We start from the raw sequence: 61,948 nt of genomic DNA, 5'->3' as shown, positions 1-61,948 counted from the left end.
GACTGGAGGTGTCAGGCTGATGCTTATGGCGTGCCATTTTCAGAAGGGCGGCTCTGGAGATGGTGATGGGGGAGGTTATTGGGTGGGAGGGCATGATTTTCCACCTGAGCGATTTAGCTTGGGCCTCCCCAGAGAGACATGGAGGCATGTAGGGCCCCAGGGCTTCAGGAAGATGCAGGATCTGGTTGGTGTTCATTCAGCACCCACTTCTCAGGCCTTCAGGGTGCTCTGCTCTGTGCCTGGCTGAGGGGTCCCCAGTGTAGTGGAGACAGACCGAGGTGGGGCTGTGGGGCTGAGCCTGACTAGTAGTGGGATGAGTGCCAAAAGAATCCAGGAAGGCTTCCTGGAAGGGGGGTGGGTGGGGGGGTGGAGTCCTCTCCAAAGGCAAAAGCAGAAAGCAAGACTTGGCAGGGTCAGAGGAGACACACAACGCCTATAAGGAAGGAACTGGGGAGAGAGAGGGCATGGCCAGACAGAACTGCTTCTCCAGTCAGGAGCCAGAATTTGTGCTTTGAACTGAGGGCACTGGGGAGCCATGGAGCGCTTAGGTTGGGGAGGGGGCACCATCAGATGGCCACAGTGTCGGGGGTCAATCAGGAGGCCAGGGCAGAACCCAAACAGCTGTAGGGACAGTGAGTAGGAAAGGGCTCTCCTGGGGGAAGGAGGTCCGGAGAGTCAGAGCCCTTAGTGGGGTTCCCCACGGAGCTGAGTCAGAGTCCCGGGGCGGGGATGGGGGGCAGCATAGCCAGGGATGGGCAAAGGAAGGGGGAGAATTCTTGACTGGGTCCAGGCAGATGCCAACCAGCACCTGAAGTGCCCCTAGCCACTGCCCCTGGCACATGCCAGGCAGCAAGACGTGACATGACACTCGCTCTGCACCAGGATGGCCAAGCCCCACAGTGACCCATCGCTCAACAATGGTGTCTCCGCACACTTCCCATTGTACAGATTTAACACTGAGACCCCCACCCCCCAGCCCGCTCGAGGGGATGGGGCAGGGCCCTGGGGGAAATGTCTGAGGCTCTGCCTGCTCCATCTAAGGGGGTGGTCTTGAGGCCCTGGCTGCCCAGCATGTCAGGATTCAGCCCCTACCCTTGACTTTGTCCTAGTGTCTGGAAGCAAAGACAACTGGGTCCTTGCAGGGCCCAGCTACAGAGGGAAGCTCAGTGACTTGCCACCGAACCCAGAGCTTAAGTGGGAGGAGAATGCTGCCCCCCACCCCCCCATGCACATCGGTCCCCAGGGGTGGAGGTGCATGGTCCCCCTGGGAGAAGGCCGCTTTTCTCCTAGGACTCCAGGCTGACATCAGCGGTGGAGGCAGGCAGGGCTTGGTGATCTGGTCTGACAGGAACGTGGCTATAGGGTAGACTACAAGGACTGGCTCTGGGAGCAGAGACAGGGCCAAGGGTCCAACACAGGGTCCCACTCTGTCCTTTTACCTGCTCTGGGGGTTGTCCCTCCACCAGGCCTCCGTCATTCTTGCTGTGAAGATGAAGAACCTCAGGGAAAAAAGGCCAAGGGGCTGCATTTTCTGGAGTGACACTTGGGAAGGACGGGCCTGGGTGGGGCTAAGAGGGTCCAGGGTCATGGTGACTCAGCTGCAAGAGGAAGGACCAGGAATTCTGATGGGGGAAACAGGTGAAGACAGACTGGCAGTTTTGTTAAGGACTCGCCCCTTGACTGTGGGCGCAGGCAAGGGTGTCTGGCTGGAGGGGCTTGAGGAGGACACCCTGAGAGGGAGGGGAAGATGAGGCCCATGGGTTGGGAGGCACAAAAGAGCCTGGTGAGGACTTCCTGGTCTCCCACCCAACGTTGGGAGAGGCTGCTCCTTCCCTGCAGAACCGTCTCAGCACAGTCGTCTCCCCAGGGACAGGACCCGGGAGGATCCTGTCCCCTAGGAGTCCTGGGCCCGGCTGCAGACCTACCTTCTGCATCGGAACCTCATCGGTGAGCGGAGGCCAGTGTGCCCACGGGTTGGGAGGGCGCAGGAGGGAACTGAGACTGCCATTGCTTCTTGGGCGACCCCTCCCCGTCCTTCGGCACTGCAGGGCGCGCACCGTGAGGAGAGGGCCTCGGGAAGGGGTCCCCCGCCCTCGCCCCGGACCTGGGCGAGCCCTTCCCACGTCTTTCCCCCTCCCTGCAAGAGCTGCCGGCTCCCTTAGGGAAGTGTAGAAGAGCTTCGGTCGTTCAACAAGGCGGGGCACGCATCAGCTCATCCATTCGGTCGCGCAATACCACTGGGCCGCTCCTGAGCCTAACGTTTCCACCGTTAAGTCACACGGGACAAGGCCCACGTTCACGCACGTCGTGGGGGCGCCGCGCAGCACCGCGGGGACTCAGCAGCACCCGATGCCACCCCAAGCCCGCGCGCCCATTTTCCTTCGTAAAGAGGCACATCTGCGTGGTGCGCGAGAGGCTTTCAGCCAGAGCTACAACCCGCCGACCGCACAGCCTCCAGCACCGGCAGGCCCAGCCCCTCTCCTCGCCCAGCGGTGGACGCCCCCGCCCCTCGGCGACCTGGAAGGCGCACAGGCTGTAGCGTCCCGGCTTTTATTGCGAACTCGGGCAGCGCGTGGTAGAGAATACACAGGACGTGGGGCGGAGCCTAGGCCGAGGGAAGGGGCGGGGCTCGAGGGGAGTCGGAGAGCTGCCAGGCCAAAGAGGCGGGGCTCAAGGGGAAGACCTTGGCCAGAGGCGTGGGTGGGTAGCGAGCCTGACCCAAAATCTAGGGCTCTAGAGGGCTCCGTCCAATCCACCGGGAGCCAGACTCCCGGAGGAGAGCAGACAGGCGGGCAGTCTAAGACACAGAGGCGCAGCCAGAGGGGCGGATCCTAAGGCAGGGATGGGTATGGCGGGCGGGGCTGAGGGTCTGGCTCAGTGGAAGGTCTCCACCTCTACCACCGTCCAATCACCCTGCGGGGAAGCCACGTCGTCCGGGGAGAAGCTGGTGACCGAGGTGATGCTGGCGCGGGACTCGTCCAGGGGAGACAACAGTTCAGCCCAGCGGCCCAGTTCGGCGTCGCTGAGCGCAGTCCGGGCTCCCCCCGCGACGCCACCAGCCCCCGCGACCCCTGGGCCACCGCCACCGCCGCCCGCGGCACCCTCGGCCGCAGCTAGCAGCAGCGTCCGGCTCAGCAGGTGCTGCACGACACTCGCCTGCAGCGCCCCCAGCGGCAGCTCGCCCAGGCGCGCCTGCTTCGCGCCGCGCGAGGTCGCCCCCGCGCCTGCTGCAGCCACCGCCTTCCCCCCAGTCGCGCCGGGCCCAGGCCCCGAATCCAGCGCGCCTGGGGCGGGGGTCGCCGACTCGGGCCCCTCAGCCTCGTAGATGGTGCACAGGCCGTCAGCGGAGCCCGACCCGGCAGAAGGAGGCCAAGGCAGAGGCGGTCCTGAGGAGAGAGAGGCCAGACTGGGCTCACGGGGCGGGCAGCTGGGCTCTCGCCGCGAGGCCCCGTCGCTTCCCTCGGTTCCGCCCCAGACCCAACTGCCCTGCCCTTGAGCTGGGAAGCCCCGCCTCCCACCCCGCCCTCCTACCATCCCCGGGCTTCGCCCCTCCCACAGCTCGGCGCGGTCAGAGGGCTGCTTACCAGGGGTGCTGCTGCGGACAGCCAGCGGCGGAGCGGGACCTCGGCTCCAGGAGGCCGGGTGGCAGGCGGCGAGCTCCGCGTCGGCGGGAGGGGAGGCCGCGGGGCCGCCCTCCGGCCCGCTGTCGTAGCCGCGCAGCTCTTCCGGCGTGCTGGTGGCACTGCTGCTGTGGCCCGCCAGATCCGGGCCGCTCAGCGTACTGGACGGGCTGCGGGAGGGCGGTGGCGGCGGAGCCGGGGCCAGCGCCAGGGTCAGCCGTGGGCCCGGGATCGGGGCATCGGGACCTGGGGTCGGGGGGCGGCGTGGGGCCTGCAGAGGAGGTGAGTCCAGGGGAGAGGGAGGGACCTGCAGAGGGGGCAAGGCCAGGGAAGGTGGAGCCTGGGGAGGGGGCGTGGCCAGGGGCGGGGGAGGAGCCTGCAAAGGGAGAGTAGAGGCCTGTAGAGCGGGCAAGGCCAGGGAAGGTGGAGCCTGGGGAGGGGGCGTGGCCAGGGGCGAGGGAGGAGCCTGCAAAGGGAGACTAGAGGCCTGCAGAGGAGGCAAGACCAGGGAAGGTGAAGCCTGAGAAGGTGTGGCCAGGGGAGAGGGAGTGGCCCGCGGAGGAGGTGAGGCAGGGGGAGAGGGAGGAACCTGAAGAGGAGGCAAGGCCAGGGAAGGTGGAGCCTGGGGAGGGGGCGTAGCCAAGGGAGTGGGTGAATTTTGCAGAGAGGGTGAAGCTGGAGGGGAGAGAGGGGCCTGCAGAGGTGGTGGGGCCTGAACTGGGAGCAAGGGCTGAGGGGGAGTGGCCTGCAGAGGGGGTGTAGCCAGAGAGACTGGAGTCTGTGGAGGAGGTGTGGTTAGGGGAGAGAGTGCCTGCAGAGGTGGTGAGGCCAGGAAGACAGGGGCCTGTGTAAGGAACCGGGTCGGAGAGGGTGTGGCCTGTGGAGGGGGCGGGGCCAGATGAGGTGGGGTCTGTGGAGGGGGCGGGGCCAGGAGAGAGGGCGGAGCCTGCATTGATGGTGAAGCCAAAGGAAATGGAGAGCATAGAGGAGAATCCTGCAAAGAGAGACTGGTCGGAGGGCAGGGAGAGGTTTGCGGAGAGTATGTGGCCAGAGAAGTGTCCTGCGTGGGAGGTGTGGTCACTGTATAGGGCGGAGCCTGAAGAGGGGTAGGAGATAGGGAAGGACTGGTCCGTGGAGGGGGAGTAGTCAAAGCAGAAAAGCCCTGCAGAGGGGGTGTGGGTTGGGGAGAGGGTGGATTCAGCAGAGAAGTTGCTGGAGTAAAAGAGGCTGGTAGAAGGGACGTGGCTGGTGGTAGAGGGGCCGTGGCTGGTGATCCAGGAGCCGACAAAGGAGGTGTGGCCAAAGGAGAAGGGAGAGTCGGAAGAGAGGGCAAAGGTGGAGAAGCTTGGGTTGGGGGCATACTCTGCAGAGGTGGTGACACTGATGGAGAGAATGAAGCCTGAGAGGTGGCTGTAGGAGAGCTGGATGCCTCCAGAAAGGAGGTACCCACGTGTGTGGGTGGGGCTTGCAAAGGGGGTGTGGCCGGCGGAGAGGGAAGGGTTTGCAGAGCAAGTGGAGCAGAGGGAGAAGGAGGGGCTAGTGAAGGGGGAGTGGCCAACGGACAGGGGAGCGGGTGGGGAGGAGGCGTGGCCGGTGGAGATGGCGGGAGCGTGTCCCCCAGGGGTGTGCCTGTGATTTGCGGAGGCGGTGCCTGTTGTGCCTTCAAACCCGGTGGAGAGGCTGTGGCTATTGGAGGATTTAAGCCCGGCGCTGGGGTAGCGCCCTTCCTTGGAGGTGTGGACTGGCGGGGGCGCAGAGCCTGCAGCCCTTTCGACTTGGGCTGCGAGGGATGCCCGGGAGCCCGGGGTGTTCCACCCGGCGAGGCCGCGGAGCGGGCGGGAGAGGACAGAGGGGTGGCGTTGGAGCCTAAGGGGCGCGAGGCTGGCCTCTGGAGGCCTCCGCCGGCGCTGGGTCGCCTCCTGGCGGCGGGGCTCGGCTCCGCGGCAGCATGCTGCGGGGTACTGCTCACGGATTTCCTGGGGGCCTCGGCCGGAGGCCGCGGCCGGGCACTCGGAGCTGCCCGAGGGAGACTCACTTCAGCTCCTGCAGCCCGGGACCGACGGGAGGTGGCTGGGGAAGGGGCGCCTGGGGAGGGCCCGGAAGAGTCTGGGGACGAAGTAGAAGGCCAAAGGGTCACCGATACTTCCAGGCTGGTCCCCTTCACTGCCCAGGAACCCCGCTCCCCACCCAAGCCCCCAGGCCACGTACCTCTCCGTGCCCCGGCGCTCAGTGGGCTCCTTCTGGGTGTTTCTGGGGCCTTTCCTCTGACCACGGGTTCCTCAGCTGGGGGCCGAAGCCCCTTCTGGGCAAGAGAGCCTAGCCTAGGGACAGGAGTGGCCGCGCTCAAGACCGAACTCTGCTTTCTCCCAAGTCTGCATTTTCACACCAGTGCCCTCTCTGAGGAGACGCATCTTGCGCCCAGTGACCTGCAAATGCTCCCATTCCCCCAATGCATGTGTAAAATTAAGTTTCCCGATAGTGACACTAGCCCTTGCCAAAAGGACTGGGAAGGCATTTTACCTGGTGGTCCCGCTGACACGTCCCGGGCTAGAGACAGAGCCTGGGCCTGCGGTCTTGGCAGGCGCCCGCTCTCCTCTCCCAACAGCGGGGGGCCTGGAGGCTGGGGGAAGAAGGCCAAGTCAAGGCGATGCCCCCCCCCCCCAAGGAAGGGGAGGCTGAAGTCTCAGAAGGAAAGTGGGGAGGTGGGGCAAAAAGCCAGGGTCTGAATGGCGGAAAGAGGGTGGGGTACCTGGACTCCGGGGGACTGTCCCAGCGCTCCGAGTTGGTCCCACTCGGGGCGCAGCCTCCGGGAGAGCGGCTGCCCGGGTACCCCCAGCTCGCTCAGCCAGGGGCCCTCGCCCTGCAACTCCCGCTGCTCCCAGAACTCGGAGCGCCGCGCTGGTTACGGGGGGAGGGGGTCGAGGAGACCCTGGGGGTCTGGGGGTGGGAAGGCCCGGAGGGCGAGAAGACGGAGTCCTTGTGGCGGTCCCCGCCCTGCTCTTGTCCCTCTTGTCCATCCCGCACCTAATGAGGAGACAGACAGATCAGCATCCCAGCTCCTTGCCTGCTACGCTGCCCGCAGGGACCCGGGTCCCGGCACCTCGCTGATTCTTCCCCACCCATTAGGCGCCCGCACCTCGGCTTCGATCCACTTCCCTCCCACACACACCCACTCACCCACTCACCATCCCAGCTGCTCACGGTTGTCCCCTAATCCCACCCCCACCGCCTTCCTCCAAAGCTGAGAGGCCCTGCCCCAGCCCACCCGCCTCTGCCCCCTTTCAGGACCCGAGACTCACGCCCCTACCCCTCGCCCCTTCAGAGACCCGGACCACGAGCCTTGGGGACAGGGGGTCTGCCACAGGCTCCAGTTGAGAGGGACGGGAGCGCACGCCCTGGTCCCCTCCCCAGCCCCCAGCCCCCTCCCCGAGGATGCGGGCACCTGCCAGGAGGAGGAGCGGCCCCGGCGGCCCGCGAAGGGGCTCGGGGAGACAAAGAGCCGCGTCCGGAGCCCGTCCCCCTCCCCCAGCCGGGCCCGGGTCCGCGCCGCCCGCTCCACCTGCTCGCGCGGCGCTCACCTCGGGCTCTGGCCGCCCGCCTCACCACGCTGGGTCGCCTGGGGTGGGGCCGGGAGGGAGCGCCGGGGCTGCTGCGAGCGGCCCGCAGGCGAGGGGAGGGGGCTGCGGGCGGTGGCGCGGGGAGCCGGGCCCGCCCCTCGGCCGCCGAAGGGGAGACGGGGGCGCGCGCGCTCGATCCAGACTCGGGAGGCGGCGGGCGGGAGCGCGCCGGCGGCGGTGGGGAGAGGCGCGGTGGAAGGAGGGGCGGCTTCTCCGCGGCTGCGCCCGAGGGCCCCAGACCCCCAGCCGCTGGGGCTTCGGGAGGGAGTCCCTTGGGGTCCCGACAGGGCTTAGTCCCTTCCTCCAAACAGACACACCTGCCCCGGCCCCTTACCCCAACCACCTGGCGACCAAGGCCCGCCTGGACGCGGATAGGCTGGGCCCTGGCAACCAGGGGGCGGGACCATCGTGCCTCGTGCACAGTCAGCCAATCCCGCGGCTCAGTGTCCCTGGTCCCAGTCCTCGCCTTCTCCACCGCGGAGGCCCGGCCCCTCAGGGTCCCCGCGGGCCTCCGCCCCTCTCATACCCATAGCTTTTCCCAGACCCCAGGAAACCCCTACTTCGGTTGGGGAGGCGGGCAACGGAGAGAATGCAGCCGTGGGAATTTAGGGGTAGGATTGGGGAGAACACAAGAAGGAAGGATGGGGAGGGGGGAGAGCGAGCTGTGAGGCTCCCGAGCCCTTTGTGGGGCAGGGCACTCCACTCTCCACCCCCTCCTGTGTCAGGTCAGCAAAAGCATCCAGGCAGAGCCGAGCTTGGGGGGCGGGGTACAAGTTGGGGGGGGGTGTCAAAACTGGTGCATGAAGGAGCAGAGCAGATCCTGTCCGAGGCTGCCCAGCACAGCCGGCTGGAGTGGGAGCGAGTCTTTACCAACCGGCGCAAGGGTCTCAGTGGAGGACCTCCATAGGGGACTGGGGCCCGGAGAAGGTAGAAGTGTGAGGACAGAGAGGGCCGTCTTCAGCTGCCCCGCACTGGCCAACCGATGCCAGGCGCCCTCCTCCATCTCTGCTGATTGCTAGGACACCTACCCCCCTACACACACACACACACACACACACACACACACACACACCCCTACCCCCCTACACACACACACACACACACACACACAATGCTTCTACCTCCGATGCCTCCACTCTCCAGACTGAGCCACCCCCTCCCCATCCCAAAGAACCAGCACCTTCTGCCCCAACCCTTTCCCCATCACATGCCTGCATGCCCACACACGAGCAGTTCACTACTGTCTGAAACTGGGGGGCTTCCGTGCACAGGACAGGGAGGGGTGGCATTTGGCACCTGGCTGAACCTGTCCTGGAGGGATGGGGAAGACAGACTCCACTAGGATGTGGCCAGAAGCAGGGGGCTGGGGTTTCCCTCCTCAGGAGTTGTGCCCACAATTGAGGTTTAGGGAATGGAAGAGAGAGAGGGCAAGGTCAAAACTCTTTGGAATCCATCCTTTCAATGACCCCTCCCTCCAGCCCAGGAGAGGTGCCCCCTCACTATTCCTCAGGGCGCTGCCCTCCAGATTGGATCATTCTCTCCCTCACCTCCTCCCCAAGTCTTCTGAGTATCCCCTGTGTGAGTCCCTTCTGGTGTGACAGCAGCCTGGTTCCTCTGCTGCCCACCCGCCCATTCACCAGCAGTGCCCTTCTGAGCAAGTCACATCCACCGGGCCACTCCCAGATGCCTGCCCCTTACCTTTCATAGTGCAAGGTCCCTCCAAATCTCCTCTGAACCCACCCCGCATGTCATTGGGATCTGGGCTCTGCCCCCTTTCAAGAACATTCTTCAAATGTCCGATCAATGGGATGGATTACACAACCCAGAGTGTATCCCATAGAGGAATACTCCTCAGCAATAAAAAGCAACAAACTACTGGGGCTCTTGGGTGGCTCATTTGGTTAAGCCTCCAACTGTTGGTTTAAGCTCAGGTCATGATCTCACGGTTGGTGAGTTTGAGTCCCGGCTCTGGCTCTGTGCTTGGGATTCTCTCTCTCCCTCTCTCTCAAAATAAATGAATAAACTTTATGTCAAAAATTTAAAAATAAATAAAATCAACAAAGTACCAAGACACTCAAAACAGGGACAAATCTCAAAACTGTCCTGCTGAACAAAAGAAGCCATACACACACACACACACCCATGCGCTGCATGATTCCGTTTTATATAACATTCTGGAAACTGAAGCTAATCTGTAGTGTCAGAAAGCAAATCAGCGGTATCTGGGGCCGGTGGGAGAGAGGAAGACTTTGAACCACCCATTGCAGCCACTCTCCGCTTCCCAATCCTCAGAAATTGTGTGAGACAATAAATGCTAGTTGTTTTAAGCAGCTGGGGTTGGAGGTAATTTGTTCCACAGCAATAGATAACTGCCTGACATTCACAAAACCTTAAAAGCTGGGTGTTAAATAACAAGTGTTGGTGAGGATGGGAAGAAATCGGAGCCCTTGTGCACTGCTGGTGGGAATATAAGATGGTGCAGCCTCCGTGGAAAACAGCGCGGCGGTTCCTCAACAAAATTAAACAATTACCATATGATCCAGCAATCCCGCCCAAAAGCACTAGAAGCAGGAAGAGATATTGGCACGCCCGTGTTCAGACCCCCATTATCCACGATGCCAAGAGGTAGGAGATCCATCGACAGATGAATGGATAAACAAAACGTGGCGCATCCACACAATGGAATGGTTTTTGGCGTTAAAAAAGAAGGACATTCTGGCCCTGCTACAACATGGATGGACCTTGGCGACGACGTTGTGCTCGGTGACAGAAGCCAGTCACAAAAGGACAAATACGGTAGAATTCCACTTCCGTGGTCTCTCTCCAAGAGTCACATTCATGGAGACAGAAAGCAGACGCCGGGAGGCAGGGGGCTGGGGCAGGGGACAAGGAGCTGGGGGTTAATAGGGACAGAACCTCAGTGTTGCAAAATGCAAAGTGTTCTGGAGTTGGGCGGTGGTGACGGTCACAGAACAATGTCGGTGTACTCACTGCCGCTGAATTGCACACTTAACAATGGTGGCAACGGTTAAGTTCAATGTCACGGCATTTTGCCACAATGCTTTTCAAAGGCTGGATGTTATCAACATGGGAAAAACTCACGCGCCACCAACGAGGATGTAAAGCAGGCGGCCTTTCCGGAGAACAGCTGGAAAGCATAGTGCAGACGTGTGTCCGTGAGCTGGCTGTTCTACCTGAGGCATCTAAACCTGTGGCAGGTGCCTCGGAGCCCCCTCCGTATCATCCGAGCACCCGTGGGCCCCGTGTGCAGGGGAGTCAGAAGTGCCAGGGAGTCAACGCCCCCTCAGTCCCCCCTTCTCCAGAGCAGCCCACAGCCTGGCAGGACCTGAGGCGTCAACCCCTCACAACTCCGTGGCCCCTTGAGCCGGACAACTTGGAGGTGTGTCCGCCACCGTCTCCCAGCAGAACAGAGCCCCAGCTGCCTGTGCACCTGTTCCCTTTACCCTCATGGATGCCTGCTGGCCTCCTCCCTTCCCAGTTACCCCACTCCAGGGTGCCCTGGGATCCCCGTCCAGGTAGACTGTTTACAGCCAATTCCCTGTGTAGGGTCTGCAGCTATAGGAGCCTGAACTGAGACAACACCTCCCACCTCCCAGGTGTCCACCTACCCATCATTTACTGAGTGCCCCACCCACCCCGGCCCTGCATGCAGGCACCATCCCAAGGGTTGGGGACACAGCAGTCATGGGGTTTCCATCGCAGTGACCCTGGCGATTTGTACAGTGTGCAAAGCGATGCGCATCAGGATGCTCACCCCAGCATAAAGGTGTAGACAACCGCCCCGGGCATGGGTGCTCTCGGGGAGAAGCGGGCCTTCTGTCTGTCTGTCTCCCGGCTGCCTGTGGTGGAGCCCACACACTTCAGGGAGGCCAAGTCTCCAAGGGTCGCGCCCATTGCGGAGCTTCACCCAAGCTTAGGGGGTCTCAATCTTCAAGGTTTCGAACCTACGTCTCAGGTCTAGTGAACTCGTGAGCCTCTTTTGCCCGTGGGGGAGGGGTCTCATTCTCCCACTTGTCAAGGTCCCCTCTCCCTTGAGTTTTGCGGACAGAATGGGTCGGGCTTCACGAGATGCCTCCAGGCTGAACTGGGTGCTTTACTAGTTTCAGACTCAGCTTAGGCTTCCTTGGCCAGGGAGGGATGAGTGGAGGTGGGGAGGCAGCCATCCTTTTGAGAGGCTGGCCTCCCAGACTGGACTCCGGTCTCAGATCCCAGAGCCTTCTAGCCCTTGCGCCCTGCCCCCACCCCGAAGACCTGGGAGCAGCTTGCTCCTACCCATCCCCCAAGTCCAGAGAAGGCCTCAAGGCTGGGCAGGTGAGCACGCCCACTCTGCTCCTCTTCCCTTGCTGGGTGGTCACAGCAGGTGGGGGAAGCCCTCTCCCTGCCCCTTGACTTTGTTCTTCCCCTGGACTTGGTTGTGCCTCAAGGCCAGGTGGCTGCACCTTGTGGTGGGGGTGGGGGCAAGGAGGAGGAGGCCCTTCACCTGTTCCCCACAGGGTCACTACAGCTTGGATCCTGGAAGGGGCCCACAGGAGGGCTTTGGGAGCGCGGCACCTCCCGCCCCCCCTGGTTTCCCCGACTGCAGTCTGGCGCAAAGTTCTAAGACCTCCGCCCTCCGGCCCGCCCCCTCGTCCACCTCGAGGAGAGCTGGATTAGGATTAACCTCCTCCCGAAATCCCTTGGCGTCAGGAGTAGGGGGCGACCTGGGAGGACCCAAAGGGAGGCGGAGCCGAGCCGTCCCCTGGGCGGGCGGGGCGGCTCCCGGGCTCCTGTCCCGCCCGCCCGCCCTGACTCACCCAGGCTGGCCCGGGAACTCTGCGGGAGTCCCGGCCGCTCCGCTCCCAGGGACCCAGGAGTTGGGCCCAGCGTCCCAGCCAGAGCGGTGAGTAGGAGGCTCCCCGTCCCTGGGGACCGGGTGGCGGGGTGGGGGTCTGGCCCACGTGAGGGCCGCCCCAGGTGCCACGGGCACTGCCGCCCGAGCCCGAGGCCCGCCCGCCTGGGACGCAAGGAGCTGGGGAGGGGGTGGAGGCAGCGAGGGATTCGGCCGGCCGTGGCCAGCCCTAGGGCTCCCGTTAGGGAGCCCGCGGGCCTGGTGAGGACAGAATGAAGATCAGCAGGCTGGGGGAGCCCCCCAGGGGACCTGACCATGTTCCCTTTGTCGCCCCAGAACCCTGCCCCCCGGGGGGTCCTTACTCCCTGGGACTATTAGGCCTCAAGACTGCCCTGACTCCCAAGTCCTGGCTGGGCAGCTTGGAGAAGTCCTAGGTGGAGAGTCCCCAGGCCTGGGACCTGACCCAAGATCTGCTAGTAAGGGACCACCCCCACCCCGACCTTAGTTTCTCTCTTGTGTAAAAGTCAAAGGTTGGACCTGTGTGCCCTGAAGCCCGTGTCAGGGCTGACAGCTACCCCTGTGTCGTCCTTGCCTGGTAGCCTGGGCTGTGAGTGACGAGGGGGCTGGCCCTGGAGCACCCACCACTGCCCCCAGGAGGCCAGCTGGGAGCCTGGAGAGGGCCTGCGAGAGAAGGGGGTGAGGCATGGATGGTGGAGCTGAGGCTGGGGAGCGGGCATGACCGACTAGGACCCCAGGGCCTGCCCTGCAAAGTGGCCCTCTGCCCATCTTTTCTCTGCTAGAACACTCTCCTCTGGGCTCCTTTTGGTGAAGATGCTGCAGCCCAGTGAGAGGTTCTCACCCGAGATGAAACAGACAGGGCGCTACCGGGCCGACGAGACCTGGGGGTCAGGCCTCAAATACCACTTGTAGCTGTGAAAGCTTGAGCTGTTTTTGTCCCCTCCCCGTGAGGCTGGAAAATGAGGGTTGTGGTGCCCTCCCTCCCCCAGAGCTGGGATGAAAGGAGGCACGGAAAGTGCTTGCTGGCTGTCATGCATGTGGCCGTGCTGTTGTTTTCCTCTGGGCTCCCCATCCCTTGAGCCCTGGGCCCCGGGCCCTCCAGCTGGCCCAGCTCAGACAGAGGGGGGGCCAGCCTCGTGTGTGTGTGGAAGCTTAATGGCAGGTTCCGACCATCCAGTGAGTCATGGAGACAGATAATGATAACCCCAGTGTCTGCCTCTGATGGTGTTGTGTATATACCTTGTTCCCTGGGAGCCGCTGGGGACCCTCGGTGTCGCTGCCGTCTTGCCTTTGATTGTAGTCTTGACATGGTGGATGCTACAGCTTCCGCCACTGCAAGGTGGACCCAGGCAAGAAGGTGGTCCTTGCCTGTGTACGTGGCATTTCTGTCGCCGCCCCAGGAGTCCTGTGCTTAGGACCTAAACAGCTGCGTGGTGTCCCTTACAGGGACAGGTCCCCAGGGCAGGGAGAACAGTGGCTGGCGGGAATGGGTCCTGGGTCTCTGGCTCTGGGTACCCACCTGCATCCCTATGCACACTCCAGGATGCCCCCGGGTGTCCCTCAGAGTGGCTACACTGTACACGTGGCCCCTGTTCCTTATCAACATGTGGGCTGTTGATAAGATCCCCTGATGATGGCACTGATACGCTGGGGCATTTCTACTCGGCTTTTCTTTTAGGACAGGGCATCACACTGAGGGTGAGGAATGGGGCATTGTGGGAAGGAGCCTGTGCTGTCTGTGCACCCCCCTGCCTGTGCCCGGTTCTGGGTGAGTCAGGGCCTGAGTCAGGGGGGTCCGGCCCCTGCCACCCCTATGTGAGGGCCTCCGATTAGAAGGTGTGGTGGACTACCTCGCCCTCAGCCTGCTGGGCAGGGGCTATATCCCGTATCCCTGTCCGCCTCTACCTCCTCCCTACCCGGGAGTCAGCCCGAGGCCTCAGGGACCTGGGGACTGAAAAAGGAGGCAGGGAAGTGTATGAGTAATTAGCCGAGATGTGGGCCAGGTTCCCCCTGGCCGGTGGACGGGCTGGCAGGAGCCGGATGCCTCTTCTCCATGCCCAGCCTCCAGGACACCCACATGGGAACAACAGGCGGTGCGGGGGAGCATGGATGCTATAAGAGGCAGTCCAGCCTGGGAGCCCCCTCGAAAGGCAGTGGGGGCCCTGCGGCCTCCCTTTCCTTCCGTCCAGCCTCAGGGAGAGAGGGAAGGAGGCTCCCCAGCTGCTTGTCTGGGAGGGTGATGTCCCAGCTTGTGGCCCCCGCCCCCGCGTGACTCGCTCCTGGCTGTCCCGTATCTGAAATAATGATACCTTGGTCTAAAGTGAAACCCGGGGACAGACAGAGTGGGCTGGCCGCCCAGGAGCCTGGCAGCCCAGCCCCGGCCCAGACAGTAGGTGTCACTCTGGCATTCTCCCTGAGTTTTGCATTTCCTGATCCTCTGCCCTGCGGCCACCTCGGCAAGCCCCTAGCCTCCCAATCAGAGCCCAGATTTCTGTTTTCTGCCCCAGCTTCTGGGCACTAATCCCACTAGAAACCCAGGTGTCCTAGTCTTCCTTCCCCTTAACTGACCAGCCTTCAGCATTGCCACTCCCTGCCCCTCAGGCCCTGTAACCAGAGCCAGGCTCCAGCCGGCTTTTCCGGTTGGAGGTTGGAGGTGGTGCCCGGAGCGCCCCTGAAGGGGGTGGGGGACCCACACCCCGGAAGTCCTGAGCCTCAGACGCTCTCTGGCCCAGCGGCAGAGACAGAAGGGGCTAGCCGTCCCGACACCAGATGTCTGGAACCAGAGCAGTAGAGCGAGTGTTTTGGGCTCGTCATCAAGGGTGGGAGATGGCTGGGTTCTGGGAGGAGGCCACTCAGGCAAGCTGGGGGACAGTGGCCCTGTGGACTGCCCTTCCTGACCTCTGGAAGGGGAGGCAGCGTCACATGGGGGCAGGGATCCCGGGGAGCAGAAGTGGTGAGAACCGTAGTAGTTTGGCTTCAGGAAGGAGGTGAGGTCTGGGGGAGAGGGGGAGGGAGCCACACAGCTCGCGCGTTCTGCCAGACTTGGGCAAGGCAGAGCAGAAACTGGGAGCAGAGGCTGTGCCTGGCTCCTCTGGGGGCCCACCACCAGACGCCCCCTTTCTTGAGGGTCTCTGCAACCCTTGCTTTCTCCTCTCCCATAGGAAAGATGATTCCGGTGGCCGAATTCAAGCAGTTCACGGAGCAGCAGCCCGCGTTCAAGGTGCTCAAACCCTGGTGGGACGTGCTGGCGGAGTACCTCACCGTGGCTATGCTCATGATCGGGGTCTTTGGCTGCACCCTGCAGGTAACGCGCAAGGCAGGCGCGGGGCCTGGACGCAGCGCGGTCTGTAGGGACTGGGGTCCAGATGCGTGAGAGGGGCGGGGCCAACGGGGGCGGGGCCTGGACGAAAGTGTAGTTGGCGGAGCACGCAGGGGGCGGGGCCCGGGCGTAGCTCGGCCTGTGGGGGTGGGACTTACGGGGGCGGGGCCTGTGTGAGCGGGTAGGAGAGGCGGGGCACGTGGGGGTGGGGCCCGAGGATTCCGGAGGTCTACCTGCTCAGAACCCACAGTTCTGGAGACTTGGAAGTGTGAAGTCCAAGTGTCGACAGGTTGTGTCTTTCTACGGGCTGGGAGGGAGCATGTGCGTGTTCCGTGCCTTTCTCCTGGCGGCCCCAGGCATTCTCTCATCTTCCCCCGGTGTGCACGTGTCTATGTGCAAATGGCTCCTTTTTATGAGCACAGTCATACTGGGTTAGGGCCCACCTTAGTGACCTCACCTTAACTTGATCAGATCTGCTCTGCAAAGACTATCTATCCACAGGTATTAAGGATTAGGACTTCAGTATCTTTTTCCGGGGTGGGAGGGAGGAGGATCAGGTATTAAGGATTAGGACCTCAGTATCTTTTTCCGGGGTGGGAGGGAGAGAGAGGATGCAATTCAACCTAACTCCCTTTTTTTCAGACAAAGACTGATACTCAGAAGTTTAGGGACTCTTCCAAAATCACAGCCAGCTGGGGACAGTCAGGGACTGGGGTCTCCCGCCTTCAGCTTGCCTTTCTCCCCCCAACCATGCGGGCCGTCCCAGCAACTTGGCCCTCTTTCCCCCTCATTCCCAGGTGACACAGGACAAGATCATCTGTCTGCCCAGTCACGAACTCCGGGAGAACTTATCAGAGGCCCCGTGCCAGCAACTGCTGCCCCGGGGCGTCTCTGAGCAGATGGGGGGCCTCCGGGAGGTAAGCGGCCTCAAGAACAATCTGGACCTGCAGCAGTACAGCTTCATTAACCAGCTCTGCTACGAGACAGCCCTCCACTGGTACGCCAAGTACTTCCCCTACCTGGTTGTCATTCACACGCTCATCTTCATGGTCTGCACCAGCTTCTGGTTCAAGTTCCCCGGCACCAGCTCCAAGATCGAGCACTTCATCTCCATTCTGGGCAAATGTTTCGACTCGCCGTGGACCACACGGGCCCTGTCCGAGGTCTCTGGGGAGAACCAGAAGGGCCCCGCCGCTGGACGGGCGACGGCGACCGTGGAGGCCTCGGCAGGGCCCGGAAAGGCCGATGAGGGTGAGAAGGAGAAGGTGCTGGTGGAGCCTGAGAAGGTGGTGACTGAGCCACCGGCCGTCACCCTGCTGGACAAGAAGGAGGGTGAGCAGGCCAAAGCCCTGTTTGAGAAGGTCAAGAAGTTCCGCGTGCATGTGGAAGAGGGGGACATCTTGTACACCATGTACATCCGGCAAACGGTGCTCAAAGTCTGCAAGTTCTTTGCCATCCTGGTCTACAACCTGGTCTACGTGGAGAAGATCAGCTTCCTGGTGGCCTGCAGGGTCGAGACCTCAGAGGTCACGGGCTACGCCAGCTTCTGCTGCAACCACACCAAGGCCCACCTCTTCTCCAAGCTGGCCTTCTGCTACATCTCCTTCGTGTGCGTCTACGGGATCACCTGTCTCTATACGCTCTACTGGCTCTTCCATCGGCCCCTCAAGGAGTACTCCTTCCGTTCCGTGCGGGAGGAGACGGGCATGGGTGACATCCCCGATGTCAAGAATGACTTTGCTTTCATGCTGCACCTCATCGACCAGTATGACTCCCTCTACTCCAAGCGCTTCGCCGTCTTCCTCTCCGAGGTCAGCGAGAGCCGCCTGAAGCAGCTCAACCTGAACCACGAGTGGACGTCCGAGAAGCTGCGGCAGAAGCTGCAGCGCAACGCCCGGGGCCGGCTCGAGCTGGCCCTCTGCATGCTCCCGGGGCTGCCCGACACCGTCTTCGAGCTCAGCGAGGTGGAGGCGCTGCGGCTGGAGGCCATCTGCGACATCACGTTCCCCCCGGGCCTGTCGCAGCTGGTGCACCTGCAAGAGCTCAGCCTCCTCCACTCGCCCGCCAGGCTGCCCTTCTCCTTGCAGGTCTTCCTGCGGGACCGCCTGAAGGTCATCAGGGTCAAGTGTGAGGAGCTCCGCGAGGTGCCCCTGTGGGTGTTTGGGCTGCGTGGCCTGGAGGAGCTGCACCTCGAGGGGCTCTTTGTCCCCGAGCTGGCTCGGGCGGCGACCCTTGAGAGCCTCCGGGAGCTGAAGCAGCTCAAGGTGCTGTCTCTGCGGAGCAACGCCGGCAAGGTGCCAGCCAGTGTGACGGACGTGGCCGGGCACCTGCAGCGGCTCAGCCTGCACAATGACGGGGCCCGCCTGCTGGCCCTGAACAGCCTCAAGAAGCTGGCGGCGCTGCGGGAGCTGGAGCTGGTGGCCTGCGGGCTGGAGCGCATCCCGCATGCCGTCTTCAGCCTGGGGGCGCTGCAGGAATTGGACCTCAAGGACAACCACCTGCGGTCCATTGAGGAGATCCTCAGCTTCCAGCACTGTCGCAAGCTGGTCACGCTCAAGCTGTGGCACAACCAGATCGCCTACGTCCCTGAGCACGTGCGGAAGCTCCGGGGCCTCGAGCAGCTCTACCTCAGCCACAACAAGCTGGAGACCCTGCCCACGCAGCTCGGCCTGTGCTCCGGCCTCCGCCTGCTGGACGTCTCCCACAACGGGCTGCGCTCCCTGCCGCCCGAGCTGGGCCTCCTCCAGAGCCTGCAGCATCTGGCTCTGTCCTTCAATGCCCTGGAGACCCTGCCCGAGGAGCTCTTCTTCTGCCGCAAGCTGCGGACGTTGCTCCTGGGCTACAACCACCTGAGCCAGCTCTCGCCCCAGGTGGGCACCCTCAGAGCCCTCAGCCGCCTGGAGCTCAAGGGCAACCGCTTGGAGGCGCTGCCGGAAGAACTTGGCAACTGCGTGGGGCTCAAGAGAGCAGGGCTCGTGGTGGAGGACACGCTCTACGAGGGCCTGCCGGCAGAGGTGCGGGAAAAAATGGAGGAGGAGTGAAGCGAAAGGTGGGGCAGGTGGAGGTGGAGGCCTTCTGGATGCTTCCACTCCCGAATCTCAACTATGGTCTTCAAGCCGGGTGGCCAAGAGGGCCCAGGCCAAGGAGACGAGGAGCAGACACATTAGCCTTGTGGGGTCCAGATGAGATCCTGGAACTGGTTTGTCTGAGAAGAGACAGGAAGCTGTGGATTTGGGGTGGAGCGTCATAGAGGGATTAACTCAGTCATAGGATTCGCAGACCAAACCCACCACACCTGTGTCTTTGGCTGGCTGGCCTGGCCTCCTCCTCCTGGACATTCTAGCTCAATTAGTGCCATATATGGGGGCGGGGCACATCCCAATGGGATTTCAACCCTTTCTCCCCCACCCCAAACAGCTTACATCTGGGGTTCTCTCCCAAGGAGGGAACACAGACATAAGGGACCAGCGACCGCCGCCCCCAACTTTGATGCCAATCCCTTATTTATAAGTTGTTTGCTCTGGACACGTGAACTCAGTAAAATGGTTCTCATATTTGGCTATGCATCAAAATCAACATCCCCAAAACAAAGCATCCCAGGCCCCGCCCCTGAAAGACTGACTCAGGTCTCGCTGGAGGCCAGGAACTTGTCCGTAAATAAGCATCCCAGGTAATTCTGATGCAGGTGGTCCTAGGCATGTATGTTGGGAAATGCTGACCTCCAGAATCTGGGTGTCCAGAGCAGGGATTCTGAACCCTTTTGAAGTCCTAGAACTTTTATAACATCTTATAAAAGTCAGGCACCTCCTTGCCCAGGAAAATGGACACACACGTGCGAAATTCCAAAGCTACTTCAGGCAGTCAACAGATTCCCCCACATTTTCCAGAGGGCCATTCACGGACGTCCGAAGGATGGCAGACTCCAGGGTTAACATCACTTGCTGTGGAGTTTATGTGCTTCTGAGCACAGGCAGGGACTTTTGTCTTTCCAGTGTTCTCGGTGTGACGGAGCATCTATCAGTGGGTGGTTAATAAATAATGTGATGAGAACTAAAATTTTGATCTCTGGTATCCACTCCACTTGTCTAAGCCTTCCATTTCGTTCAGACGAATGACAGGCAAGCAAGTGACACTAACGTGCCTGAACGAAGGATGTGAGTTTCTATTCCAGAAGCAGAGACAGATCGATCTCAACCTAGCAGGAGAAATTAGGTGGCATCTTCTGCTTCGCTTGTTTTTCTGGAGAACTCCTTTTCCTCTCCATTCCTTGTTATTCTCTCCACATTATTCTCTGTAAAAACAGTCTTTTATCTGTTTCACCCTTAAGTTGCCACCACAGGAGTCCCCACAAGCCTTCAATGCCCACCACTGTTCCTGTGCTGGCCCAGGAGTGGGTGGGGCATATGGCACGGCCTGCCTGACCCTGACTTCCTGGGACTGGATGCCTAGAGAGGTCTGCTAAATGCGAGCCTCTTTCTGGCAAGCGAGAGCAGAGACAAGCTGCTTTCTGAAAACCAGAATTACAGATGGGGACATTTCCCCGGCACCCAACAGACCAGTTTAAGCTACGAGGATGACAGGCTGAGGGGCATTAACACCAAAGCCCATCTTCTGCACTGTCCAGAAGCTGGGTTCACATTCCGGGGCGGGAAGATGAGGAAACGTCTTAAAACGTCCCAGGCAGGTCTGACCTAGAACTCCCTGGCCATGACCTTGGCCCCGTCGTCAAGATCAGGGGTCACGCCGCTAGATTCCTAAGGCAGCTACAGTGACCTGAGCCCTACCCAGTCCCTCCCGACAGTCCTTAGCCAACCTCCAGTTTGCTGAAATAGAAAGGGCTCCCCACGGGTGCCTAATTATGGTGAGGAGGCAGCAATTAGGCATAACACTGATCCTAATGAAGCACTGTCCCAGACGAGAAAGGCAGTTCTGAGGGAGCGTGGGTGCCACAGAAAACAGGCCGGGCGAGGAACAGCGAAAACCAGGTTGAGGATACATAGCAATAGCTACCCCCAGCAACAGCGGCCGAGGAAAAAGCCATGGTTGCGCATGCGCAGCAAAGGCATAGCGCGGGATTGCGTCTACCCCTCTGCACGCAGGCGCGCTGCTTTCCCCGCCTGCCGCTCTCAGCAGAACCGTGAATGGATTTCAACACGGTGTCTGGAGAGAGCGAGCGGGAGCGCGCGCTCCGAATCCGCGCATGCGCACCACGACCAGAGGGTTTGCACGTTGCCCGACGCGAGCTCTAGGTGGCATCATCCCGCTGGTCGGGAAGAAGCACGCATGCGCAGAGGTTAGCACGAGGAATGGGCGAGTGCGCACCGCGGACATGCGCCGTTCAGGGAGAGACGGCGGCTCGGCGGGGTCATCCAGGCGCAAGCGCAGTGCGGTGTTTGTCTGCCGGACTGACGGGCGGCCGGGCGGTGCGCGGCGGCGGCGGCGGCGGGGAAGATGGCGGCGTCCTCCCTGGAGCAGAAGCTGTCCCGCCTGGAAGCAAAGCTGAAGCAGGAGAACCGCGAGGCCCGGCGGAGGATCGACCTCAACCTGGATATCAGCCCCCAGCGGCCCAGGCCCAGTAAGCACAGCGGCGTGGGGGAGGGGGCGGGCGGGCGGGCGGGGCGCGCGCCGCGGGAAGCCCCGCCCCCGCCGTCAGGCCCCGCCCTCGCTTCCGGGGCGCTCTTGCTCCTCCTTCTCTCCACCCTACACCCCCTGCTGTCTGCTCGCGGGGAGAGGGTCACGGTGACCCAGGGGGGCGTGGGGCCGGCGGGCTCCCGAGAGGCCCTCCCCCAACCTAGGGGATTCCCCCTTACGGGGCCTATGAGCCTAGTTACCGGGCCCTAGAGCAATGCCTCCCCACCTGATGACCCGCCCCCTCACCGTGATCCTCGGAGCCTGTGTCCCGTCCCCTACTCCAGGAGCCGTGCTCCCCTTAATACAAGCGACTGTGACCACATCCAGATCCCCCGCAAACACGTACACGTCCCTTCCGACCAGATGATTTCACTCCTGCCATCTCAGTGACTGGCAGGAGGCCCCCGGGTCCTTGTCATATGGTTCAATGGATGGTCCACTCACATTCATACACGCGCACCTGGCCCGGCTGACATCTGAGGTTATTTGACCACATATAACCCCCGAGTCCTCTGACCTCCTTTTCTGTGACTGTGTCTGGTGATCCCTTTTTTCTAGGCTGGGACCTTGTCATCGGGCCTCGCAGACCCCCTCCTGCACACACCCTACTCACATACACGAGGCCTTCTTATAATACTTCGTCTTGGTGACTGTCTGGCTTCTCCAAAAATCCACACACCCAGCCTCCAGCCTGCCAACTTTGTCACCTGGCCTCAAGTGACTTCCCTGCACGTCCACGTTCACCTGGCCTAGGGGTACCTGAGGCCAGCGTGGGGACATCCAAGCCCATGTGCACCTCGCCTCTGTTCCCACTGTCCCTGGGACTGCCTGCCTGGTGTCTTACCGTTTGGAGTCAAGAGCTGCCCCTGCCCCCAGCACTCACACCTGATCAGGGGTTGCCATGGCCACTGTCCAGTCCCTTTGTTTTGTCCCACAGAACCCCCTCCCCAAATCTCTCAGCAGGAGGGCCTGAGGTCTTCACCCGCCCCACAGACTGACGAATAGCACCCCGCCACACACTTTCTGTCTCTCTCGTGAGCTAGCAACGGGCCCTCCTTCGTGTTTCTCCTGATGTGATCTGAGTAGCTTCTGTAGCTCTCCACGGGGTCGTCCTGATAGGAGGGGGGCCACGCTCCCACATCGGGGTATTACAGTCACTCCCTGCTCCTCCAGCCTCACCGCCCCCCACCCTCCCCGTGTGCAGTCCACTCCTCATCGCTCCCTCTTCTGACCTGGGGTAGCGTGGGCTCCTCCCTGGGGCAGAAAGCCCACCCAAGCCCGGAGGGTCCCCACTGGGCTCTGCGATTCTGCCTCCCGCAGCCGCGGCGTGGATGAGACAGGGCTGGGCCTGGGGCCTGCGGTGCCTTACGGGGTGGCTGTCCCAGGTGCAGAGTGAGGAGCGGTGGGGCCCGCGGTGGGCAGGCCCCCGAGGAGCCCCCTCCAGGCATCTGTGTCTGTGTCCGCTCCATCCCATCCTCCTGGTCCTCCCATCTCTGTGGTTTCTACCCGTCTCTGCAGCGGTGCCTCGCGCCTCCCAACTCTTCCTCGTTATGATTTGATTTCTTTTCTTTTGGACAAATCAGTTGTTTCTGTTGTGATTTATCGTGGTGTTGTTTTTTTTCTTCCTTTTCCCCATCCAGTTATTGTGATCACTCTAAGCCCTGCTCCTGCCCCGTCCCAACGAGCAGGTACCAGCCTTTTTATCATTGCCGCTTGGACATCTGCACCATTGACCTAACCGCTGCCCCGGCCGCAGAACGCCCTCCCCCATCGCCCCATGCTGTGTGCGGTGTGTGTGTGTGGTGTGTGCGCGCCTGCGCCTGTCACTCTTACTCTCTGTCCTTCCACCCGATCCACGATTAGTGATGTTTGGCCCACTTGGCCGCTTCTTCTGTGTTCTCTCACCTTCCACTTCTCCCTTCCTGGTGGGCTCAGTTTGGACTCCCCTGAAGAGGAAATGGGCTCCTTCACCGACCGGGAGCCTGCCACCGTGAGCGGTCACACATGTGTGTACGTGCATCAGGGGGAGAGAGCGATGGGGGCCAGGCTGTCACGCCGCGTGCGTTGATTCGTTCTGACAGCGCAGCGAACGGGTATTGCCCGCTGTGTGCCGGGTCTGCTCCAGGTGCCAGGGACCCGGGCTTCTTCCTTGTGCCGCTGACGCTCGCTGCCAATGAGCGTCCCCCTGGTCTGGGAGAGGCGGGGACAGCGGTGACGCCTCAGAGGAAAGACAGAGTAGAGCCAGGTTAGGGTTCTGCAGCACATGGGCCCATCGGGGAAGCCTCTGGAGAAGATGGGGTTTGAGCGCAGTCTCACGGGAGGTGGGGAACTGTGAGTGAAGGTGGAGAGAAGACAGCGGCCGGGGCCGCCAGTGGGTCTGGGAGCAGGTGTGTGTGTGTGTGTGTGTGTGTGCGTGCGCGCGTGCGTGCGTGTGTCAGAGAGAGAGAGATATACCAGCACACACCACATCTGGGTGGGGTCTAGTCCTGTTGGCGCTAGTGTAGGGAGAGCTAGATTGGGAGCTTTGTGTGTGTGTGTATGTGCGCGCGCACGTGTGTGTGAGACAGCATGGGGCTGGCACAGTTGGGGGCTCTTGGCATATGGTCTCTGTGTGGTGGGTGTTGGGTCATGCCGTGTGTGTGTGTGTGTGTGCGCGCGCGCGCGCACTTGTGTTGGGCTGGCGGCCTAGTACATCAGTGGCTCCTGTTGGCCATGTGCCTTCATGCTCTCTCTCCTTCTCTCTTTCTCTCTCTTTCAGCCTCTTGCTCTCACTGTGCTCTCCTGACCTGCCGCGTGGCCTGTCACCACCTCTGTGATCTCTGTTTTCAGGGCCTTTGTGTACCTCCCCCCTCCCCCCACCTTAGCCACCCCCACTGGCCCCACTCAAACCCCCACCATGCTTCAGTTTGAAGGGCCATAGCAACTGTCTGCGCACCCCCCCCCCCAGAAGTGCCCAGAAGGTAGGGGTGTGGTCCTCACCCCAGAGACCTGACGGTGCAGGGCAGCAAAGGCGCCCGGATACCCTCCAGGGGGTGAGAGCCTGGCAGTGTCCCCAGAGAGTCCAGATCTAGGGAGAGTGTGGGGGCCCTCAGTGTCCCTCAGGTGGTTGGGCCTGTGGGGGAGGGATTAGGACCCTGCCTCTAGCTGGAACAGCAGGGAGGGGCCCAAGGGGTGAGGCCCCCAGGCCAGTGCAGGGCGCCAGGCCTGGCCATCTCCCTGGTCCCCAGGGCTTTTCCTTTGCTCTTACCAGCCCTTAGCAAGTCTTGCATCCCATCTTCGATTGCAGGCTGGGGTCACTTGCCTGCCCCCTTGCTCTAGATGTGGTCAGGGTCCCCAGGCTGGCAAGGCAGGGAAAGGGCCCAGATGCCAGCAATTCGAGCATATTTGTCTCTGTCCATTGGGCACTGGGCCCACATCACAGGTGCTCGCAGAACTGGAGGAGGAAGGGGTGGGGTGGGCATGGCAGGAGATGTAGGTGGGGGGGCGGGGAGTGGCAGGCCCCAGGCCTCCTGGCCGCTCTCCTTGGAACGTTCCCTCTGGCCCCCCTTAGACAGCTCCTGGAGCCAGTGCCCTACCCAGCTAGGGGCCCCGTGCGGAGCACCTCCAGGGCCTCTGGGGGTAAGAGGGTTCAGTGGAGGGTCATGTGTCTTCTCCGGGGGCCACAGCGGTCTCTGCTCCCCAGCCCTGTTGCCAGCCCAGCCAGGGAGGATCGTAGCCACGCAGGGAACCTGCTGTCCTGTCCTGGGCCCCTGTCTGGCCTGTCTCTGCGGTGCCTCCTCTGGGCAGCTGGGCTTCAAGTCTTGGCTCCCATTTGTCTGTCTGTCTCTTGCCCTCCCAGCCCCCGAATGCCGCCTGCCCGTCCCGGGGTGCCCGCTGCCTGCCCGCTGCCTGCCCGCCTGCCTGTAGCATGCCCAAGCTGCCCGCATGCAGGCTGCCGAGAAGAACCGAACCCCACTGCCTGGCCCTCCCCCCGCCCCCCACCCCATCCCGACAGCCCTTGGAGGGGCCGTGCCACCTGGATGCCCTCACCCTAAGGACACAGGCCCAGCCTGGGGTCCTGCCCCCACCCATTGGCCCCAGCTCTGCAGGCCGAGCTGGGAGGCTCAGAAATGAGCCTGCTGGCTAGAGGGTGGCCCTCCCTGACCCTGGAACAGAACGTGGGGCAAGGCAGCTGGAAGCTTGCGTCCCTCGCTCGTTGTCTCCCTGGGGTGGTCCTCCCGATTCGTACTGGGCAGCCACGTTCAGTGCTGCCAGCGCGGCCAGAGCCAGGCCGATCCTGAGGCGGGGGGGGGGGGGGGGGGGGGGGGGGGGGGGGGGAATTCCTTCCTCATGTGGTCCAGAGCGTGGCCCTGGAGGCCCTGGGCCTGCTCCTGGGCAGAGGTGGGGAGGAGAGGGACACATCAGGAAGGCTGCCTGGCTGAAGGGTGCCATCAGCCTCTGGGCCTTGATCCTGTGTCAGCACAGACTTGGGGACAGTCCCTCAGCCTCTGGGGACCACTCCTCCCTGCCAGCCCACTCCATCTTCTTCCAGGTCAGGGGGGCAGGAGAAGGCACCCTGACAGTGGGGGGGGGGGGAGACCCTAGCTCCTCCAGCCCATGTCCGTGCTGGCCTACTGGATGCCAGGGAGGGGAAGACCAGAGTACCCCTGAGACCCCACGGTGCCAGCTAACCCCCTCACCCCTGGCTCTCACCCCCCTCCTCAGCCCTGCAGCTCCCGCTGGCCAATGATGGGGGCAGCCGCTCACCGTCCTCTGAGAGCTCCCCACAGCACCCCACGCCCCCTGCCCGGCCCCGCCACATGCTGGGGCTTCCGTCAACCTTGTTCACACCCCGCAGCATGGAGAGGTGAGCTGTGGACATGGGGCCAGCCGGCCGGTGTGGGAAGGCCATCGTGCCTGCCCCAGGGAGGAGGGGGGTGAGGTCTGTGGGAACCCCTATTTGATGGCGACCAGGGTGGCCTCAGTTTGGTTGGGACCATCCTCCACCGGGACCTCCTCCTCGTCCCCTCAGCATCGAGATTGACCAGAAGCTGCAGGAGATCATGAAGCAGACGGGCTACCTGACCATCGGGGGCCAGGTACCACCTCGCTCTGACCCCTGGGGGGGCGGGCAGGACGAGGTGGGGCTGGATCTCTGGGGGGGGGGGGTGGAGGCAGAGCCCCAGCCGACCCTCCAGCTCTGGCCGTCCTCGCCAGCGCTACCAGGCGGAAATCCACGACCTGGAGAACCTGGGTGAGATGGGCAGCGGCACTTGCGGCCAGGTGTGGAAGATGCGCTTCAGGAAGACAGGCCATGTCATCGCCGTCAAGGTGAGCCCCGCCCCCGCCCCAGGTGGGCGCCCCGCCCTGAGCCCTGGCACTAACCTCCCCCGCTCCCCAACCCCTCCTGCAGCAAATGCGGCGCTCCGGGAACAAGGAGGAGAACAAGCGGATCCTCATGGACCTGGATGTGGTGCTCAAGAGTCACGACTGCCCCTACATCGTGCAGTGCTTCGGGACCTTCATCACCAACGTGAGTCCGCCCCTGTGGGGGCCTCTGGCACTCCCCCGCCTCCCTGCGGGCTCCCCAGGTGTCCTTCTTGTGGATCTCTGGGTGTCCCCCCCCCCCCGCCCCGGCGCCCGCATGGGGTGGGCGGGTGGGTGCGGCCACCCCCCAAGCCAGCCTGTGCCGCCCCCGCAGACGGATGTCTTCATCGCCATGGAGCTCATGGGCACGTGCGCGGAGAAGCTCAAGAAGCGGGTGCAGGGCCCTATTCCTGAGCGGATCCTGGGCAAGATGACAGTGGCGGTGAGCAGCCCAGCAGGGGTGCGGGCGGGTGGGCGGCCCCCAGGGGCGGGCCCCCATGCTCCCGTCACGGGTGCCCTTCGCTGTCCTCACCGCAGATCGTGAAGGCGCTGTACTACCTGAAGGAGAAGCACGGCGTGATCCACCGTGACGTCAAGCCCTCCAACATCCTGCTGGACGAGCGGGGCCAGATCAAGCTCTGTGACTTCGGCATCAGTGGCCGTCTGGTCGATTCCAAGGCCAAGACGCGCAGCGCCGGCTGTGCCGCCTACATGGCCGTGAGTGGGAGCTGCGCGGCGGGGGCGGGGGGGACGCCTGGCCCGGCCCTGGAGGAACATCCTTCCCTTCTCCCGCCGGCAGCCCGAGCGCATAGACCCCCCGGACCCCACCAAGCCAGACTACGACATCCGGGCCGACGTGTGGAGCCTGGGCATCTCCTTGGTGAGCCGCAGGGCGCCTGCTCGTGGGCCGGGCCAGCCTTCTCTGGGGTACAGATGCGGGTGGCGAGCGAGGGTGGGGGCCCGGCCTGGCCCTCCCAGCCGGCCTGTCTCTCCCCCAGGTGGAGCTGGCCACGGGACAGTTTCCTTACAAGAACTGCAAGACAGACTTCGAGGTCCTCACCAAAGTCCTGCAGGAAGAGCCCCCGCTCTTGCCCAGTCACATGGGTTTCTCAGGGGACTTTCAGTCCTTCGTCAAAGACTGGTGAGGGCCCCCCGTCCTGGTGCTGTGCCCTGGGAGGCAGGGCAGGGGCAGCCAGGGTGGCTTGGGGCTGGCGTGGAATGGAGGACCCTCCCCCAACAGGGGTGGGGGCTGCTGTGGGCGAGAAGCCGGCATTCAGGGCAGGGATGTGGGCAGGAGCTGGGACCCAAGGCCGAGTTGGCCCTGTGGTCGATCGGCAGGATGGCCCTTGGGCTTGGCCGCGGGAGGTTGTGAACAAGCAGGTGTGCCCCAGGGCCGAGGGATCCGTGCGTCCCGTGGCGCTGAGCAGAATGATGCCTGCGTGGTGTCCACATTTGGTCGTCGTGCGGGAGAGCCCCAGCTCCCCTCTCCCGTGGGCAGCGCACAACCCAGTTGGGGCGTCCATCGGAGGTGGGGTTCCCAAATGCAGGCCCTGGGTCCTCTGGCCTCTCTGCAGTCCGCACAGGGCTGTGAGCACTCAGCAGCCTTCCCTTCAGGCTCGAAGACCCCTGTTTGGGAGGGAGGACAGCTGGGTCCTCTTCCTAGGCTCTGATTCTGTGTCCTCCCTCTCCTGGTAGCCTTACTAAGGATCACAGGAAGAGACCAAAGTATAATAAGCTACTTGTGAGTATTTGGGACCCCTTCCCCCCCGCCCCCCAATTGGACGTCCAGGGGCCTGATCCTTGCGCAGGGCCTCCTTGCTGGTCCTAAGCCCCACCCCTCGGGCCCGCAGGAACACAGTTTCATCAAGCGCTACGAGATGCTGGAGGTAGACGTGGCATCCTGGTTCAAGGATGTCATGGCGAAGACGGAGTCGCCGAGGACTAGCGGAGTCCTGAGCCAGCACCACCTGCCCTTCTTCAGGTAGCCCCGTGCTGGCGGCCAGCCCCACCGGGGCCAGGGGCGTGGCCACAGGCCCCCTCTTCCCCGCCTGGTCCCCCAGCTGCCCGCCAGGGGAGACCTGGGATCTGGACGGCTGCTGAGGGCTGAGGACAGAAAGTAGGGGGCGCCGAGCCACCCCCGACTCCCTGCCCGCCATCCGTGGACAGATGGGCTCGCCAGGCCCCAGCCCTTCCCGTCCCGGGGTCAGCCGGCCATGCGCGTCCCCCTGACAGACACTGTGAACGGAAGACGGCAGGCCGCGAGCAGACTCGCTATTTATTCAGTCGTAACCTCTGGGCTGGGGCGGCCCCCAGGGCCCGGGAGAGAGCTGCCCGTCCCGCCCCTTCCCTTCCCCCTCACCAACCGCTGTGTGCTGTCCCCTCCGCCTCCCCTCTGCAAACATGCTCCCCATGTCCATCCCCTCTTTCTCATCCCCCGTCTACCTCTCTGGCCTTCCCCACCTCCCTCCCTGCCTCTGCCTCTCTCCTGGCCCAGATTGGGCTCTGCCACCCCCTGGGGTGGGGGTGGGGGACCCCTGGGTCCACGTGGGTCTCCAGCAACGGCGAGTCGATCGGCTGGTGTCCTCGCCCCAGGAAGGCAGGCTGGGCGTTAACGACTACAGCTGGACCTGGGCTGGTCTCTCTCTCTCTCTCTCTCTCTCTCTTTCTTTCTCTCTCTGTCTCTCTTTGATCTCAGGGGGTCCTTTTTGGAGTTTATTGTATTTTATTGTACTTGGTGGGTGTTTGGGGGGTGGGGGGGAGAGCTTGTTCTCACGGGGTTTGTCGGTACCTTCAGAAACTTACCAAAGTCATGTTTAGCTGCTTGCGGTCGAGCCCCCTGACGGCCTGTGGGCACGGGCGTCTGGGGTCAGGGGCCAAGCCCCGAAGGTGGGCTCTGGGGGTGCTCCTCCTCCCTCGGAGCCAGCCCTTGGGGCTGGTGACTGGCCACAGCTTGGGGGGGGTGAGTCGAGGACCTCAGGGGGCATGGAGGGAGCCCAAGGGGCCGTGGCCACACAGGGTGGCATTCAGGGAAGGCGGGCACAGGGCACGCTGAGGGCAGCGGATGCTGCCGTGGCAGGGAGGTGGTGGAGGGAGTCAGTGGCAGGAGCGGGGCCATGGGGCCCCAGGGAGGCAGGGATGGAGGGTGCAAGGGGTGGGCATGGGGGTTCGAGGACGTGCGACAGGATAGAGGTGGGGCTGGCTGAGGGCTGGGCGTGTGCAGGCAGGTGCGCCCCCGTAGTGCCCCTGAGCGCCCCTCGACTCCCCCAGATCTGGCCAGTTCCCGAGCCCCATGCAGCAGCCGGAAGGGAGGGGGTGTGTTTCCTTTTTGTTGGTGATGCATGCAAATCAAGTGGACAACACAACAAAACAAAACACAAAAAAACCCACAGAACCACAAAACCAACCAACACCAAAGGTGAGGAACTGGGCTGGATGTAGCTGAAGCGGTTTAGACCTGGGCGTCCCCAAACCCTCATCTGCCCCGTGGACTCCTGTTCCGCACTCACAAAATGCCGCATGTTTAAAAGTACTCGAGTTCTCTGCTCTTTGTCCCCCCCCCCCCCCCAGAGGGGACCGGCCACCTTCTCTCCCCCTTTTGTGAGGGGATGGAGGCAGGGTGGGGTCGCCGACAGGCCTGGTCCCCCACCCTCCCTCGCCTGGCCCAGCCAGGGGGAATTTGTGGGTAGCTGGAAGGTTCCATGGCTGGTCCCAGGGCCAGCACAGGCCCTAGGCTGGCCGCCTGGATTTAATTTTATTTAACTATTTTCTGTTTTGTGTGTCTGCCCGCCCCTGCCCCCCTTCAGTGTTAAGTGGGAGTTCTGGGGGAACCTCTTCCCCTCTGCCTCTTTCCTGGCTTCCCCTCCGTCACCGGTCACCAGCCGTCCCTCTTGACCAGGCAGAGGGTGGAGTGGGCGGGCAGGGGCCTGGGGTGGCCCACAATCCCTTCTCTGGTCGCCAGTATTCCTGTCCCTTTTTAAAATGAAATGCCCTCGTTTGTAAATCCTTAGACGCTTGAGAATAAAACCCCTCTTCTTCCATCGCGTCTGTGGTATGTCTTGAACTGGGCAGGACGGGGCGGGAAGAGGTGGGAAGGGGTCGTGAGCCCGACCTTGGGGGCTGGGGGAGCCATGCCATTCCTCCGGCAGATGAGGCCTCTGTGTGGAGGGGACACGAGCAGAGCCAGGGCCTGGCAGGGTGGTACTTGTACTGAGTTCCCCCAGACCTCCCCGCCCGCTACCACCCCAATGGCCGCAGGTTGGCCAGAGTGGAGCCCTTAATCCCTGGCAGGCCTTGGGCGCCCGTTCTGACGCGCACCCTTCAGTCCGCCGCCCCCGCTCCCTGCCTGCTGGGTGGCCGCTCAGCCAAGGACAGGGCTGCCTGCCCACCCGCTGGCGCCTCCACTGCAGGGGTGCAGCTGACTGCGGGTCCAGCATGCCGGGGGCTGCGCTCCTGCTGGCCCTGCTCCCGGGGGTCTTCACCTTGCCTGGCGGGCCACCGGGTATGTAGAGGCTGGGGATGCGGCCCATCACCCAACCATCCCTGTGCTGCCCTTCCAAACTCTGCCTGGGGGAGGGGGTGGGTGGTGGGTGGGGTCTGCCTCTGTGTCCCGTTTCCAGATGCTCCTGGACCCCCAAGGGAGAGGAGTGTGCACGTGCCTTTAGGAAACGTGGCGGGGGTCCTAAATGAGAACACTCGACAAGGAGCTGAGGGCGTGTGTGTGTGTGTGTGTGTGTGTGTGTGCGCGCGCGCGCGCGCGTGCCCACCCAGCTACGGCTGCCGTCGGTGAGGAACTTGGCCAAATGCAGAAGCCGGACACCCTCTGAGCTTCAGCTGTGCCGAAGGGCAAGGAGACGGCAACTTCCTTTCCCCTCTCCCCATGGTCACAGTACCCTTGGAAAAGAAGGGGTGGGGCCAGCACCCTCCCTGAAAGCTGTCCTGTACCCCGCAACTACCCCCAGCCCGGGATTCTCTGGCCCGCTGTGGGTGGAGAAATCGAGGTCTGGGCAGAGGCTCTCCTGTCCTTGCGCCCAGCCTCAGCTGCTGGGCTGTGGACGTCCGCTGGGTTTTCAGGGGACACAGCGACTCTGCCAGCAGTGAGCCGGGCACGGAGCCGAGCATGGGTACATCCCTCGCCGCAACAGCGCCCATTTTCCTAAGGAGGCGGCAGAGGCGGGGAGGTTGGGTCACTCGCCTGGAGGGGCTGGGCTGAGGGCCGGCGCGGCCCCGTTCCTCCGGGCTGCCCTCTCTCCCCGCCAGCGCCCCCATTCCCGGCGGCGCCCGGGCCCTGGCTGCGCCGCCCCCTTTTCAGCCTGGAGCTGTCCGACGCGGAGGACGCCTTCCCGCGCCGCGCGGGGCCGCTCGAGGTCCCCGCCGACAGCCGCGTCTTCGTGCAGGTGAGGACGCGGGGCGCGCCGGGGGGGGGGATGAGGGGGGACGCGGGTCGGGCCTGATGCGGGGCGGCAGCTGCTGACGGCGACCCCGCCCCCTAGGCGGCCCTGGCCCGTCCCTCTCCGCGCTGGGACCTGGTTCTGCACCGCTGCTCAGTGACGCCGTCCTCACGCCCGGCCCCGGGGCCCGCCCTGGCGCTGCTGCGCGGGGGCTGCCCCGCCGACTCCTCGGTCGCCTTCCCGCCACCGCCGCCGCGCCCGGGTGCTGCCCGTCCCGCGCGCTTCAGCTTCCGCCTGCGCCCGGTCTTCAACGCCTCGGTGCAGTTCCTGCACTGCCAGCTGAGTCGCTGCCGCCGCCTCCGGGGAGCCCACCGGACGCCTGCGCCTCTGACGCTGCCGCCGCCCTCGCTGGTGCGCGGGCACACGGCCGGGAATCTGGGCGCGTGGGCCATTTGGGGGCTGGGCACGGGCCCTCTGGCCTCTAAAGGAGGACCACCTTGGAGTCTGGGTACCTAGGGGGCCGACGCTATGGTCCCTGGGAGCTGGGGATAGTCACTGGGTCTCTCAGACGGGTGACTGGGCAGAAGGATCGAGAGGGGGAACCAGGGTTCCTCAGCGGACGGGAATGAGCACTGGGCTTGCTCGGGGCGGGGCTGTGTGGCTGGATGCAGAAGGTGGCCAAAGGGCCAAATTTCTGGTTATCTAATGTTCTCAGAGAATCGGGTCGTGTAACCTTGAGAGCTGGACACTTAGATCTCTTGGGAGCCCTGGGGACAGGCCCCTGAACCCTGGGGCCTGACACCCCCATCCCTTGCCTCCTGCTCCCCAGTGTCTGCCTCAGGACGAGGCGTGCGCGGGCGCCGGCAGCGGCGAGGGCCCGGGCGCCGACAGCCCCCACCTGCACACGCTGACGCAGCCCATCGTGGTCACGGTGCCGCGGCCACCCCCCAGTGAGCGCGCAGTTCTCCTCCGCAGGGGTCCCTGGGGCCGGGGGAGGGGAGTGGGAAGGGCATCTGGGGCCCAAGCCCCGTCTCCGTGTTGCTATTTCTTACAGGGCCGTTCAAGGGCGTCCCCGGCCGAGCCGTGCGCCCCGAGCCGCCTGCGCCAGCCCCGGTGGCCCTGGAGCCCGCGCCGGTGGTGGCGCTGGTGTTGGCGGCCTTCGTGCTGGGCGCCGCGCTGGCTGCTGGGCTCGGCCTCGTCTGTGCGCGTTCAGGTAGCAAACTCCGCCGGGGTCCGCAGCCTATTCCCGGGAGTCCGACCCGGGGGCGCCGCGACACAGCAGGTGGGGCTGGACCATTCCCAGACCCGCCTCCGCTAAGCCCGCAGCAGCCCCCAGGGGGCGCTCTTGCCCCGAGCCAATGAGCGGCACCCCCGGCCGCTCTGGAGCCTGCCTCTCCTTCCCAGCGCCCCCAGCCCCCGGCGCCGCCCCGAGAGACTCGCCCAGAGGCCCCCAGCCCAGGAGGCCCCAGTGAGGTAGGAACATTTGGGGGGGGGGTTGTAACGTGGGGCCAGCTGGAAGAGAGAGGTGATGATAATGACTCTTCACAGGCTTTCCCTTGTGCCGGGGAGTGTGCTGAAGGCTTCACGCCTATGAATTAATCCTCGTAACAACTTCCAGGCAGATACTATTATAAGCCCCATATTAGAAACGAGAAACATGGGCCACTCTCTGAAGTCATTTGTCGAAGGTCAAAAAATTTGGTGGCGCTGATTCAAACTCGGGCCCTGGGTCACCCACTGCCAACTTCGGGCTCTGTGTCACAAAAGGGGTCCTCAAACGTCGGACAGACACTAAGCTGGGAGAGTTCGCGACTCAGACCTAACACTCACCCTCACTCCCGCACACAGATTGATGGAGGAGGCCAATGATCAGCTGGGAAGGGGGTGTCCTCTCCTTCGCGCAGCGGGGGTAGCCCCTCCCCAGGGCTGGGGCGCCCCCAGCAAGGTCCTGAGACACCAGCCACGCCTCGAGCCAGGCCCGCCAGGACTGGACCGGCCGAGGTCGACCTCGGACCTGATGGGACCAGTCTCAGCGTCCTGCACCTCCGGCCCCCGACCCGCTCCTCCGCACACCCTCCCACCTGGGCCCCAAATAAACGTCTGGTCTGACCTGTTGAGTTTTGAAGTCTGCGTCGTCGTGCGCTTGGCGCCGGTGTAGGGGGCAGGAAGCAGAGGCCTCGGACCAGGATTTAGGGGGTTCCGGACCGGAAGAAGTCCAGACTGGAGGGCTTGGGGGCCGGGCTGATACACCCATATATACGTGTGCAGATGAGGGCCAGGGGACATCCAAGGAGTTTTGTCCTAAACAAAAAGGCACACCCAACCCCACCTGCTTACGTTTTAAGTAAGCTCCGCCTCCTTCCTCAATCCCTGCACCGGCCCACCGGCCGCCAGCGATCTTCCCAAAGCCGGGCCTTTTCCGCTCTCCACCCCCGCCACCTGGACCCTGCTCTCGCCAAGGCCTCCACCTCTGCTCCAGGCTCCTACTGGCCTCGTCTAGAGCTTTTTTTTTTTTTTTAATGTTTATTTATTTTGAGAGCGACAGAGCATGAGCGGGGGAGGGGCAGAGAAGGGGTTCAGAATCCTAAGCAGGCTCAGAGCCCAATGCGAGGCTTTAACTCACTAACGGGGAGATCGTGACCTGGGCCGAAATCTGACCGCTTAGCCGGCTGAGCCACGCAGGCGCCCCTCCTCTCCGCCTGGTCTAGAGCTTTTTTTTTTTTTTTTTAATTTATTTATTTCTAGGAGAGAGAGAGAAAGCGTGAGCAGGGGAGGGTCAGAGAGAGAGGGAGACACAGACTCCGAATCAGGCTCCAGGCTCTGAGCTGGCAGTCAGCACAGAGCCCAACGCGGGGCTCGAACCCACGAACCGCGAGATCATGACCTAAGCGAAAGTCGGACGCTTAACCGACTAAGCCACCCAGGCGCCCCATGGTCTAGAGCTCTTAAATAAACGTCTCCTGTCCCAGTTCTTCCCTTCCCTTGAGCAGGACTACCTCATTTTACAAATGAGTAAACTGAGGCGAGACTCGGCCAAATCACTTGCTCTAGGTCAGGACCCCACAGCCCAGGATCTTGGCTACGACTGGACAGCTGCCTTCCAGCCAGGGTCCACTCCTTTTGGAGAAACAAAGCGCACAGGAGCGTCACAGGAATGGAGGGAAGGGCACGAGATCTACGGTCTCGGCTCCAGTTCTCGAATGAGATAAAATGCAGGCGGGGAGGGGTGTGTGTGTCTCATTCGTCCCCGCCTCGGTTCTCAGGCCAGTCTCTCCATCCTTTTGGCCGCAAACGCGGAGCCACGCCCCCATCTGTTTTCGCCTCCGCGCCGCACTTTTTGATCCCAGCGGCCCCCGTAACCCCGCCTACCAGGGAAACGTGCCCGGAGCGCCGACTCCGCCCCCGCCGGCATGAAGCCTCCACAGCGGCGGCGAGCGGCCCCGGCGCGCTATCTGGGTGAGGCGACCGGCCCTGCGGCCTGGAGCGCTCGCGAGAAGCGGCAGCTGCTACGACTGCTGCAGGCGCGGCAGGGCCAGCCGGAGCCGGACGCCGCTGAGCTGGCTCGAGAGCTGCCGGGCCGCAGCGAGGCCGAGGTGAGGGGTCCTGGCAAGGACGCGGGGCTGGAGGCGGGATTAGGATGTGGGCGGAGCATCCTTGCGGTCGAAGGGCGTGGCGTGGGCGGGACGCGCGCGATGCTGGGGGCGGGGTGAACATGGGAGCAAGGCTGGGGGCGGGGCGTATGTGAGGATGAGGGGCGGGGCAAGGTGGAGGCTGAGAGTGGGAGAGGCTGAGAAGTCGGACTCTATAAGGCGGAGTGGAGGCCAGGAACTGGGCGGAAAGGGCATCGGGGCCTGGCGGGAGTGAGGCAGAAGTGAGAGGAAACGAGGCCGAATGGGTGAAGCGGGGAGGTGAATGGGGTAGTACTTAGCAGGGGGTGGGCCCTGGCTGCGGGGAGGAACCCGAACTGACCTGGGCCTTACCTCTTACTGAGTGGCTGGTCGCATCTGGGGCCTCGTCCCCGTGCAGAGTCACTGAGATCCTTAACACCTAGCGGTAGGCTAGAGAGCGGTGCCGGTCCTGGAGCAGGCGGTCGGCTGTGGCTTCTCTCCCCAGCCCCAGGCGTATAGAAAGCCCATTTGGCCTGCTCTCTTCCCCAGATCCGGGACTTCCTGCGGCAGCTCAAGGGCCGCGTGGCCCGGGAGGCCATTCAGAGGGTGCATCCAGGTGGCCCGCAGGGTCCAAGACGTCGGGAAACACAGACCCCGGCCCCCATCGAGGTGAGGCAGGACAACGTGCCCCCCCACGGCTGGCCCCTGGGACGTGGTGTGGGTGTTGCGGGGGGTGGGGGTGGAGGGTGATAACCTGGTCAGGGATCCCCGGGAGGGGCAGGGCTTGGGGACCCCTGAGGGTTGATCCCTAGGCCCACCGTGTACTTTACGGCCTCCCCATCCAGGTATGGATGGATCTGGCCGAGAAGCTAACAGGCCCGCTGGAGGAAGCCCTGACTGTGGCCTTCTCACAGGTAGGATGGGGTGTACATGTACATGTCTAAATAAGGGGGGCTGGGGTCCTGGAACCTTCCCCTTTCCAGCTTTGTGACCCCAGCCAGTCACGGAACACGCTGAGCCCCAGCGACCCGGCTTCTGAGGCTTCACCTGAATGTGACGCCTAACAGAGGACGGTGAGCAGGTGGAAGTGGAGGGCTCAGCCTTGTGCAGGGTAGGGGGGTGGCTGATGGGAGGACTGTGCCTTCCCCTCCCTCATGTCTCTTCCCGCCAGGTGCTCACCATCGCAGCCACAGAGCCCACCAGCCTCCTGCACTCCAAGCCCCCCAAACCTACACAGGCGCGTGAGAGGCAACTGCTGCTCAGCGCCCCTGGAGGGCGGGAGGACTCAAGCCCTGAGACCCCTGGCTCCGACCCCAAAACGAATGGTCCCGCCCCTGAGGCCTCTGGTCCCGCCCCTGAGACAAATGACCCCGCCCCCGAGGCGCCTTGCGAATCCCTGGCCGACCCATCGGCTGAAGGAGACTTCTCCGTGGACTTTGAGAAGATCTACAAATATCTGTCCTCCATCTCTCGCAGTTGCCAGGGCCCCGAACTTTCTGCAGCCGGTGAGGATAATGGGCAGGGGCTGAGCGGGCGGGAGTCCCAGGTAGCAAGCCCCGCCCTCCCCTCACCCTTCTCCTCTCCATCCGTTACCAGAGGCAGCCGTGGTCCTTGACCTGCTGCTGGCACTTCCGGAGGAGCTGACCAGCCTCCCCTGCGCCGCCCTGATGAAACATCTGTCGAATACGTACGCGCGCCTGACGGCCCCCCAGCTGGACCCCGCTGCTGAGGGCCTGGGACCCGGGGCTGAGAATGGTGGGACGAGCCCCAGGGGGCAGGGGGAGGCCAGCCAGGCCATGCCCCGGGGCCCTGACAATGCTGCGCCCAGTGAACCAAGGTCTGCTTGGCAAGCAGCTGGGGTCTGCCCCCTGAACCCGTTCCTGGTGCCCCTGGAATTTCTGGGCCAGGCAGCCACCCCTGCAAGGTGAAGGGACACCAACCAGAGCAGGCAGAGGACACACCGGACGTCTGTGAGCCCCTGGCCCTCAGTCCTGCCTGGGCTGGCACTGGGTTGTCATCAGTCGTGGCAGAAGGTACTGGACACCGTGGGCGTTCTAGGGTAGCTATTAGGCCGGCTGATCCGGCGGGGCTGTCCGCAACAAGCGCAGCTGGACAGGCGTTTGGCCATGGAACTGAGGTGGCTCTGGCCAGGCAGGCTTGGCTAAAGCCAGTGTCAAATCCAGCCCCCCTCCCCCAGCTCCTGTCTCTTCCTACATGCTGTATGCTGTGTCCTGTACCTGTGAGTAAAGTTCTTGTCAATCTGCCTTCTCCCTTTTTCTGTGCATTAAAGATGGGGGTGGAGGCCCCAAGTGCCAGAAGGAGAAGCCAGAGGTAGGAGCGCCAGAGCTGGGTCCCAGGCACCCAGTCGGGGGCATGCAGGGAGGAAGGCCAGTCCTCACTAAAGGCTGCCGCGACCAGGTCCGGTTCGGTGCCACCTGGAGTGACCTTGGGCTGGCCGTGAGTGGGACCTTTGGGGACCGTGTAGAGGACAGAGGCCTGATCCTGACAGGTGTGAGTGAAAGGTTTTCAGAGCAGGAGACCTCACATCACACAGATGAAGGGGAGAAGCCAGCAGAGTAGGCAGGTGGGAGGAGCCAGGCCCCAGGTAGGGGCCAAGGGGTAGGAGTGGGCAGGGGCCTCCTGTGGCGGGAGGTGGGAGGGAGGAGAGTCCCTGAGGTGGCCTTAGGGAAGCAAGGAGCGGGGAGGGGGGGAGCTGGAGGGGCCTTAGGAGCAGGGAGGGAGGAGCTGAGCTGGGTAGAGGCAGGGCCCTGGCCGCTGGGTCTCCCAGCAAGGGGTCCCCCTTCATCCGCCTGCCTGGGGGTGTAGATTCGGGACGGGTTGGGGAGAGTGTGGCAGGGGAACTGAGCATCCTCCCACAGCACTGCCCCCCCCCCCCCAGCCTAACTAGTCCTGTGGGAGCTGGTAAATTCTGTTCGCAGAGCCCGTGCATTCACACAGCCTTCCTTTTATAGAAGCGCCCGCTGCTCCCCACACACATTGCACACGGCTCCCCCGGGGCACAAACACGGCTCCCAGGCGGGTGGAGCAGAGCCGGCCCACTCCCTGCCTCCAGCACCACAGTTCCCAGAGTGCACGTGTGCCGGTGGCCAGCGGGGACCAGGCTCTCAGGGACTTTGCGGTTGCAGGTGTGGTCGCTGCCACCTCCAGCTCCCTCCCCCGGCTAAGCCCCCATTTATTCCGCAGCCCCTAGTTGCCTCAAGTCAAGGGAAAGAAGGGAGGTGGGTCTTGGCTATGCATGGAGCTGGCGGCACCCAGCTTGTACCTTGGTCACCCCCAGAATGTGGTCTGGCTGTCTTGGCAGCACGGGGCAGCTATTAAGAGCGGGTGGAAGTTAGACCTGGGTTCAAATTCCAGCCACTTAATACAGACTAGTCACTCGGGCTGCCTGGACCTTCATCCCCTTGCCTGTAGAACAGGGATGCTAACAGGCCTCACTCTGGGTCCCCAAGAAGGAACAGGTCATGCGTAGGGCACGTCAACTCACACGCTGCGTGGCATGTAGTAAGCGCTCATTAATAGCTTTTATTTTCACCAATGGCTCAGGAGCTGGGAGGAGGGAGAAGGCATGGGGAAGGCCGAGGTGGGGGATGGGAGGAGGGGGCGGGGGAAGTGGCAGGAGCGCCAATGCGAGGCATAGGTGGTGACTGAGGGGGGGCGCTGACCCGTCCTGGGGCCTGGGCTGGAGCTGGAGAGAACCTGCCCGCACTCTGCTCCCACCGAAGGCGCCGCGCATCCTGGACACCACAGCCGTGGTTGCTCTCCAGTCTCCTCCCGGGCAGGCCGCGCAGGGCACACTTGTATGCAGTGTCCACCCCGTGGGCCCAGGAGAGCCCGTCCCGCAGGAGCAGCTCAACACTTACGGAGGGTGGGGGTCGGGTCGGGGTTGGGGGAGTGAGGACGGCCAGACCACGGGGGAGGGAGGGAGGACACGGGGGTCCCCCGCATCAGGGAATGGACACGACACTCATGCTCTGCGGCAGGACTATAGCGGAGCCACCAATACGCCTAGGGGTGGGGGAGGGGTCCTCTTCCCAGTCGCGGGGAGCCAGTCGGGGACCAGCCGGGCCGGTGAGGCAGGGAGCCAGGGCGGGGTGGGATAAAGGCACGAAGTGGGGCTCCGGCCAGGCCGGCAGGAAAGATGGGAGGGGTCTGAGGGGGAGGAGCCGGACTTCTAACGCCCTCCCCGCCTTGGGCTAGGATCTGGGGTGGGATCCTGAGCGCCATCCCGGTCAGGCGGCGCCCGCGTCGGGTCGGCCCTCGGAGAGAAGCCCCGCTCCACTCAGACCAGCGCGTAGTCGAACTGTCCGCGCTCGAGCGCCTCCTTGTGGTCGGTCCAGGACGAGGCGGGCATGCGGCTGTAGGGGTCGAGCAGGATGCGCACGCAGCGCACCATCAGCAGCACCAGCACCACGAGCAGGCAGAGTACGAAGGCGAACACCGTGCGCTGCTCCGCGTCCAGGCCCGCGCCCACCGGGGGCCCCGTCGACGGCGGCAGCGGCTCGGGGGACAGAGTCCACGTCGCGCTCATGGCTCACATCGCCGCGCGCCCTGCCGGAGGAGGGGCCCGCCCGGGGCGCAGGGATGAGGCTGCGCCTTCCCGCCCCTGCGCCGCCCCCTCCTGCCTCCGCCCCCTGACCTTGCCGGGATCCAGCCCCCGCCCGGGCCTCCGTCCCCCGGCTACGCCCAAGCCCGGGCCTCGGGCACGCCGCCGCAGGCACTCGGGGACCCAACTCCGGTCGTGCGCGCAGGTGGGGGTGCTGAGAGTGGGGAGAGGGAGCCCGGGCCCGGCCAGCCCGCGTACAACAGGTGCGAACGCACGGCCCGGGCGGCGCGGCGAAACCCTGTCCCCCGCCCGGCTCCCTTTGTTCCCGGCGTCCCGGCGACCCCTCCCCCACCGCCCCCGCCCCGCCGCGCCCCTCACCCTGGCCTGGACCGGGACGGCAGCCGAGCGTCCGGCGGCTGCGCTCTCTTCCGGGACCCGCGCCGGCTCCGCTCTCGGTCTCTCTCCCGCGGCGACGGCGGCGGCGGCCCCAGCTCAGCCCACCCCACCCGCCCCTGGAGCGCCAGAGACCGAGGCAGGCGAGCCGCGCGCTAGCCGGGCCGCCGCGGCCGTTCCCATGGCGACGGGGGGCGGGGCCGCCGCGGGGGGCGGAGGCTGCGCAGGGAGCGGCGCACGGGCTCGCGACCCCGCCCCGGCCTCCGGGAGAACAGCGCTCCCGCCCGCAGGCGCCTGGGAGACCCTGGTCGCGGGGGAGCCTGAGCACCCAGGACCTCGCCCACCCCACCCCGACGAGAACCCCAGGCGGCCCCAGGCCGACTTCGGCACCTATGTGACAGACCCCTCAATCAGACGTCCTGCTGGGGGGATCCCAATGCCGCAGCCCCCCCGAATCATATAGGCACTCAAGCTCCTCCAGCCCCAGGGACCCCAACCCTCCGAGATCCCAGCCAGGCCTCAGAAAAGCTCCCCAGCTCTTGCGGAGAGGACCCCCTCCCCAGGGGGGCAAGGTCCTGACCAGGCAAGTCTAGGGCTGCAGTTCCTTCGGCGACCTTGACCACCTCCTGTGCCCACCTGGCCAGCTCCCACAACCTATCCTCGGTCCTAGCTGTCTCCCACCCCAGTGACAAACACCTCGGACCACCCAAGTTGCTCTCCTGCACTTTGGCGTTTTATTATTTTCAAACCTCAGGCATATACACAGGATAATAAGGGCGCTGTTCAAATAAAAAATGGAGCCAAAATGGCCTGGCTGGAGCGGCCTGTAGGCTACTCTGAGCGGCAGGGACCTGCTGTCCTGCCCCCTGGAGCCCCTGGGCCAGGGGGCCTCTTGGCACCATGTGGCCTGTGCACCGCGCTGACCCCGCCCAGCACCCCCCCCCCCCAGGGGGACAGGGGCAGTGCCGGGGGCCCCCCCTTCCCCATCCAGCTGGTTTTGTAGCCACCCTGGGAGACCGGATAGTCCTGGCTTCCCCAGAGGCGCTGCGACAGGCGGACACCAGCCCTCTGTGTGACCACCGCGTGCTGATCCAGCCCAGAAGCCTCTGCTCGTGGCCACCACGCTCAGAGGACCTGCTCCGTGCTAGACGCCGAGATGTCCAGGAGCCGCCAGGCCGCGTAGGGGTTGAGCTCGTCCTGGTCTCGACAGAGCGCCCACACGTACAGCATGCGCAGCACCTTGTCCTGCGGAGGCGGGGAGGGTGAGGCGCGCGGGGGACTGTGGGAGGGGCAGGCGGAACACAGGGGATGCCGGGAGGGACCGAGGAGCCGGGCTGGCGCGTCAGCCGGGGTCTGGGGTCCAGAGGCGACAATGAGGCCTTCACACAGAGTCAGTCACCCCCAGACTTGTCAGGACGCGGCCCGCTGTTCCCGCACAGTCACACCACCTCCCGACTGTCAGTGCGAGGTGGCTGGAGGCTGCCACCAGGCGGCCTTGCACCAGCCACCCTCCCTCACTCACCGGGTCGCCCTCCACCACCTCGCCTTTGGGGTTCTTGATCACCATCACCAGCTGGGCCTGGAAGGTGATGATCAGCACAGGCCCCTGCTCCATCATCTTGCCCATGGCCAACTGCAGGGGGAGCAGACAGGGCGGGTGGGCTTCAGAGAGCGGCCTCGCCCCTTCCCCGATGCTCGCCTATGGCTGGTGGGAAGGCCCCACTTCCCAGGAGGCGGCCCCAGCCCCAGAAGAACCCCTTGGAGCTGCCCGTCCCCGGGTGGGGGTTATCCACGGGACCCTTCCCAACATGAGCCAGAGTCTGAACTCCTAAGAATCCAGGCAGCCTCCCCAGACGCCAGTGGCTCCTTGTTACCCAGGCCGGGGCTGGGTGGGCGTGCAAGGCCTCACAGAGGGACCACTCCTGCACATGGCAGGGGTAGCAGAAACAGAGGCTGGCATGCCTTCAGCTCTGCGCCCCCGCCACCCAAGAGACACTCACGTCGATGTTGTCGATGTCCAGGATGCGGGAGTGGAACTGCAGGCCCAGTGCCTTGGCCTGCTGGATCGGGTGGGCCAGCTGGCTGTAGGTCTGCGGAGGGAAGCCAGACACACCCCTGCAGCCGGGCCCGCACGCGTGCAAGCCCCACCAAGGTGCCGTGCTGCACCCGCTGGCGAGCCCAGGCGCCGTGAGCGCCATCCTGGGAATCCGTCCCGGCGGACAGGCTCACCGCCCTATTCCGGGCTTTCTGCGCCTGCACCTTCCAGAAACGGCCGCTGGTGCCTGCGAGTGCTCTGCCAGGAGTGGCAGATGCCAGGAGCGCAGGTCCAAGCGGGGAGGCCAGTGCCGCCCATTTGCTGGCCCGAATCATACCCCCTTGTTAGAAAGATAGCGCTGCATCGAGACTCCCAAATGGAATTGGTACTAATCAGTAAAGTAGGTAATTTTCCTGCAACAGGATCTGAGACCCATGCCTGGAGGGAAGTTGAGGCCTCGCTGCCTGATCTTGGACTTCCCATTTTACCGCACTATGAATCTTGGCCTGGAATCAAACGCGTTTTCTAGGATTTGCCCTAACCCGCAGCTGATCTGAAATGAGCTCCCTCGGTCAGTCTCCTCCTCACTGACCAGCCCCGATGGGAAGCTACTGGCCACAGGCAGCCCGTTCTTCCCATGGGATGGCAACACCCCGATGGCACCTCCAGCCCCACTGGGCCTGCTCCCAAGGCCCAGGACACGCGTGCCACCTTGCACCTTTTTGCTGGAGGCTTCTCTGGACTCAGCAGCTATGCTGGAAGCCATTCCAATTAACACTTTTTATAGAAGTAACTGATCCACCAAGAAAAAAAATGGTGCCAATCCTATTTCCTGTGTGGTTCTTAAAAATGGCATTTAAGAAACACTTCTGGGGGTGCCTGGGTGGCTCAGACGGTTGAGCAGCCAACTTCAGCTCAGGTCATGATCTCACAGGTCATGGGTTCAAGTCCTGAGTCGGGCTCTGTGCTGACAGCTCAGACCCTGGAGCCTGTTTCAGATTCTGTATCTCCCTCTCTTTCTGCCCCTCCTCTGCTCTCACTCTGTCCCTCAAAGATAAACAAACACTTAAATAAACACACACACACACACACACTCCTGGCAGCACCTGCATTTCAGGTGCATTTCCAGGGACCCCAGCAGCTCTCTGGCAAAGATAATCATCCACAGCCTAATGATCCCAAAGCATTAAAAAAAAGAAGAAGAAAAAACCACCACCACACACTCCTAAATGCCTGCTGGATTAGTCACCGCGCAGGGGAGTATTAAAAAAAAAAAAATCTGACATCTTCTCCTCTGCTTTCTCCAAGTTGTTTGTGAGCTGGAAGCAGAATAGATCAGCCAAAAAAGGCTCTGGATTGCTCAATACACATTCGCTAGAAAAAACCCCATGAAGACACAGGTCAGGGAGCGAGCAGGGTGAGTCGAGGTGGCCAACAGGCGGCTGCCAGGGCCAGGCGGACAGGGTGTGCTCCCAGGGACGGCTGACCTGGGTCCGCGGCCTGGCGCCGTGGGGCCCGGGGACCATGAGCACCGACTCTGGGGAGCCGCCGGCCTCATCAGGACACACGGCTCCTCCCCATGCGGGAAATCTTATCACTGACTGTTTTGATCTATGTTTCGGGAACTCAAAGTGAGAACAGCTATAATGAGTCCAGCCAGCGTTCCGTGCGTTCTGGAGCGCTGCTGCGTCTGTGCTCGCACAGTACCCTCGTGATGCCTATGACATGGCCCAGGGACGAGAGGGGGCGCGTGCCCTCGGGCTGCTTGCCAGCCAGCACCCACCGCCACCATGTGAGACCCCTGCGCGCTGAGGGAAGGTCACAGCCCCCGCCTCCCCCCCAGCTATTCGTGGCCCCTTTCTGCCCAGCCCTGGACCCTCGGGTCCCCCCACAAGCAGGACACCGGACCCTGTCACCCCTTCCCGGCTCTGCCCAAACAGACTTCCCGACCAATTGTTCTTAGACCTAAATAGAAAAAGTAAAAAGAAACAAAGAAGTACTCACAGCTTCATAACACCAATCTTTGAGAATCTCAAGCTCTCCAGAAATCATGGCCTAAAAGGGAAAAACAAACAAAAATAAGCTCGAGACTAAGAGGAGGCTGTCTAGGCGGAGGTCCTGCCCTATAGGCTCCGGCTGGGAAGCAGGGGGCCTCGGATCGGGCAGCAGCAACAGATGCCCCTCCCCAGGTCCTGGGGACCAAGAGCCTGCGTGTGTGACCCCCGGCAGCCCAGGGTGGCCTCAAGGGCCCCGTGTGCGGTGGTGTGGAAGGCGGCGGTGTGCCGGGCTCGGCCAGGCTGGGAAGCTGAGCCAGGGAGGTGGGAGCCGCATTCCAGCTCCATTAGTGCTGGGGGTGTCAGGACAGAGGCAGAGGAGGGGTCCCGGGGCGGCCCCCTAAGGTGCCAGAGGGGTTGCCTCTGCAGGAACTTGGAGGCGGGGTTGACCTACCGAAGGCGAGGGAGGAGCCCAGGGCCAGAGAGAAGACAACTAGGGGCAGGCTGGGGGCTGTGACGTCCTCACTTGCCTGCTGGGGCTGCTACTTTAAGGGAGCGCCCCCTCTCTCCCTCCTGCTGGCCCTGCCCACAGTGGTGTAGGGGGTGGGAAATTAGGAGGGGACCACAGGAAGGCCCGTGGGATGGAGGAGGCGGGGGGGGGGGGGGGGGGGGGGGGGGGGGGGGGGGGGTGTGTGTGACAGGAATCTGGCCGGGGGGGGCGGGGACAGGAATCCACCGGGGCGGGGAGGGGGGGGGTGGGGCCTTTCTGTGATCTCATCAGGCCCTTCCAAAGGCCTGGCAGACACCCAGGTTCAGGCCGCGTCCCTGGGGCTAGAGGAGCAGACACGGCTGGGTGGAGACAGTCAACTGTGGGCAGGGGCCCTGTGCAGTGCGGGGTGTGGCGGGGCCTCGAGCAAGCCACCCCCTCCTCGGTCATGAACCAAGAGGGGCCAAAAGGTGGGATTCGGGATTCCGCCAGGGAGGGGACCCGGCCCCTGGGAGGAGGAGCTGCAGCCCCAGCAGCCGCTCACTGGAGGCTCCGGGCACCTGCTTCACGAGGTCACGAGGGGAACCAGACAGGAGGCTCCAGGCTGGGTGTCAGGAAAGCAGGAGCTGCTGCCGGACCTCGTGAAAGGGAACCTGGGTGCCGTCGCAGAGGTGCGGGACTAACAAGGGGCGGGTGTCGGGGGCGCGAGGCCTCTGAAGGCCGGAGAGACCTCTGCCCCCGGTGGCAGCGGTTTTCATCAGGCCGCAGCCTGGGCGACATGCACAGCGGGTCAATCTGGAGCCCGGGGAGACGGGAGGCGGGCAGCGCCCAGGATACGCCAGGCGCGGCGCCCACCTCCAGCACGTTGGGGATGATGTCGCTCTCACACTGTCGCAGGAACCGCTCCTTGTCAAAGGCGGGGTCGACTCGCAGGATCTCTGTGAGCACCTCTGACATCTCCGTCTTCGAGAACAGGCCCCCTGGAGGCATCGAGTCGGGAGTGGGCTGGGGCCCGGGACCATCCCTGCTGCCAGCCCAGGTGGGAGGGATAGTCCGGGGGCAGCCCACTCACCCAGCAGGTCAGTGACCTTGTCTGTCAGCGCACGGGACGCCCGGATGAGTGCGTTGTCACTCTCGTCATACTTCATCTTCATCTCGAAGAACCCTGCCAGGACGTGGGCTGAGGTCAGGGGTCCCCTCCTGGGACACACCCCTACTCCATGACTTCCGGAGGCTCCTCAAGCAGCCTACTCCCCGAACAGGCAGGGTAAGCTAGCAGTGGGGGGTGCTCTCAGCTGGCTTCCTAGGGGGTGGGCCGAGGGGCCGGGTGAACCACGAGGCATAGGGCTCTCACTACCAAGGAAACTGGCCTCTAGCAACTGTCACAGGACAAGGGACAGGGCGTGCTGCACGGCGGTGCTCTGGCTGGCACCCGGGAAGCCCCACCAGTGCCTCCTGTCCCGCCCTAGGAGGGAGCCTCTCATGGAGGCAGACCGGCCGCCCTGCTGCAGCTGCGGACGTGTACCCGGCTGCCCGCCGGCCTGTGCCCCGCTGCTCCCTGGCCGGACGATCCTGTGGAAGTGGCTGGTCCTCTCTGACCCTGGTCTCCTCCTGTGTAAAGTGGGGCTCTGGCTGGTGCCCAGCGCACCGGAAGCACTCGGCAGGCGTCCGCTGGCACGGCTGCGCTGTCAGCAGGGTCTCCGGGACCCAAACACTCACGATTAAATACCACGTTGTTGTCCCGGAAGTCTCTCCACTGCTGGTACCACCTGGAGTCCTTGTGCAGCACGACCCCCACGGCTTCCCTGCGGAGACGGGGTGGTGCTGAGCAGCGGCGAGGGCCCTCCTGCGGGCAGTCCACCCCCCTGCCTCGGTGTCTGCCTCCTGTCTCCCCTTCCCACCACCCACTACCTCCCCCCAGTTCTCAGGGGGGCAGGAACTCCTGAGCAGAACCGAGGCTGGAGAACGAACTGACTTGGGTAGGAACATTCCAGAGGCGCTCAGACAGCAACAGTATGAGTGTGGAGTGGGGCGGGAGCGAAGTGGGGGCACCGGCCGCCTGGCTACCTACTCATTGGGCTCGAACACCTTCTCTTCCTTGAACTTCTCTCCCGCAAACTCCTTCCTCTTCCTGAGGCGCTCCGGCCTCCGATAGGGCCCGGTCTGCCCCAGCACGCTGTCGTCAATCTCCTTCTTCACGGACTCCACCCCCTGGAGGAAAGCAGCCGGCCCCAGGGTGGGCGCTCAGGACCTTCCCGACACTGCAGACCACAGCTGGGGGCCTGTGCGTTTGTGCCCCAAGTCAGGAGGGTGTCTGCTGGGAACCCCAATCCAGGGCCCGATGGCACCCCAGGGCCTCGGCTTCCCCCGGTCTCGAGGTCACGTGGCTCCGAGCACCCTGCCTGACTTCCCTCCATGGACCACAGGGCTGTTCCAGACGGGCCCCGCTTTTCTTTGGCTGCCCCCCTCTTCTCCCCAGCCTCACCGCAGGGGCTCTGGCCGTGCTAACTGTGCACGCCTCCCCTCTGGAGGGCCTCCCCCTCCCCTGTATGTTGCCCTGTCACATGTCGATCAGGAACTGCTCACCCCGCTCTGGGTCCCCCAGGCCCCTCAAGGGCAGGAAGTTGGACTTTCTATCCTGTGGCCCTTGTGGGGAGCAGAGGGCCCAGCATGTGGGAAGATTCAACAGGTGTTGCAGAATGAATCAGGACCTCAGGTCGCCCTGAGTACAACAGGTCCCTGGTTTATGGACACAGGCTGAGGGTGTTAGTGGCTGGGAGGCTCTCCATGCATTAACCTGCAATGACTAGGGCCTGCGACTTGCTCAAGGCCACCGAGCAGGGAGCAGAACTCGGTCCTGGTGCTGGGGCGGGGGGGCTGCCTCTCCAGGACTGAGCTCACCACTGAGAACTCTGGCTCCAGACTCTGAGCAGGCCAGGCTGTGAGCCCCGGCCCGACCCACCTGGGAGAGGGCTCTGAAGGCGGCAGTCCTGCCCAGCTTCTCGCTGCCCTTGGACACTGACTCTGCCGACTGCTTGGCAGTCTTGGCGGCTTCCTCCACGCTCTCCTTGATCTTCCGGCCAAGGTCACTTTTACCAACTTCATCGAGACTCTACTGAGACTGAGGGATGGGGGTGTCAGCACAGCACCCCCTGGGGCCCACACAAGCACCCCCGGAGTTAAGACCAGCCCAGTCCTTCAACAGGTGGGGACAGACGCTCTGAACGCGTCTGGCCTGTGGGGCCCCGACACTCGGGTGCAGCGTGCACAAGGCCTGCAGTGCTGGACCCCTGGGCTCTGGGCTGGACACCAGGTCAAATGGGCTCTCCCCGGAACGAGCACGAGCAGCAGCTTGGGGATAAAAGGTTCAAAGAGCCTGTGCCCAACGCTAGACTGGCCTCAGACCCTCACAGGCGGCTCAGAACAGGGCAGAGCCCTGCCCCTCTCTTCCGCCCAGAACAAAGCAAAACAGGCAACAGAAAGCAAGCCCCTGGCCTCCCAACACCCCCCTCCCCATCTCCCCTCACCTGGAGCCAAGCAGCCCTTCCCTGTTTGGGGCAGGACGAAGTCACAGGCCCTTCCTAGTAGCACAGATGTGTGAAGGCGTCTAGTGCCAGCAGTGAGCTATAGGGCACACAGGCCGGCCGGACTTGGCCCTCCATCCTGGGCGGGTGGGGGGCGCGCATCCCAATTCCGGAAGCCGCCCGGCCAGGCTGGCTCTCCCCGGGCTCACCACCCACGCCTCTCCTCCATGGTGCCAAGTCACGCCCCGCCCAGGCGCCGGCTCTGCCTGCGGCTTCCAGCATGGCTCTCCTTCCAGAGGCGAGGAGCAGATGGCCCGGGGAAGTGGGGGGGGGGGGCGGGGGGAGGGACCATTACCTCCTTCACAGTGCCTGTGATCTCCCCCAGCTTCTTCCTGATCACCTCGCTTGTCCGCACGGTTTCCGATTCAATGCTTTTCTACGGGAGGGAGGTTGTTTCCCTTTGTCACCACACAGTTGTCTTAGAGGAAGCATTTTCTGAGCAGCAAGCCCCCCCCACAACCTGCCTGAGAACCCCAGCCCCCTCTCGGCCCCACAGCCTTGCTTTCAAGAGCAGCTGGGGGCTGACGGATGGAGACCCCCAAGGCCCAGCTCTCCAGTCTCTCATTAGGTGCGGGGGTGATCTTGCCCCCCACCCTGCCTCATCCACACTGTCCTGCCCCTTGCTCTGCACCCCTGCAGCTACCAGATCGCCCACAGCCACAGTCCCACCCACCTTGGCTTGCTCTGCCCCCAGCACCCCTCCCCCTCAGCTCGCTCCTCTTCCTTACTGGAAAGATAGGTGCTCGTCTGTGGGGGAGGGGGGCCCTCAGAGGGGAGCCAAAAGAACAAATCACCACGGGACCTGGAGCGGGTGCCCGCTGGGGAGACCAGGACAGGGCCCCACCTCGCAGAGCCCGCATGCGGCCACGGCTGCCGGACCACTGGGCACGGCGGGCGCCTGGAGGCCGCCCAGTAAGACATGTGGCAATTAACAATCACACCAGAGGCGTCACCCGCTTGCCACCTGCTTCTCTCGGGGGGCCGCAACCGGCTCAGGGGCAGCACATCTCACACCTGCGGCTCAAGGGGTCACTGGGGGAGCCCACACAGCCTGACCCCAACCCAGGAGGTCGGGGAGGGCGCCGAGACCCGGCGTCTCTCACAAACTTCCAGAAGAAGCTGGCGCCGCTGGTGTGCAGAGGACGTGGCTTGGTGTCGCCGCAGAAGCGGGGGGCTGGCACCTGGCTCCTGTCCCCTTGCCCCCCGGTCGGTGGGTGACGTCACCTTCCCCCACCGCGCGGCTCTGGGTGGAAGCCAAGGGACTCACATATTTCCTCCTGGCCTCCCGCAGCGCATCGGACTCCTCCAGCTTGCGGGCCTCGTCCCGGAACTTCTTTATACTTTCTTTCATTTCTTTGTTTTTGGCTAATTCTTGTTTGATATTATCTAGCAAGCCAGAGAGAAAGCCTTTCCTGTTTCCAGAAGAATAGGATTTGGACTGGAAAGAATGTAAAAGAAACAAAGGATTTTTACTTTCTCCCCTGTGCTGATACAGATTTCACAATGAACAGCTACCTCCATTGTGAGCTACAAAGGTCAAGTTAAAAAAGCATCACGTTGGGGCGCCTGGATGGCTCAGTCGGTTAAGCGTCCGACTTCGGCTCAGGTCATGATCTCACAGTTCGTGGGTTCGAGCCCTGCGTCGGGCTCTGTGCTGACAGCCAGCTCTGCGCCTGGAGCCTGTTTTGGATTCTGTGTCTCCCTCTCTCTCTGACCCTCCCCTGCTCACGTTGTCTCTCTCTCTCAGAAATAAATAAAAACATTAAAAAAAAAAAAAAAAAGCATCACGTGAGGGACGCCCAGGTGGCTCAGTTGATTTAAGTGTCCGACTCTTTTTTTTTTTTCTTTTTTAGTGTTTACTTATTTTTGAGACAGAGAGACTGAGCATAAGCTGGGAGGGGGCAGAGAGAGAGAGAGACACAGAACTTGAAGCAGGCTCCAGTCTCTGAGCTGTCAGCACAGAGCCCGACACGGGGCTTGAACCCATTAACCGTGAGATCATGACCTGAGCCGAAGTCAGACACTTAACCAACTGAGCCACCCAGGCGCCCCAACTGTCTGATTCTTGATTTCGGCTCAGGTCATGATCCCATGTTTCAGGAGATGAAGCTCTGCATCAGGCTCTGAACAGACAGTGCAGAGACTGCTTGGGATTCTCTCTCCCTTTCTCTGACCCCTCACCCAGGTTGTGCACTTTCTCTCTGTCTCAAAATAAATATTAAAAAAAAAAAAGGCATCAGGGGATAAACTGTGCAACATCCAGTTTCTTTATTATTCAGTAATAAAAAGGAACCAGTTAGCAAGCCATGAAAAGATGTTGAGGTCTTACACGTTATGTATCAACATCTCAATTTAAAAAAAAGACACAGAGGGGGTACCTGGGTGGCTCCATCAGTTGATTTTGGCTCAGGTCACAGTCTCAAGTTTCGTGAGTTCAAGCCCCATATCCGGCTCTGTGCTGACAGCAAGGAGCCTACTTGGGATTTTCTCTCCTTATCTCTCTCTGTTCCTACCCGAACTGTGCTCTCTCTCAAAATAAATAAGCTTAAAAAAAAAAAAAAAGACACAGAGGAACCTCAAATGCATATTACTAAGTAGGAGAACCTGGTGTGAAGAGACTGCAGGCGGCGTGATCCCCACTCTAGGATATTCTGGAAAAGGTGAAACCAGTAAAAGGATCAGTGGTTGTCAGGGGCTGGGGAGATGAACGGGCAGAGCAAAAGAGAAGCTTCCGGGCAGTGAGACTACTCTGTCCAAACTCCCGGAATGAGCTCCCAGCAGGAACATGAAGGTCAACTACGGACCTCGGTTAATAACAATGTATCAGTACCGGCTGCCCAGCTGTACCAAACCTACATTCAGCCTGCGGGAAAGACAGGCCCAGGTGGGAGGAGAAGGGTCAGGAGGTTGATGGAAACTCTCTGTACTTCCTGCTCAAGTTTTCTGTACATCTAAAAGTGCTCAAAAGGATGAAGTCTATTAAAAACAAAACAAAGTAGGGGCGTCTGGGTGGCTCAGTCGGTTGGGCGTCTGACTTCGGCTCAGGTCATGAGCTCACGGTTCGTGGGTTCAAACCCCGCGTTGGGCTCTGTACTGACAGCTCAGAGCCTGGAGCCTGTTTCAGATTCTGTATCTCCCTCTCTCTCTGACCCTCCCCTGCTCACCCTGTCTCTCTCAGAAATAAATAAAACATTAAAAATAATAATACATAAATAAATAAAGTACCAGTCTCCTCCAACAGATCCAGGCGCAGTTTGGAATCCTCATGGAGATTCAAACATGCGCACCCAAAGGGGCCCCTGTCCAGGGCTGCAGCTGAAAGGACCCTGTGGTCCCGTATCCGGAAGCAGCTAGCATAGGGCTCCACTCCCTGGGCTTCTGGGGCTGGATAACTTCTTCCTTGGGGGCCACTCTCAAGTCCCACGTTGGAACTCACATGTCACCCCGAGGCTGGGCTCACAAACCTCCCTTGTCAACCCACAGGACCCCCGTCACCCAGAGCCCAAATAAGCTCAGGGCCTCCCTCGTAGGAAAACCCAACACACCCAGAAAGCCAGGGCCTAGGGAGGCCAGAAGCAAGGCCACGGCCCTCCTGTAGGCACAAGCACCAGTGTCGTACACTGCCCAAGACACAGGCTTCAGGGTCACACTGAGCCCGGTTCAGATCCCTGCTCCCCCAGTGTGGCGAGAGGGGGCTCCGGAGAGAGAACGTGAGGCCAGTGTGGCCAGCCTTTCCCTGGGGGGCGTCTCCGTTCTAAGACTGTGTGGGACCGCGCCACCTCGCAGCCGCACACAGAGGTGGTGGCTAAGAGGAAAGGCCCCAGCGCACGTTCCACACCCACAAAGGCGCAAGGAGGGGACTAGGGAGATAAGGCCCATGTGAGAGTCTCAGCTGGCTGAGAGGAGACTCAGGGGGAGGGAAGGGTGGTGGGTGCGGGGAAGTATATCTGGTGCCGGGCTTTCTTCCCTGTGCTGGGAATGCACCACCAGAAAGCAGTGTGGCTGAAGACGACTGATGGGGAGGACAAAAGCTCTAGAAAACGCCGGCCATGAGGAACAACGGAAATGGGAAACTGAGCCCCGGGGGTGAGGGGACTCCGCTCAAATGCCTGGAGGGCTGTCACCCAGAAAAGGGAGGAGCCACAGGGAGATGGATTTCAGCTTAGGACAGGGATGCCTTTCCAGCCACAAGAACGGAGACTGCCTCTTTGTCAGGCAGGAGCTCCACCCCTGGTAATGCCATGCACTTCCCAGGATCCCGAGAGCACCAGCGCGCTGGGTTCTGTGACCCTGAAGGCCTTGGGTGTGGAATGCCAATCAGCGGCCCCTGCCAGTGGGGGCAACGTCCTGCAACCCTGTCTCCTGTCTACCAGGTCTGATCTTTCAGACCTTCCCCCGCTCTCCGCCTGCTGGCATCCCGAGGCACTCACCAGAGGCAGCTCTCCACCGGGCCGGCGTATCTTATAGGCCCCACCGCGCAGCGGCATCAGGTTGTGGCTGGACAAAAACAGAACTCCACTGCCGAGGCATCGCTAATCAGGGGAGAAAACAGAAAGATCCATTCAGGTAAGGTCACTAGGAAGTAAGCAAGCCACACTAAAGTGTAGGGGTCATCCGAGACTCATTTGCCAATTTTTTTTTAATGTTTATTTTTGAGAGAGAGAGTGTGAGCAGGAGAGGGGAAGAGACGGAGGGAGACACAGAATCCGAAGCAGGCTCCAGCCTCTGAGCTGTCAGCACAGAGCCCGATGCTGGGCTCAAACCCACAAACCATGAGATCATGAACTGAGCCAAAGCCAGATGCTTAGCTGACTGGGCCACCCGGCCACCCCATCATTTGCCGATTTTTACCGCATGCCTGCAGCATCTCAGACACCCTACCACCTTGCTGAATTCTGAGAAGCCAATGGAATCTTGTGGAAAAGAAGACACTGGATCTGCACCTCCAGGGTCCATATCTACTTTCCTGCCTCTGAACTTGGGAGAAACCAGATGAGTCCCAGGAAATGCCAATCTACGGTGGAAGAAGACTAAACGTGCCAGTCTGATTTAATCTCATTAGGCTGAAATGGGCACCCAAGAGCCTCGATGCTGGCAGTAAGCAGGCTTCTCTCACAACCCTACCCCACCAGCCTGGGAAGACCAGAGACCTGGGCTTTCAGAGGTAAAACACAGGTAACTTGTTCCAGGCACAGTCTTGGAAGAAACCTACCAGATCCTGGTCCAGGGTTGGGATGCAAGAGGAAACACCTGGGCGAAGGCATTAATAACATCATGTGAAAGGCATTTCTTCTCCTACCAAATGAAGAACTGAAGCTCCCTAAGAGAAGGGCCGGTGAAGGTCATGCTCAATGTTGCACCCAGCGCGGAGCCAGGCACACTGATGCCAATGACCACTCTTCCATTTCCACATTCCCTGGGCCTTTCCTCTCCCTGTTCCACACCTCCTGTCTCCAGGAACTCTAAGCAACACCCCAAACTCATGCAAATGCCACCATCTCCTATAACTACTTGAAGGGCACTCCTATAACTACTCCTGGGGCACCTGGCTGGCTTGGTCAGAACAGCAGGAGACTCCTGGTCTCCAGGGTCATGAGTCTGAAGCCCACGTTGGGGGTAGAGATTACTCAATGAACTTGAAAGCCCAAACCTGAGGCTGGTTCCCAACCGGTCTTGTGCCCAGATCCAAACACGTGTAAATTCAATCTCTAAACCCTGACTGAAGAGACAAGTAGCTAAGGGAGAAAAAAATCAGCCTGGAGTCAAGACAGCTTCTTCCTCCCCACACTAGGATCCCTATGAGACACTTTCCTTCATCCAGAGCCTAGCACGGCAGGGAGTCTGACCTAGGCTTTGGATGGGGTCAACTTACCACACGAGCTGAGACTGTGGGCAGGTTGCTTAACCTTTCTGAGCCCCAGTTTCCAAACCTGCGAAACGGCAACAAGCAGCAGCAACGTGAAGTACTACTGTTTGCTGGGCGCGCTGTACACGCTTTAACTCCCACTAGCCCTACAAACTCCAGCTCTAAGCCAGGACGAGAACTACCTCCCGCACTTCCACACGGAGGGTTAGGAGGAGCAGTGCAGGAAACGCTCTCAGTAGAGGACCTGGCACATAAACGGGAGCCGTGACTGTCACGATATCTTGTCTTCTCCCGGCTGTTTCTCCACGAGGAGCCGGGGCCACCGTGCACTCTCCGGTGCACGTGGAGTCTGAGCAGGAAGTGAGGGGAGATTCGCCGCCCGCCGGGCTCAGCGCACGGCCGCCTCGAACCCGGCACGCTCAGCCCCTCAATTCCAAGCGTCGCTCCGGGACCCCGGCCCCGGCCGACCCAACGACCCAACCCCAAGTCTCCTGCCGAGCTCAAGGAAGGGTCGAGAGGGCCAAAGGGCTGAGGAGAAAAAAGCCCTGGAGGTCACGGGCTGGGAGCTCCCTAGGCCCGCCCCCAATCCCCCACCCGACCCCGCACGTCCCCTTACCTGCGGGCAGCGGCACCAGCCTCCCCGCAGCGCCGCCGCCGCCATGTTGCAGGATTCCGTGTGACCTTCTTACGACGCGGCCTGATGGCGTCATCCGCCGCGTCTATGTGGCGCGGCGTGGGTCTGGGAAAGGCCGAGCTTAGGGGCGGGGCTTCGGAGAGGGAACGGCCTCTGATTTGACAGGGTTCCCTTGGGGGCGGAGCCTTGGAAAGTGGTCTGGCATAGGGGCGGGACCTAATGAGCTAGAGATTCCTAGAGAGCCAGGCCTCTGATAGGGCAGGATTTTGGGAAGGCGGGGCATGCGTCTTGACGTCACCTGAGGGCGGGCACTTTTTTGAGGCAGAGACCTATGGTTGGATGAGGCTGCGAAGGGGCGGACCGTGAGGACGTGAATTCTGTCCCGTCCGGAGAGGTGATCTCCCAGTCAGATCGTGCAAGATTCCATTGTCCGGAAAGACGAGTAGAGCGACTGACCTCAGGGATCGGCTCGATTGGATTCTGACTGATTGACCCGCGGACCAGCCCAGTAGTGATTGACCCTGGCTCTCACTGACAGTGACCTACTGTGACCGACCGACGGGCAAGTGAGCTGCTCCAAGAGCGAGAGCAAAGGAGCCCACTTTGTACAGCACTTCGAGAAAGCGCCTGTTGGTTTTAGTCCAGAACAGGAAAATGAAGACCAGGCTGAGTGGAGGCCACTCCTCCGTGGAATCCGCGTGAACTGACACACGTTGCCCTAAAGAAGATTAGGCCTTTGTCTTTTTAGCACTTAGATAGGATTTTCCATTTGGAGAATGCCGCCACCACGTGGCGGTACCTTAACATGGCCATGCAGCCTGAGTCTAGGAGGGATGGGGAGCTGGTATCTCGGGGGAGTTGACTTTTGAGTTACTAAACTGTGACAGGGTCTGTGGGACTTGAAAGGGAGGCAACATAACACTTCCTGGCTTCAGGGTAGGACAGATCCTCCGTCTCTCAGGAGCTCCACCTCGAGGTGGGAGTAAGGGATGAGGGGGTCTTCCGCTCTGGCTTTGTTTGAAACGTCTTTACTCCAAGAAGAGCAAGCTAGTTAAGTAGTTGGGATAAACAGGCTTGTTGCTGAGAAGACCTGGGCTTCTTCGTTGTAGTTGAAGCCATGGAATTGGACAAGGGCACCCAGGAAGGAGTGTGTCAAATGGGTACATGAAAGGCCAAAGTGGAGGAAGAAGAATCCTTAACGTAGACTGGGCAGGACTGGTCAGCAGGCAGGAAGGGCACCTGGAGGGCCTCGGAGAAGGCGGGTGGGGTAGGCGGTGTTGAATGCTGCACAGACCTCAGGCAAGGCAGGCCAGGCCAGACCTGTGTCCATTGTCCTTGGCATCGTGCAATATGGAGGTCCCTGGTGAGACCAGCAAGCGCTGTTGGTTAAGTGCTAGCTGTGGAAGCCAGAGTTCAGTGGGTTGAGATTTTTTTTTTTTTACAGAGGTGTGCTGGAGCCAGCTTGTACTGGCTATCAAGACCTAACTGTCAAATTTTTAGGGATTTTGGAGCTAGTTGTTAAACACAGCCATTATTTAAAAGTTGATTGTAGGGACGCCTATGTGGCACAGTTGGTTGAGCGTCTGCCTTTGGCTCAGGTCATGATCTCACAGTTTGTGGGTTTAAGCCTCTCACCGGGCTCTGTGCTGACAGCTCAGAGCCTGGGGCCTGCTTCGGATCTGTCTCCCTCACTCTCTGCCCCTCCTCTACTCATCCTCTGTGTCTGTCTCTCTCAAAAATAATTAAACAGTAAATAATAAAATAAAAGTTTAATTGTATAAACTTCCGACCAAGTGGATTATATTTAGATTTTTTAAAAATCTTTTTATTTATTTCTAGGAGAGAGAGAGAGAGAGAGACAGCGTGAGCAGGGGAGGGTCAGAGAGAGAGGGAGTCACAGACTGGAACAGGCTCCAGGCTCTGAGCTGGCAGTCAGCACAGAGCCCGAGGCGGGGCTCGAACCCACGAACCGCGAGATCATGACCTAAGCGAAAGTCGGACGCTTAACCGACTGAGCCACCCAGGCGCCCCTATATTTAGATTTTTTTTAATGTTCATTTATTTTTGAGAGAGAGACAGAGTGTGAGCGGGGGAGGGGCAGAGAGAGAGGGAAACACAGAATCTGAAGCAGGCTCCAGGCTCTGAGCTATCAGCATAGAGCCCAATGCGGGGTTCGAACCCACAAACTGTGAGATCATGACCTGAGCCGAAGTTGGACACTTAACCGACTGAGCCACCCAGGTGCCCCTAGTGGATTATATTTAGACAAAGGTAATATATATTCAAATTTCAACACTTCCTTTTCTCTTTAAGTTTATTATTTCTTTTGGGGCGCCTGGGTGGCTTAGTTGGTTAAGCGTCCGACTTTCACTTAGGTCATGATCTCGCGGTTCGTGGGTTCGAGCCCCGCGTCGGGCTCTGTGATGACTGCCAGCTCAGAGCCTGGAGCCTGTTTCAGTCTGTGACTCCCTCTCTCTCTGACCCTCCCCTGCTCACGCTGTCTCTCTCTATCTCTCCTAGAAATAAATAAAACATTAAAAAAAAAAAAGTTTATTATTTCTTTTGAGAGACAAAGAAAGAACGGGGGTGGGGCAGAGAGAGAGGGGGAATCCCAATCAGGCTCCAAACTATCAGCACAGAGCCTGACTCAGGGCTTGAACCCATGAACCATGAGATCATGACCTGAGCTGAAATCAAGACCCAGATACTTGACTGACTGAGCCACCCAGGCGCCCCAAAACTCAACACTTCCTAATTATTTTTTTTCTACATGTTGCTTCGCCATGCTAGTGAGGGTATTTACACATTTCACATCTGTGTGCCAGAAATAGTTACATGTGTTGCTGTATCTTCTACCAGTTCGGTGTTCAGTGACGCCACATGAGTAGCCATGAAATCAGCGGCGGGGGGAATATTTACACCACAGGAATTGGCAAACACTACTGACCAGGAGGTTTTGGTTTTGCTTGAAGGACCAGTTATTAAACCTTTAGCCAGCACATAGCGAGAGCGAGTGCAGGCACCTCGGAGGAAACTTGGCTGTGTGTAGAAGCACAGAAAGAGGCACATATGGGGAGGAAGGGGGGTGCTTTGTTTTTCCACCTTTTCCTTTTGAAAATCTAAAAGCTACCAAAAAGTTGCAAGAATGGTACGATGAACACTCGTGTGCTTCGCTTAGATTCTTTTTTTTTTTTTTAATATTTATATTTGAGAGAGAAACCGAGGCCGAGCAGGGGAGGGGCAGAGAGAGAGGGAGACATGGAATCGGAAGCAAGTCCTAGGCTCTGAGCTGTCAGCACAGAGCCTGATGCCAGGCTCCCGCTCTTGATCTTGGCTGTTGGACGAAGAGCCTCCAGTTCTCACTAGCCATAGGCTGGTAACCCTCTTCGGTGTTTGACCCATGTGGGCATGCGCCAGCCTCCAACACGGTGGCCGACTTCCATCCAGCGGTGTAAAAGAGGGCCAGCGGGACAGAAGTGACAGTCTTTTGTAACCCAATCTCGGATGTGACAGCCCATCACATTTATCATATTTTGTTACTTAAAAGGGACACCATAGGTCCTGTCCACACTGCAGGGGAGAGGACCAGAAGGAGCGTGAATATAGGAGATGGGAACCAGGGGAGCCGATTTAGAGCCCCTCCCCCCTTGATAAGTGTTAGAGTGATTTGATTATCCTGCCTGGGGAAGGCGAGACTCAGGGCTCAGGGGTGATGCCCCTTCGTTTCCTACAGTCCTGCCATTCCAGAACCTGGGACCTGGGCAGCGTCTCCTTTTTGTGCTTAGAGATTTCCTTTTTGGCCTATGTGCATTATCATTCTTTGTTACTGTTCCTTGAAAACCCCTGTGATCACTCATGTTTCCAGCATCTACTCTGGGTAGGATTTGATACGATGAAAACAGCCCTTCCCCTCTGGGGTTTTCCTCCCCAAACCCATCACCCTAGTCCACCTGTGAGAAAAGCATCAGGCAGGTGCCAACCGATGGAGAGTCTACAATTCCTGACCACTTCCGCTCACAACTGTCAAGGTCATTACAAACAAGGAAAGTCTAAGGTGTCCCAGACGAGAAGAGGCTAAGGAGACGGGACTAAAGGACCATGTGTGACCCTGGATGGCTTCCTGGGACACAAAAGCACATTAGGAAAAATCTGAAAAAAAATCTGGTATGGGTTTAAGTTGACTAAAATGTATCAATGTTGGTTCATCAATTGTAACAAGTATCCTATATCTTTAGAAGATATTAGGACTGGGGAAAGGTTGTAGGGGGTACGAGAGACACTGTATCAGCTTTGCAATTTTTCTGTAAATCTAACTCTTCTAAAAGGGAAGTTTGTTTATTTATTTAATTTTTATTGTTTATTTTTGAGAGAGACAGGGTGTGAGTGGGGGAGGGGCAGAGAGAGAGAGAGGAGACACAGAATCCGAAGCAGGCTCCAGGCTCCGAGCTGTCAGCACAGAGCCCAATGCAGGACTTGAACTCACCAACTGTGAGGTCATGACCTGAGCTGAAGTCAGACGCTCAACCGACTGAGCCACCCAGGCGCCCAGGGAAGTTTATTTAAAAACAAAACAAAACAAAAAAACCTTACTTATTATTTGTAATGTATAAACCTGGGTATACGAATTATTCTATTAATTATAACATTCACATTCTCTGTGTCATTTTATATGAATAAGTGTGTACCTTTAATATATTCATCTTCCTTGAGAGTACTGTATTCTCGATATAGGCATTAATGTAAGAAACAATGACCCATGTTTTAAGAAATGAATATATAGGTTAAGTCGGTTAAGCGTCCGACTTGGGCTCAGGTCACGATCTCGCGGTTCCTGAGCTTGAGTCCCGCATCCGGCTCTGTGCTGTCAGCGCAGAGCCCACTTCATATCCTCTGTCTCCCTCTCTCTCTCTGGCCCTCCCTTGCTTGTACACTCGCTCTGTCTAACATAAATAAACATTGGAAGAAAAGAAGTAAATAAAAAATAACATACATTTAGAGCAGTTTTAGGTTCACAGCAAAATTGAGTGGAAAGTAAAGGAAGTTTCCATATGCCCTCTGTCATCCCCACCATCAGTCAGTGAACGCACACTGATACCTCATTACCATCCAGAGTCCATGGTTTATTTAAAAACACTTTTTATGTTTGTTTGTTTAGAGAGAGAGAAAAAACAAACAAGTGGAGGAGGGACAGAAAAAAGGAGAGAAAGAATCCCAAGCAGGCTCCCCACTGCGTGGAGCCCTATGCGGGGCTCGAACTCACGAACCATGAGATCATGATCTGAGCCGAGATCAAGAGTCGACGCTTAACTGGCTGAATCCCCCGGGTGCCCCCAGAGTCGGTGGTTTACACTGGAGTTGACTCTGTGGCTTTGGACAGATGGATAAGGAATGTACCCATCATGGTGGTGACATACGGAGTATTTCATGCCGTGAAAGTCCCCTGTGTTCCGTCTGTTCATCTCTCCCGCCCTCCACCCCTTGCAGCCACAGATCCTCTTACTGTCTGAACACTTTTACCTTTTCCAGAATGTCACAGAGTTGGAATCATGCAGTGTGTAGCCTTTTCAGACTGGCTTCTCTCGCTTTGCGACATGCCTTTGAGGTTCCTGAGTCTTTTCACAGCTGGAGAGCTCCTTCCTTTTCAGCGCTGAATAGCATCCCCTTGTCTGGAAGTCCCACGGCTTCTCCATCACCCACTGGAGGTTGCTTCCAAGTCTGTGTGGTTATGAATAAAGCTGCCATAAACACCTGTGTGCAGGTTTGTGTGCGGTTGTTAAGTTTTCACCCCATTTGGGTAATACCATGGGGTGTGACTGTTGGGTAGGTTATTTCTATTCTTAAACCCTCAGTTTGCCATAGTTTAGTGAGTTCTCACTGCAGTTACGTTTCTGCCAGTTTATTCTATATTTTCTTTCTTTCTTTCTTTCTTTCTTTCTTTCTTTCTTTCTTTCTTTCTTTCTTTCTTTCTTTCCTTCCTTCCTTCCTTCCTTCCTTCCTTCCTTCCTTCCTTCCTTCCTTCCTTCCTTCCTTCCTTCCTTCCTTCCTTCCTTCCTTCCTTCCTTCCTTCCTTCCTTCCTTCCTTTCAGAGAGAGAGAGTGCACGAGCAGGGGAAAGGGGCAGAGGGAGAGAGAGTGAAGGCTCCACAGTCAGCACAGAGCCCAGTGTGGGGCCTGATCCTACGACCATCAGATCATGACCTGAGTCCAAATCAAGAGTCAGACGCTCAACCAACAGAGCCACCCAGGCGACCTATTCTATTTCTAACATTTTTTTTCATTTGGGTGTTATATTTTATTTATTAAATGTTTTTAATGTTTGTTTATTTTTGAGAGAGAGAGAGACAGACAGAATGCAAGCAGAGGAGGGGCAGAGAGAGAGGGAGACACAGAATCCGAAGCAGGCTCCAGGCTCCGAGCTGTCAGCACAGAGCCCGACTTGGGGCTTGAACTCACGGACCACAAGATCATGCTCTGAACTTCAGTCGGATCGACTGAGCAGCCCCTTGGTATTATATTTTCTGAAGCATATAGTTTTAATAATGCCATGCTTCCAACTTATTGTAATGTTTATCATCACATAATCAGGATCTTTGTCCTTTTGCTCGACCTGGTATTTTTTCTAGATCAATATTGTTGGCCAGAAGATCTTCATTAACAATGAGAGCTGTGATTTATCAAGCTCTTCTAGGCCAGGCTGTGTGCCAAGAGCTTCACAAGACTGGTTTTGTAAGGCCCTTTGTAGCTGAGAGGAACCTGAGTGAGGGACCCCGGCATCTCACCAAGCGGCTAGGGCTCGTGTGCAGAACCGGACGGCCCGCTGGCATCGCGGAGCCTGGATGGGGACAAGAGAAGTCTGCCGCTTGGAGCCTGGCGCCCCTCCTCCTTCCCTTCTCCCAACACCCCCGTCAACGGCTGTTGTGGGCTGGCTGTTGTCCCAAGTTCATATGTTGACATTCTGACGCCAGCACCTGTGGATGGGACTGTTAGGAGATAAAGC

The 61,948-nt window shown here is 61.0% G+C and overlaps 7 protein-coding genes across 8 annotated transcripts; 4 read left to right on the top strand and 3 right to left on the bottom strand.

Annotated features, from left to right (window-relative positions):
• Window positions 1-2,531: 2,531 nt before the first annotated feature.
• Window positions 2,532-7,249, bottom strand: PRR36 (proline rich 36). The gene is made up of 6 exons (XM_039251601.1): window positions 7,199-7,249; window positions 6,370-6,644; window positions 6,141-6,240; window positions 5,829-5,941; window positions 3,585-5,726; window positions 2,532-3,386 (listed from the first exon to the last, which is right to left on the bottom strand). Exons 2-6 carry the CDS (start codon window positions 6,635-6,637, stop codon window positions 2,875-2,877), a joined length of 3,135 nt encoding a protein of 1,044 aa, XP_039107532.1. The 5' UTR covers window positions 6,638-6,644; window positions 7,199-7,249; the 3' UTR covers window positions 2,532-2,874.
• Window positions 7,250-15,255: 8,006 nt separating this feature from the next.
• LRRC8E (leucine rich repeat containing 8 VRAC subunit E) lies at window positions 15,256-18,494 on the top strand. Its single transcript, XM_039251648.1, has 2 exons — window positions 15,256-15,408; window positions 16,221-18,494. Exons 1-2 carry the CDS (start codon window positions 15,271-15,273, stop codon window positions 18,462-18,464), a joined length of 2,382 nt encoding a protein of 793 aa, XP_039107579.1. The 5' UTR covers window positions 15,256-15,270; the 3' UTR covers window positions 18,465-18,494.
• A 2,310-nt stretch (window positions 18,495-20,804) lies between these two features.
• On the top strand, window positions 20,805-30,437 carry MAP2K7 (mitogen-activated protein kinase kinase 7). 2 transcript variants are annotated; one of them, XM_039251590.1, is made up of 12 exons: window positions 20,805-20,998; window positions 22,695-22,742; window positions 25,759-25,900; window positions 26,066-26,132; window positions 26,251-26,364; window positions 26,447-26,566; window positions 26,735-26,842; window positions 26,938-27,117; window positions 27,200-27,280; window positions 27,399-27,541; window positions 28,096-28,141; window positions 28,251-30,437. In XM_039251590.1, exons 1-12 carry the CDS (start codon window positions 20,875-20,877, stop codon window positions 28,383-28,385), a joined length of 1,308 nt encoding a protein of 435 aa, XP_039107521.1. In that variant the 5' UTR covers window positions 20,805-20,874; the 3' UTR covers window positions 28,386-30,437. The 2 variants fall into 2 exon arrangements, with proteins under 2 accessions (XP_039107521.1, XP_039107522.1); XM_039251591.1 differs by lacking the exon at window positions 22,695-22,742.
• A 394-nt stretch (window positions 30,438-30,831) lies between these two features.
• On the top strand, window positions 30,832-33,945 carry LOC120244838 (collagen alpha-1(III) chain-like). The gene is made up of 7 exons (XM_039251580.1): window positions 30,832-30,898; window positions 31,017-31,113; window positions 31,657-31,793; window positions 31,890-32,198; window positions 32,617-32,737; window positions 32,842-33,000; window positions 33,636-33,945. Exons 1-7 carry the CDS (start codon window positions 30,832-30,834, stop codon window positions 33,943-33,945), a joined length of 1,200 nt encoding a protein of 399 aa, XP_039107511.1.
• A 1,238-nt stretch (window positions 33,946-35,183) lies between these two features.
• Window positions 35,184-37,659, top strand: SNAPC2 (small nuclear RNA activating complex polypeptide 2). The gene is made up of 5 exons (XM_039251561.1): window positions 35,184-35,380; window positions 35,945-36,064; window positions 36,241-36,309; window positions 36,567-36,900; window positions 36,992-37,659. The coding sequence occupies exons 1-5, from the start codon at window positions 35,198-35,200 to the stop codon at window positions 37,321-37,323; spliced, it is 1,038 nt and encodes a 345-aa protein (XP_039107492.1). The 5' UTR covers window positions 35,184-35,197; the 3' UTR covers window positions 37,324-37,659.
• Window positions 37,660-38,910: 1,251 nt separating this feature from the next.
• On the bottom strand, window positions 38,911-40,486 carry CTXN1 (cortexin 1). The gene is made up of 2 exons (XM_039251565.1): window positions 40,338-40,486; window positions 38,911-39,964 (listed from the first exon to the last, which is right to left on the bottom strand). The coding sequence occupies exon 2, from the start codon at window positions 39,942-39,944 to the stop codon at window positions 39,696-39,698; it is 249 nt and encodes an 82-aa protein (XP_039107496.1). The 5' UTR covers window positions 39,945-39,964; window positions 40,338-40,486; the 3' UTR covers window positions 38,911-39,695.
• Window positions 40,487-41,063: 577 nt separating this feature from the next.
• TIMM44 (translocase of inner mitochondrial membrane 44) lies at window positions 41,064-55,023 on the bottom strand. The gene is made up of 13 exons (XM_039251589.1): window positions 54,935-55,023; window positions 52,883-52,984; window positions 49,720-49,890; window positions 48,748-48,828; window positions 47,831-47,980; window positions 46,940-47,079; window positions 46,588-46,673; window positions 45,941-46,033; window positions 45,724-45,848; window positions 44,392-44,442; window positions 42,353-42,442; window positions 41,875-41,985; window positions 41,064-41,597 (listed from the first exon to the last, which is right to left on the bottom strand). Exons 1-13 carry the CDS (start codon window positions 54,977-54,979, stop codon window positions 41,478-41,480), a joined length of 1,365 nt encoding a protein of 454 aa, XP_039107520.1. The 5' UTR covers window positions 54,980-55,023; the 3' UTR covers window positions 41,064-41,477.
• Window positions 55,024-61,948: the final 6,925 nt, after the last annotated feature.

The sequence above is a fragment of the Hyaena hyaena genome, unplaced genomic scaffold, assembly GCF_003009895.1.
Source record: "Hyaena hyaena isolate Hyena2069 unplaced genomic scaffold, ASM300989v1 scaffold_396, whole genome shotgun sequence".
In the NCBI taxonomy this organism is placed as follows: Eukaryota; Metazoa; Chordata; class Mammalia; order Carnivora; family Hyaenidae; genus Hyaena; species Hyaena hyaena.
Note: the sequence above shows the minus strand (reverse complement) of the source record. Positions and strands in the feature narration are given on the sequence as shown.

What these genes read in the sequence shown, in the direction of transcription:
- PRR36 (XM_039251601.1), bottom strand. Translation starts at nt 6,637, where the DNA reads ATGGACAAGAGGGACAAGAGCAGGGCGGGGACCGCCACAAGGACTCCG. An exon ending in GAGCGCCGGGGCACGGAGAG is followed by an intron (nt 5,727 to 5,828) that starts GTACGTGGCCTG and finishes CTTCGTCCCCAG; the next exon opens with ACTCTTCCGGGCCCTCCCCA. An exon ending in TGTCCGCAGCAGCACCCCTG is followed by an intron (nt 3,387 to 3,584) that starts GTAAGCAGCCCT and finishes CTCTCTCCTCAG; the next exon opens with GACCGCCTCTGCCTTGGCCT.
- LRRC8E (XM_039251648.1), top strand. Translation starts at nt 15,271, where the DNA reads ATGATTCCGGTGGCCGAATTCAAGCAGTTCACGGAGCAGCAGCCCGCG. An exon ending in TCTTTGGCTGCACCCTGCAG is followed by an intron (nt 15,409 to 16,220) that starts GTAACGCGCAAG and finishes CCTCATTCCCAG; the next exon opens with GTGACACAGGACAAGATCAT.
- MAP2K7 (XM_039251590.1), top strand. Translation starts at nt 20,875, where the DNA reads ATGGCGGCGTCCTCCCTGGAGCAGAAGCTGTCCCGCCTGGAAGCAAAG. An exon ending in CCCCCAGCGGCCCAGGCCCA is followed by an intron (nt 20,999 to 22,694) that starts GTAAGCACAGCG and finishes TTCCCCATCCAG; the next exon opens with TTATTGTGATCACTCTAAGC. An exon ending in TCGGGACCTTCATCACCAAC is followed by an intron (nt 26,567 to 26,734) that starts GTGAGTCCGCCC and finishes CCGCCCCCGCAG; the next exon opens with ACGGATGTCTTCATCGCCAT.
- LOC120244838 (XM_039251580.1), top strand. Translation starts at nt 30,832, where the DNA reads ATGCCGGGGGCTGCGCTCCTGCTGGCCCTGCTCCCGGGGGTCTTCACC. An exon ending in CGACAAGGAGCTGAGGGCGT is followed by an intron (nt 31,114 to 31,656) that starts GTGTGTGTGTGT and finishes TCTCCCCGCCAG; the next exon opens with CGCCCCCATTCCCGGCGGCG. An exon ending in CCTCGTCTGTGCGCGTTCAG is followed by an intron (nt 33,001 to 33,635) that starts GTAGCAAACTCC and finishes TCCCGCACACAG; the next exon opens with ATTGATGGAGGAGGCCAATG.
- SNAPC2 (XM_039251561.1), top strand. Translation starts at nt 35,198, where the DNA reads ATGAAGCCTCCACAGCGGCGGCGAGCGGCCCCGGCGCGCTATCTGGGT. An exon ending in TGACTGTGGCCTTCTCACAG is followed by an intron (nt 36,310 to 36,566) that starts GTAGGATGGGGT and finishes TCTTCCCGCCAG; the next exon opens with GTGCTCACCATCGCAGCCAC. An exon ending in CCCCGAACTTTCTGCAGCCG is followed by an intron (nt 36,901 to 36,991) that starts GTGAGGATAATG and finishes ATCCGTTACCAG; the next exon opens with AGGCAGCCGTGGTCCTTGAC.
- CTXN1 (XM_039251565.1), bottom strand. Translation starts at nt 39,944, where the DNA reads ATGAGCGCGACGTGGACTCTGTCCCCCGAGCCGCTGCCGCCGTCGACG.
- TIMM44 (XM_039251589.1), bottom strand. Translation starts at nt 54,979, where the DNA reads ATGGCGGCGGCGGCGCTGCGGGGAGGCTGGTGCCGCTGCCCGCAG. An exon ending in AAGGTGTTCGAGCCCAATGA is followed by an intron (nt 46,674 to 46,939) that starts GTAGGTAGCCAG and finishes CCGTCTCCGCAG; the next exon opens with GGAAGCCGTGGGGGTCGTGC. An exon ending in TCATCCCCAACGTGCTGGAG is followed by an intron (nt 44,443 to 45,723) that starts GTGGGCGCCGCG and finishes TTTCCCTTTTAG; the next exon opens with GCCATGATTTCTGGAGAGCT.